This window comes from Somniosus microcephalus, unplaced genomic scaffold, assembly GCF_052327205.1.
Source record: "Somniosus microcephalus isolate GS21.2 unplaced genomic scaffold, FLI_Smic_1.0 unresolved_chr5, whole genome shotgun sequence".
Lineage (NCBI taxonomy): Eukaryota > Metazoa > Chordata > Chondrichthyes > Squaliformes > Somniosidae > Somniosus > Somniosus microcephalus.
This window is the reverse complement of record NW_028225183.1, coordinates 22,288,062-22,360,150: the sequence shown is the minus strand read 5'-3', so window position 1 is coordinate 22,360,150 and position 72,089 is coordinate 22,288,062.

Genomic DNA, 72,089 nt, shown 5'->3' with positions numbered 1-72,089 from the left:
ATTCTCGACGTACAGGTATCTCTGCAGCGTCCGAAGATGGAAAGTCGCAGCCTGGGTGCGGAGGCACACCAACGCCTGACCGCCCTCCCTAAGCGGGAGACTCAGAACCGCGGCAGCGACCCAGTGTATCCTGTTGTTCCAGAAGAAGTCGACGAGCTTCTTCTGTATCTTGGCGACAAACGCAGGGGGGGGGATCAGAGTAACCAACCGGTACCACAACATGGCGGCCACCAGTTGGTTTATGACCAACGCCCGACCCCTGTAGGACAACACTCGGAGCAATCCTGTCCAGCGTCCTAAGCGAGCGGTGACTTTGGCCTCCAGCTCGTGCCAGTTCGCCGGCCAGGCGTCCTCGGCCGGGCTGAGGTAGACTCCCAAGTAGAGGAGGTGCGTGGTACTCCAGGCGAAGGGCCCGAACTCCTCCGGTAGAGAGTCCACCTGCCACTGACCCACCAGGAGTCCAGAACATTTCCCCCAGTTGATCCTGGCGGAGGATGCGTCCGAGTAAATCTGCTGGCATTCCCGCATCCTCCGCAAGTCAACGGGATCCGTGACCACGAGGAGCACGTCATCGGCGTAAGCCGAGAGGACCACCTCCACGCCCGGCCCTCGCAGAGCCGATCCCGCCAACCTCTTCCGCAAGAGGCGCAGGAAAGGCTCCACACAAATGGCATATAACTGGCCGGACATGGGGCATCCCTGACGCACCCCCCTCCCGAAGCGAAGGGGCGCCATCAAGGACCCGTTAACTTTAATCAGACACTCCGCAGCAGCGTACAGAAGTCGTATCCGGGCGACGAAATGCGTCCCGAACCCGAAAGCACGCAGAGTCCCGAAAAGATACTCGTGATCCAACCTGTCGAACGCCTTCTCCTGATCCAGGGAAAGGAAGGCGACCGACAGACCAGCCCTCTGGGAATGGTGGACCAGGTCCCGGACCAGATGGATGTTATCGTGAATGGTCCGGCCCGGGACCGTGTAGGACTGGTCGGGATGGATCATGCGGGCCAGCACGGCGCCAAGGCGAACAGACATGGCCCTGGCAAAGATTTTGTAATCCGTGCTGAGGAGGGAGACCGGGCGCCAGTTCTTGAGGAGGCGGAGAACACCCTTCTTAGGCAGCAGGACGATCACCGCCCTGCGCCACGAGAGGGGCATCTCCCCGGTCGCCAGACATTCCCCCAGGACCCGCACATAGTCGCCCCCCAGGACGCCCCAGAACGCCCTGTGGAACTCCACGGTCAGCCCGTCCAGCCCCGGGGACTTCCCCCTGGAGAGCTGGCGGAGGGCGCCGGACAGCTCCTCCAAACTCAGAGGAGCGTCCAGTTTTTCGGCGCCCTCCAGGCCGACCTTCGGCAGGTCCTCCCACAAAACTCCGCGCGCGTCCTCGCTGGACGGATCCGGAGAGAACAGAGCCCCATAATAGGCGCGGATCTCCGTGCGGATTCCCTCCGGATCCGAGACCGGAGATCCGTCGTCGTCCAGCAGCTCCAAAAGCTGCTTACGGACCCCCCGTCTTTTTTCCAGCGAGTAGAAGAAGGGGGAGCCGCGGTCCAGGTCCCGCAGGAACTGGATCCGCGACCTCACGTACGCGCCTCGGGACCCGACGAGCCGCAGGTCCTTCAGCGCGCCCTTCTTCTCTTCGTACGCCAGCCGCAGGGCCGGGTCCTCGGCGACTTGACCGAGACGGGACTCCAGGTCGAGCACCTCCTTCTCCAACTGCCCGACCCGGGCCTCCCGCCTCTTGGTCGACCCCTTCGCGTACTCCTGACAGAAGAGACGGATGTGAGCCTTGCCCACATCCCACCATAGCCTCAAGGAGGGGAAGCCCCCCTGCTTCCTTCTCCAGCCGGCCCAGAAAAGACCGAACGAATCCCGGAACCGCGCGTCCTCCAGCAGCAGGTTGTTAAAGAGCCAGTACGCGGACCGCCCCCCGGTGCGCAGCGGCACGAGCTCCGCCCACACCAGGTGGTGGTCCGTGCACGGCACCGGCCGCACGGAAGCCGTCGGAACGCAGGAGACGTACGCCCGGGAAATGTAGAGGCGGTCGATCCTGGACGCTCCTCCCCCAGACCTCACAAAAGTGAAGGCGCTGGAGTCGGGATGAAGATTACGCCAGACGTCCACCAAGTCGAGGGACCCGACCAGGTCCCTCAACTTCCCCACCGACGCCGGGCTCGGCTGGGTACCCGTGCGGTCCCTCGCCTCGAGGGTACAATTAAAATCCCCCCCGAGGACGATGCACTCGCCCGCGTCGACGGAGCCCAAAAGAGTGGACACTTCTTCAAAGAAGCGCGCTTGCTGCGCACCAGCCGGAGGGGCGTACACGTTCACTAGATGGAACGGCACGCCCCCCAGGTGAACAGTGACCTGGAGCAAGCGGCCCGGCACGAGCTCCTTCACCCCCAAGATCTCCGGCTGAAAATGCGGGGCCAACAAGATAGCCACCCCACTGGAAACACTGGAGAGGTGACTCATGTTGACCCCTCCTTGCCACTCCAGGAGCCACGTAGCCTCGTCTCCCGGAACGGTGTGGGTTTCTTGCAGGAAGCACACCGCATACTTCCCGTCCCGAAGGACCGAAAAGTTATTAAATCTGCGGCTAGCCTCCCTGCTGCCGTTGACGTTGAGGCTGGCTATGGTTATCTTCATTACAGAAGCACAACCAACCCCTACTTAAACCTAACGGGGGAAGGGAGGGCGGCCGCTAGTCGACCGCCACTCCCTTAGCAGCCCGGTGAGGAATGCTCGGAACCGACACAGCTCGGACGGGCTCACGACCGCGTCCGCACCCATGGTCTTGTAGGCGACGCGGGCCGACCCGACGAGCAGCGCCATCCCCGACCATCTGTCGAGGGCCTGCTGGGTCCTGCGGCGACCCTGGCTCGTGGCCACAAATTCCCGGAGCTCCCTGATGGGAATAAGAACGAGGGGGGTCCTGGCGAGGGGCGCGAGGTCATCCATCGCCTCGCCGGCGATGGACTCTAAGTCTTCCTCCGCCCCCACCACCGAGTCCCCGTCCTCCTCCGGGGGGTTGCCACCGGTGGCCGAACCGTCCGCCACGCAGTGCGCGTCGGGCGGCCCGGCCGCGACAGCCGTCCCCGCCTCCGCCCCGATCCCACCCCCAGGATCGGTAGCGGAGGATTCCCCCCTGGGCTCCTTTAGGGGGGCCGGGCCAGAAGGCGGCGGCGTCCCAGAGACCCCCTCCGCCCCAGGCGCCGGAACGACCGGAGAGACCGGAGAGACGGGAGAAACCGCGTACCCGGTCGTCTCCAAGTCGCCCGGCGCCGGAGACACAAACGGAGGGTCCCCCTCCGCCACGCCACCGGCCTCCGACCCAGCAGACGGGGTAATTTTCCCGCATACCTCGACGAAGTCGAGCAGCACCTGGGAAAGGTCCGGGCCGCTCTGGGCGAGCTCATCGTCGGACGACTCGCCCGGCCCGGTCCCCTGGCCGCCCGACCCGTCGAGGGGTAACGCCACCGACAAAGGATCCGTCCCCGCCGCGGGTCGTCCCGCGACCCCCCCCACGGGCAGGGTCTCGTCCCCATCCCCGGGAGGCACGAGCCGGGCATACGCTTCTGCCTCAGCTTCCCCAGGGACAGGCGACCCCTGCCGTTCGCCCGTAGTAGTGTTAGCGGTGGGGTGGGGCGCAGCGTCCGCGGCGGGCGACGACTCCCCCTGACCGGAGGGGCCTTCCACCTCCCTGTTCCCCCCTCGTCCCGGGAGTCGCGCCTTCGCTTGAGCGCGGAGGGGTAAAGGGAGGCCTCCATGTCTTCAGGGGCCTCCCCTGCTCCTTCCAGAGGAGCGAGTTCTTTGGGTCCCCCGGACCCAAGCCCGGCCGCAGGTTCTGGCGGTCCCGCCTCGGCGGGCACGGCCACGGGCTCAGGCACGGGGTCCCCCCCCGCTCCGCACTCCACTATCAGCGCCGCGATGCTCTCGGGCGTCAGGGGGTCCATGTTAAAGGGCACGCCCTCCCCGGGGGGACCCACCCTACGGTGTTTATTTTTCCCCAGCGCCTTTTTCCCGACCGGACATCCCTCCTCCCCCCCGCCGGAGGCCTGGATGACGATGGCCTCCGACGACGACCGCGCCCTGTTAGCTTTTGTTTGGGAGGGAGCGCGGCTAGACCCAGAGGGAGGAGCGGCGGCGGCGCCAGCCTTGGCCGCACCGGATGACTTGGCGGTCTTGGAGGCGGGGCAGTTTTTCCGCACGTGCCCCACCTCCCTACAGGCGTGGCACCGCACGCCGTCCATTGTCCAAAAGACGCGGTACGGGGTCCCCCCGTGGAGGACCGTGAAAGCCCCGTCCGTCTCCCCCTCCCGCGCCAGCTGAACAAAGGCTTGGCGCCGGAAGGAGAAGACATGGCGAAGGCTGCCTTCCCGGAGCCCGAGCGGGATCGGGGAAATGCCCGACCTCACCTCCCTGAGTTGACGTAGGTGGGGGAGGAGCAGCTCACCGGTGATATAGGGCGGGACGTTCGACAGAACGATCCTCTGCGCGGTGGCCTCCAGCGGGTCCACCGGCAGGAAAGTCCCGCCCACGGTGAGCCCCTGAGCGATGGCCAGGGCCACCACCCGCTCGGACTGCAGGAAGAAGACAGCCTTCCCATACATTTTTGAGGCGGCGACTATGGCCGGAGGGCCGACAACCCCGGCCATAGCCTTGACGCACGCCTCAATAGTCATGTCGGGGTGGGTGTAGCTCTTCACCCCGAGCTTGATGGTCATCAATCGGAACGGCGACGGAGCAGCAGCAGCAGCGGGAGCGGCCGAGGCTTTGGCCGCCGCCGCCGCATATGTCATCGCCGGCCCCGTCGCCGCCGAAGAAGTGCTCGCCATCGTGGGGTGGTTTTCAGGAAGAGCCACACCCACCCCAAAAGTCACAGGCCCCAAGATGTTTAATGGCCTTGGTCGTTAGGTCTTTCCCAGAGCAGAGGGAGTGTAAATTAACTGGCCCGCCTCTCCCCTTGATGGTATTAATTGGAAGGGGGGCCCTTCCTTCCCTCTGCTCAATGGGTCAATAGAAAAATAAAAAAGAGGTGCCTTTTGGAGAGGCAGAGTGAGGACAAGGAGAGAGAAAGAGGGGGATGGGAAGGAGGGGGGGCCGCAAAGGCAGGGTCCCCACTTAAAGGTGTTGGTCGGTGGGTGGGCGTCGGCTGGGTGCACTCCCCTGATGGAATACAAAAAGTCTTTGTCGATGGTCTTCGGGCAGGGGGAGAAGACGCCTTCACCTGGGCAGGCTGGAAAAAGCCCAGGCTCAGCCCACACCAGGTCTTCCTGATGCGGAGAAAAACAAAACCAAAACTTCACCTGGGCAGGCTCCAGCCAACCCAGGCCAGGCTTCCGGCCCGTCTTCTTTCCTCCCCCCGCCTAGAATGCAAAGTCTTTAGGGGAATGCACAAGACACCCACCTGCAGATGTCGAGAGTTGTGGCAGCTCCTCCCCTCCTTCCGAGTTGTAGCTGCGAGGTATTCCTCTCCCCTCTCTCCCTCTCCTGGGCTGGAGGCCAAATTGGGAGGCAGTGATGGAAGGCCTCCTGTAGTTGTAAAAGCTGGCCTCCTCCTCTGTCCTCTACTCCTCCCTCTCCAGGCACCTCTGTAGTTGATGGTTGTGGGTAGGTAGGTTGCTGGTAGTGGTGGCCTGGGGTCACTCCTTCCTCTCCACTCCCAGGCCAAGGCAACCACACACTCTCTCCCCACAGCAGCTCAGCAGCACAGCAGCACAGCCTTCTTCACACACAGCTGCCACACGTCAGGAGCCGTTCCTTGGGGAGGGGGTCCTGTGAGGGTGCCAGTCAGTTCCTTTTTGTAACCTCTAGATGGCACCTTCACTGTTCCTTTGTTAATTGTTTCTCGTTCTCTGGTGTTAATTGTTCCTAACCCTGTTAGTTTTTAATCACCTCTTTTATTTGAACCCAAAAAAAATAAACCCTTAAACAAATAAACCCTTTAAATAACCCGATTAATCAAATTAAAATTTGGCCTCATAGATCGATTACGCACTCCAGCCCCCGCGGTGCCCACCGGTCACGAAAGAGCTCGAGCTCGCCGGCGGACACCGCGTGCTCCATCTCCAGGGCCACCCGGCCGCGAACATGGCCGTGGAAGAGAGGGAGGCAATCCGGCCGGACGACCCCCTCGGCCGCCCGCTGCCTGGACCAATTGATGGCTTTCTTGGCCAGGCCCAGAAGCAGGCCCACGAGGAGGTCCTCCGACCTGGCCGCTCCCCTCCGCACCGGGTGACCGTAGATCAAGAGCGTGGGACTGAAGTGCAACCAAAATTTGAGGAGCAGCACCTTCAAATAGTGAAAGAGGGGCTGCAACCTCTCACACCCCGTGTACACGTGAAAAACGGACTCCTCCAGACCGCAAAACAAACAAGCGGTCTGGGAGTCCGTAAACCTGCTTAAAAATCTATTGCACGGAACTGCTCTGTGCAACACCCTCCAGGCCAAATCCCCGATAGAACAGGGGAGGACTCCCGCATAGAGAGCCCCCCATTGGGGACCTCCGCCTCCGTCCGGAGGTAAAACGGCACGCCATGGCGTGTCCGGACGGCAGGCGAAGATGGCAAAGTGGAAGGTGTGCAAGAGCAGCCCGTACAGGAAACCCCTCCGCGCAGAATGAAAAAGCACGGAGGGTATTTCCTCGAGACGGCTCAAGTTGTGAGGCGACGATCCCCGAGGGGTGTCTCGGGGCAAGGCGCCGATAAGGAATTCCATCCGAACGGGAGTAAGCTCGGACGGGATCTCCCCACGTGCCCGAGCCGCCTCGACGCACCTCGTGGCGCCGGGGGGCAACATCGCTTTCACCGCCCTGATGGCATCGACCGCGAGCCGGACGTCGACCCACGACATGCGTCGCGCCAGCTCCTCTGGCGCCATCCAGCCCGCTCCTCCGCCATCGAGTAGGTCCCCGTCTCTAGTCACCCTGCCAGGCACAGCCCTGTGCTCCGCCAGCCACCCGAACTCGCGGACGTGGAGGTGCGGATTCCTGAACAGCGGCTCCCGGAGGACAGCCGCCGCTCCTGACGGGGGAGAGCTCCGCCTGGAGGCGACGGAGTTCCAAACCCATAGTAGTTCCTGGTAAAAGACAGGCAGCTCCCGCAGGCTCTCACGCAAGCCGCTCACCTCCAAAAACAGGAGCTGCGTGTCGTAATTGAGGCCGTGCAGCTGGCGGAAAAAATACGTCGCCAGCGCACACCATCTTGGAGGATTCTCGACGTACAGGTATCTCTGCAGCGTCCGAAGACGGAAAGTCGCAGCCTGGGTGCGGAGGCACACCAACGCCTGACCGCCCTCCCTAAGCGGGAGACTCAGAACCGCGGCAGCGACCCAGTGTATCCTGTTGTTCCAGAAGAAGTCGACGAGCTTCTTCTGTATCTTGGCGACAAACGCAGGGGGGGGGATCAGAGTAACCAACCGGTACCACAACATGGCGGCCACCAGTTGGTTTATGACCAACGCCCGACCCCTGTAGGACAACACTCGGAGCAATCCTGTCCAGCGTCCTAAGCGAGCGGTGACTTTGGCCTCCAGCTCGTGCCAGTTCGCCGGCCAGGCGTCCTCGGCCGGGCTGAGGTAGACTCCCAAGTAAAGGAGGTGCGTGGTGCTCCAGGCGAAGGGCCCGAACTCCTCCGGCAGAGAGTCCACCTGCCACTGACCCACCAGGAGTCCAGAACATTTCCCCCAGTTGATCCTGGCGGAGGATGCGTCCGAATAAATCTGCTGGCATTCCCGCATCCTCCGCAAGTCAACGGGATCCGTGACCACGAGGAGCACGTCATCGGCGTAAGCCGAGAGGACCACCTCCACGCCCGGCCCTCGCAGAGCCAATCCCGCCAACCTCTTCCGCAAGAGGCGCAGGAAAGGCTCCACGCAAATGGCATATAACTGGCCGGACATAGGGCATCCCTGACGCACCCCCCTCCCGAAGCGAAGGGGCGCCGTCAAGGACCCGTTAACTTTAATCAGACACTCCGCGGCAGCGTACAGAAGTCGGATCCGGGCGACGAAATGCGTCCTGAACCCGAAAGCGCGCAGAGTCCCGAAAAGATACTCGTGATCCACCCTGTCGAACGCCTTCTCCTGATCCAGGGAAAGGAAGGCGACCGACAGACCAGCCCTCTGGGAATGGTGGACCAGGTCCCGGACCAGATGGATGTTATCGTGAATGGTCCGGCCCGGGACCGTGTAGGACTGGTCGGGATGGATCATGCGGGCCAGCACGGCGCCAAGGCGAACAGACATGGCCCTGGCAAAGATTTTGTAATCCGTGCTGAGGAGGGAGACCGGGCGCCAGTTCTTGAGGAGGCGGAGATCACCCTTCTTAGGCAGCAGGACGATCACCGCCCTGCGCCACGAGAGGGGCATCTCCCCGGTCGCCAGACATTCCCCCAGGACCCGCACGTAGTCGCCCCCCAGGACGCCCCAGAACGCCCTGTGGAACTCCACGGTCAGCCCGTCCAGCCCCGGGGACTTCCCCCTGGAGAGCTGGCGGAGGGCGCCGGACAGCTCCTCCAAACTCAGAGGAGCGTCCAGTTTTTCGGCGCCCTCCAGGCCGACCTTCGGCAGGTCCTCCCACAAAACTCCGCGCGCGTCCTCGCTGGACGGATCCGGAGAGAACAGAGCCCCATAATAGGCGCGGATCTCCGCGCGGATTCCCTCCGGATCCGAGACCGGAGATCCATCGTCGGCCAGCAGCTCCAAAAGCAGCTTACGGACCCCCCGTCTTTTTTCCAGCGAGTAGAAGAAGGGGGAGAAGCGGTCCAGGTCCCGCAGGAACTGGATCCGCGACCTCACGTACGCGCCTCGGGACCCGACGAGCCGCAGGTCCTTCAGCGCGCCCTTCTTCTCTTCGTACGCCAGCCGCAGGGCCGGGTCCTCGGCGACTTGACCGAGACGGGACTCCAGGTCGAGCACCTCCTTCTCCAACTGCCCGACCCGGGCCTCCCGCCTCTTGGTCGACCCCTTCGCGTACTCCTGACAGAAGAGACGGATGTGAGCCTTGCCCACATCCCACCATAGCCTCAAGGAGGGGAAGCCCCCCTGCTTCCTTCTCCAGCCGGCCCAGAAAAGACCGAACGAATCCCGGAACCACGCGTCCTCCAGCAGCAGGTTGTTAAAGTGCCAGTACGCGGACCGCCCCCCGGCGCGCGGCGGCACGAGCTCTGCCCACACCAGGTGGTGGTCCGTGCACGGCACCGGCCGCACGGAAGCCGTCGGAACGCAGGAGACGTACGCCCGGGAAATGTAGAGGCGGTCGATCCTGGACGCTCCTCCCCCAGACCTCACAAAAGTGAAGGCGCTGGAGTCGGGATGAAGATTACGCCAGACGTCCACCAAGTCGAGGGACCCGACCAGGTCCCTCAACTTCCCCACCGACGCCGGGCTCGGCTGGGTACCCGTGCGGTCCCTCGCCTCGAGGGTACAATTAAAATCCCCCCCGAGGACGACGCACTCGCCCGCGTCGATGGAGCCCAAAAGAGTGGACACTTCTTCAAAGAAGCGCGCTTGCTGCGCACCAGCCTGAGGGGCGTACACGTTCAGTAGATGGAACGGCACGCCCCCCAGGCGGACAGTGACCTGGAGCAAGCGGCCCGGCACGAGCTCCTTGACCCCCAAGATCTCCGGCTGAAAATGCGGGGCCAACAAGATAGCCACCCCACTGGAAACACTGGAGAGGTGACTCATGTTGACCCCTCCTTGCCACTCCAGGAGCCACGTAGCCTCGTCTCCCGGAACGGTGTGGGATTCTTGCAGGAAGCACACCGCATACTTCCCGTCCCGAAGGACCGAAAACTTATTAAATCTGCGGCTAGCCTCCCTGCTGCCGTTGACGTTGAGGCTGGCTATGGTTATCTTCATTACAGAAGCACAACCAACCCCTACTTAAACCTAACGGGGGAATGGAGGGCGGCCGCTAGTCGACCGCCACTCCCTTAGCAGCCCGGTGAGGAATGCTCAGAACCGACACAGCTCGGACGGGCTCACGCCCGCGTCCGCACCCATGGCCTTGTAGGCGACGCGGGCCGACCCGACGAGCAGCGCCAGCCCCGACCATCTGTCGAGGGCCTGCTGGGTCCTGCGGCGACCCTGGCTCATGGCCACAAATTCCCGGAGCTCCCTGATGGGAATAAGAACGAGGGGGGTCCCGGCGAGGGGCGCGAGGTCATCCATCGCCTCGTCGGCGATGTACTCTAAGTCTTCCTCCGCCCCCACCACCGAGTCCCCGTCCTCCTCCGGTGGGTCGCCACCGGCGGCCGAACCGTCCGCCACGCAGTGCGCGTCGGGCGGCCCGGCCGCGACAGCCGGCCCCGCCTCCGCCCCGATCCCACCCCCAGGATCGGTAGCGGAGGATTCCCCCCCGGGCTCCTTTAGGGGGGCCGGGCCAGAAGGCGGCGGCGGCCCGGAGACCCCCTCCGCCCCAGGCGCCGGAACGACCGGAGAGACCGGAGAGACGGGAGAAACTGCGTACCCGGTCGTCTCCAAGTCGCCCGGCGCCGGAGACACAAACGGAGGGACCCCCTCCGCCACGCCACCGGCCTCCGACCCAGCAGACGGGGTAATTTTCCCGCATACCTCGACGAAGTCGAGCAGCACCTGGGAAAGTTCCGGGCCGCTCTGGGCGAGCTCATCGTCGGACGACTCGCCCGGCCCGGTCCCCTGGCCGCCCGACCCGTCGAGGGGTAATGCCACCGACAAAGGATCCGTCCCCGCCGCGGGTCTTCCCGCGACACCCCCCACGGGCAGGGTCTCGTCCCCATCCCCGGGAGTCACGAGCCGGGCAGACGCTTCTGCCTCAGCTTCCCCAGGGACAGGTGACCCCTGCCGTTCGCCCGTAGTAGTGTTAGCGGTGGGGTGGGGCGCAGTGTCCGCGGCGGGCGACGACTCCCCCTGACCGGAGGGGCCTTCCACCTCCCTGTCCGCCCCCTCGTCCCGGGAGTCGCGCCTTCGCTTGAGCGCGGAGGGGTAAAGGGAGGCCTCCATGTCTTCAGGGGCCTCCCCTGCTCCTTCCAGAGGAGCGAGTTCTTTGGGTCCCCCGGACCCAAGCCCGGCCGCAGGTTCTGGCGGTCCCGCCTCGGCGGTCACGGCCACGGGCTCAGGCACGGGGTCCCCCCCCGCTCCGCACTCCACTATTAGCGCCGCGATGCTCTCGGGCGTCAGGGGGTCCATATCAAAGGGTACGCCCTCCTCGGGGGGACCCACCCTATGGTGTTTGTTCTTCCCCAGCGCCTTTTTTCCGACCGGACATCCCTCCTCCCCCCCGCCGGAGGCCTGGACGACGATGGCCTCCGACGACGACCGCGCCCCGTTAGCTTTTGTTCGGGAGGGAGCGCGGCTAGACCCGGAGGGAGGAGCGGCGGCGCCGCCAGCCTTGGCCGCGCCGGATGACTTGGCGGCCTTGGAGGCGGCGCAGTTTTTCCGCACGTGCCCCACCTCCCTACAGGCGTGGCACCGCATGCCGTCCGTCGTCCAAAAGACGCGGTACGGGGTCCCCCCGTGGAGGACCGTGAAAGCCCCGTCCGTCTCCCCCTCCCGCGCCAGCTGAACAAAGGCTTGGCGCCGGAAGGAAAAGACATGGCGAAGGCTGCCTTCCCGGAGCCCGAGCGGGATCGGGGAAATGCCCGACCTCACCTCCCCGAGTTGACGTAGGTGGGGGAGGAGGAGCTCACCGGTGATATAGGGCGGGACGTTCGACAGAACGACCCTCTGCGCGGTGGCCTCCAGCGGGTCCACCGGCAGGAAAGTCCCGCCCACGGTGAGCCCCTGAGCGATGGCCAGGGCCACCGCCCGCTCAGACTGCAGGAAGAAGACAGCCTTCCCATACATTTTTGAGGCGGCGACTATGGCCGGAGGGCCGACAACCCCGGCCATAGCCTTGACGCACGCCTCAATAGTCATGTCGGGGTGGGTGTAGCTCTTCACCCCGAGCTTGATGGTCATCAATCGGAACGGCGACGGGGCAGCAGCAGCAGCGGGAGCGGCCGAGGCTTTGGCCGCCGCCGCCGCATATGTCATCGCCGGCCCCGTCGCCGCCGAAGAAGTGCTCGCCATCGTGGGGTGGTTTTCAGGAAGAGCCACACCCACCCCAAAAGTCACAGGCCCCAAGATGTTTAATGGCCTTGGTCGTTAGGTCTTTCCCAGAGCAGAGGGAGTGTAAATTAACTGGCCCGCCTCTCCCCTTGATGGTATTAATTGGGAGGGGGGCCCTTCCTTCCCTCTGCTCAATGGGTCAATAGAAAAATAAAAAAGAGGTGCCTTTTGGAGAGGCAGAGTGAGGACAAGGAGAGAGAAAGAGGGGGATGGGAAGAAGGGGGGGCCGCAAAGGCAGGGTCCCCACTTAAAGGTGTCGGTCGGTGGGTGGGCGTCGGCTGGGTGCACTCCCCTGATGAAATACAAAAAGTCTTTGTCGATGGTCTTCGGGCAGGGGGAGAAGACGCCTTCACCTGGGCAGGCTGGAAAAAGCCCAGGCTCAGCCCACACCAGGTCTTCCTGATGCGGAGAAAAACAAAAACTTCACCTGGGCAGGCTCCAGCCAACCCAGGCCAGGCTTCCGGCCCATCTTCTTTCCTCCCCCCGCCTAGAATGCAAAGTCTTTAGGGGAATGCACAAGACACCCACCTGCAGATGTCGAGAGTTGCGGCAGCTCCTCCCCTCCTTCCGAGTTGTAGCTGCGAGGTATTCCTCTCCCCTCTCTCCCTCTCCTGGGCTGGAGGCCAAATTGGGAGGCAGTGATGGAAGGCCTCCTGTAGTTGTAAAAGCTGGCCTCCTCCTCTGTCCTCTACTCCTCCCTCTCCAGGCACCTCTGTAGTTGATGGTTGTGGGTAGGTAGGTTGCTGGTAGTGGTGGCCTGGGGTCACTCCTTCCTCTCCACTCCCAGGCCAAGGCAACCACACACTCTCTCCCCACAGCAGCTCAGCAGCACAGCAGCACAGCCTTCTTCACACACAGCTGCCACACGTCAGGAGCCGTTCCTTGGGGAGGGGGTCCTGTGAGGGTGCCAGTCAGTTCCTTTTTGTAACCTCTAGATGGCACCTTCTTTCTTTATGTGAAACCAAATTAACAAATAAATTGTAACTAAAAAACCAATAACCCCTTAAATAACCCTTAACCTCTCAAATTAAAATTTGATTATTTGAACTAATTATGCACTCCAGTCCCCGCGGCGCCCACCGGTCACGCAAAGGCTCGAGCGTGCCGGCGGACACCGCGTGCTCCATCTCTCGGGCCACCCTGGCGCGAACAAGGCCACGGAAGAGGGGGAGGCAATCCGGTCGGACGACCCCCTCGACCGCCCGCTGCCTGGACCAATTAATGGCTTTCTTGGCCAGGCCCAGGAGCAGGCCCACGAGGAGGTCCTCCAACCTGCCCGCTCCCCTCCGCACGGGGTGACCGTAGATCAGGAGCGTGGGACTGAAGTGCAAACAAAATTTGAGGAGCAGCCCCTTCAAAAAATGGAAGAGGGGCTGCAACCTCTGCAACCTCTCACACCCCATATATACGTGGAACACGGACTCCTCCAGACCGCAAAACAAACAGGCGGTCTGGGAGTCCGTGAACCTATTTAAAAATCTATTGCACGGAACTGCCCTGTGCAACACCCTCCAGGCCAAGTCCCCAATAGAACAAGGGAGGACTCCCGCATAGAGAGACCCCCATTGGGGACCTCCGTCTCCGTCCGGAGGTAAAACGGCACGCCACGGCGTGTCCGGACGGCAGGCGAAAATGGCAAAGTGGAAGGTGTGCAAGAGCAGCCCGTACAGGAAACCCCTCCGCGCAGAATGAAAAAGCACGGAGGGTATTTCCTCGAGCCGGCTCAAGTTGTGAGGCACCGATCCCCGAGGGGAGTCTCGGGGCAAGGCGCCGATAAGGAATTCCGTCCGAACGGGAGTAAGCTCGGACGGGATCTCCCCACGCGCCCGAGCCGCCTCGACACACCTCGTGGCGTCGGGGTGCAACATCGCTTTCACCGCCCCGATGGCGCTGACCGCGAGCCGGACGTTGTCCCACGACATGCGTCGCGCCAGCTCCTCTGGCGCCATCCAGCCCGCTCCCCCGCCATCGAGCAGGTCCCCGACTCTAGTCACCCTGCCAGGCGCAGCCCTGCGCTCCGCCAGCCACCCGAACTCGCGGACGTGGAGGTGCGGATTCCTGAACAGCGGCTCCCGGAGGACAGCCGCCGCTGCTGACGGGGGAGAGCTCCGCCTGGAGGCGACGTAATTCCAAACCCATAGTAGTTCCTGGTAAAAGACAGGCAGCTCCCGCAGGCTCTCACGCCTGCCGCTCACCTCCAAAAACAAGAGCTGCGTGTCGTAATTGAGGCCGTGCAGCTGGCGGAAAAAATACGTCGCCAGCGCACACCATCTTGGAGGATTCTCGACGTACAGGTATCTCTGCAGCGTCCGAAGACGGAAAGTCGCAGCCTGGGTGCGGAGGCACACCAACGCCTGACCGCCCTCCTTAAGCGGGAGACTCAGAACCGCGGCAGCGACCCAGTGTATCCTGTTGTTCCAGAAGAAGTCGACGAGCTTCTTCTGTATCTTGGCGACAAACGCAGGGGGGGGGATCAGAGTAACCAACCGGTACCACAACATGGCGGCCACCAGTTGGTTTATGACCAACGCCCGACCCCTGTAGGACAACACTCGGAGCAATCCTGTCCAGCGTCCTAAGCGAGCGGTGACTTTGGCCTCCAGCTCGTGCCAGTTCGCCGGCCAGGCGTCCTCGGCCGGGCTGAGGTAGACTCCCAAGTAGAGGAGGTGCGTGGTACTCCAGGCGAAGGGCCCGAACTCCTCCGGCAGAGAGTCCACCTGCCACTGACCCACCAGGAGTCCAGAACATTTCCCCCAGTTGATCCTGGCGGAGGATGCGTCCGAGTAAATCTGCTGGCATTCCCGCATCCTCCGCAAGTCAACGGGATCCATGACCACGAGGAGCACGTCATCGGCGTAAGCCGAGAGGACCACCTCCACGCCCGGCCCTCGCAGAGCCGATCCCGCCAACCTCTTCCGCAAGAGGCGCAGGAAAGGCTCCACGCAAATGGCATATAACTGGCCGGACATGGGGCATCCCTGACGCACCCCCCTCCCGAAGCGAAGGGGAGCCGTCAAGGACCTGTTAACTTTAATCAGACACTCCGCGGCAGCGTACAGAAGTCGGATCCGGGCGACGAAATGCGTCCCGAACCCGGAAGCGCGCAGAGTCCCGAAAAGATACTCGTGATCCACCCTGTCGAACGCCTTCTCCTGATCCAGGGAAAGGAAGGCGACCGACAGACCAGCCCTCTGGGAATGGTGGACCAGGTCCCGGACCAGATGGATGTTATCGTGAATGGTCCGGCCCGGGACCGTGTAGGACTGGTCGGGATGGATCATGCGGGCCAGCACGGCACCAAGGCGAACAGACATGGCCCTGGCAAAGATTTTGTAATCCGTGCTGAGGAGGGAGACCGGGCGCCAGTTCTTGAGGAGGTGGAGATCACCCCTCTTAGGCAGCAGGACGATCACCGCCCTGCGCCACGAGAGGGGCATCTCCCCGGTCGCCAGACATTCCCCCAGGACCCGCACGTAGTCGCCCCCCAGGACGCCCCAGAACGCCCTGTGGAACTCCACGGTCAGCCCGTCCAGCCCCGGGGACTTCCCCCTGGAGAGCTGGCGGAGGGCGCCGGACAGCTCCTCCAAACTCAGAGGAGCGTCCAGTTTTTCGGCGCCCTCCAGGCCGACCTTCGGCAGGTCCTCCCACAAAACTCCGCGCGCGTCCTCGCTGGACGGATCCGGAGAGAACAGAGCCCCGTAATAGGCGCGGGTCTCTGCGCGGATTCCCTCCGGATCCGAGACCGGAGATCCGTCGTCGGCCAGCAGCTCCAAAAGCTGCTTACGGACCCCCCGTCTTTTTTCCAGCGAGTAGAAGAAGGGGGAGCCGCGGTCCAGGTCCCGCAGGAACTGGATCCGCGACCTCACGTACGCGCCTCGGGACCCGACGAGCCGCAGGTCCTTCAGCGCGCCCTTCTTCTCTTCGTACGCCAGCCGCAGGGCCGGGTCCTCGGCGACTTGACCGAGACGGGACTCCAGGTCGAGCACCTCCTTCTCCAACTGCCCGACCCGGGCCTCCCGCCTCTTGGTCGACCCCTTCGCGTACTCCTGACAGAAGAGACGGATGTGAGCCTTGCCCACATCCCACCATAGCCTCAAGGAGGGGAAGCCCCCCTGCTTCCTTCTCCAGCCGGCCCAGAAAAGACCGAACGAATCCCGGAACCGCGCGTCCTCCAGCAGCAGGTTGTTAAAGTGCCAGTACACGGACCGCACCCCGGCGCGCGGCGGCACGAGCTCCGCCCACACCAGGTGGTGGTCCGTGCACGGCACCGGCCGCATGGAAGCCGCCGGAACACAGGAGACGTACGCCCGGGAAATTTAGAGGCGGTCGATCCTGGACGCTCCTCCCCCAGACCTCACAAAAGTGAAGGCGCTGGAGTCGGGATGAAGATTACGCCAGACGTCCACCAAGTCGAGGGACCCGACCAGGTCCCTCAACTTCCCCACCGACGCCGGGCTCGGCTGGGTACCCGTGCGGTCCCTCGCCTCGAGGGTACAATTAAAATCCCCCCCGAGGACGATGCACTCGCCCGCGTCGACGGAGCCCAAAAGAGTGGACACTTCTTCAAAGAAGCGCGCTTGCTGCGCACCAGCCCGAGGGGCGTACACGTTCACTAGATGGAACGGCACGCCCCCCAGGCGAACAGTGACCTGGAGCAAGCGGCCCGGCACGAGCTCCTTGACCCCCAAGATCTCCGGCTGAAAATGCGGGGCCAACAAGATAGCCACCCCACTGGAAACAATGGAGAGGTGACTCATGTTGACCCCTCCTTGCCACTCCAGGAGCCACGTAGCCTCGTCTCCCGGAACGGTGTGGGTTTCTTGCAGGAAGCACACCGCATACTTCCCGTCCCGAAGGACCGAAAAGTTATTAAATCTGCGGCTAGCCTCCCTGCTGCCGTTGACGTTGAGGCTGGCTATGGTTATCTTCATTACAGAAGCACAACCAACCCCTACTTAAACCTAACGGGGGAAGGGAGGGCGGCCGCTAGTCGACCGCCACTCCCTTAGCAGCCCGGTGAGGAATGCTCGGAACCGACACAGCTCGGACGGTCTCACGCCCGCGTCCGCACCCATGGTCTTGTAGGCGACGCGGGCCGACCCGACGAGCAGCGCCAGCCCCGACCATCTGTCGAGGGCCTGCTGGGTCCTGCGGCGACCCTGGCTCGTGGCCACAAATTCCCGGAGCTCCCTGATGGGAATAAGAACGAGGGGGGTCCCGGCGAGGGGCGCGAGGTCATCCATCGCCTCGTCGGCGATGGACTCTAAGTCTTCCTCCGCCCCCACCACCGAGTCCCCGTCCTCCTCCGGGGGGTCGCCACCGGCGGCCGAACCGTCCGCCACGCAGTGCGCGTCGGGCGGCCCGGCCGCGACAGCCGGCCCCGCCTCCGCCCCGATCCCACCCCCAGGATCGGTAGCGGAGGATTCCCCCCCGGGCTCCTTTAGGGGGGCCGGGCCAGAAGGCGGCGGCGGCCCGGAGACCCCCTCCGCCCCAGGCACCGGAACAACCGGAGAGACCGGAGAGACGGGAGAACACGCGTACCCGATCGTCTCCAAGTCGCCCGGCGCCGGAGACACAGACGGAGGGTCCCCCTCCGCCACGCCACCGGCCTCCGACCCAGCAGACGGGGTAATTTTCCCGCATACCTCGACGAAGTCGAGCAGCACCTGGGAAAGGTCCGGCCCGCTCTGGGCGAGCTCATCGTCGGACGACTCGCCCGGCCCGGTCCCCTGGCCGCCCGACCCGTCGAGGGGTAACGCCACCGACAAAGGATCTGTCCCCGCCGCGGGTCGTCCCGCGACCCCCCCCACGGGCAGGGTCTCGTCCCCATCCCCGGGAGGCACGAGCCGGGCAGACGCTTCTGCCTCAGCTTCCCCAGGGACAGGCGACCCCTGCCGTTCGCCCATAATAGTGTCAGCGGTGGGGTGGGGCGCAGTGTCCGCGGCGGGCGACGACTCCCCCTGACCGGAGGGGCCTTCCACCTCCCTGTCCCCCCCCTCGTCCCGGGAGTCGCGCCTTCGCTTGAGCGCGGAGGGGTAGAGGGAGGCCTCCATGTCTTCAGGGGCCTCCCCTGCTCCTTCCAGAGGAGCGAGTTCTTTGGGTCCCCCGGACCCAAGCCCGGCCGCAGGTTCTGGCGGTCCCGCCTCGGCGGTCACGGCCGCGGGCTCAGGCACGGGGTCCCCCCCCGCTCCGCACTCCACTATCAGCGCCGTGATGCTCTCGGGCGTCAGGGGGTCCATGTTAAAGGGCACGCCCTCCTCGGGGGGACCCATCCTACGGTGTTTATTTTTCCCCAGCGCCTTTTTCCCGACCGGACATCCCTCCTCCCCCCCGCCGGAGGCCTGGACGACGATGGCCTCCGACGATGACCGCGCCTCGTTAGCTTTTGTTTGGGAGGGAGCGCGGCTAGACCCGGAGGGAGGAGCGGCGGCGGCGGCAGCCTTGGCCGCGCCGGATGACTTGGCGGCCTTGGAGGCGGGGCAGTTTTTCCGCACGTGCCCCACCTCCCTACAGGCGTGGCACCGCACGCCGTCCGTGGTCCAAAAGACGCGGTACGGGGTCCCCCCGTGGAGGACCGTGAAAGCCCCGTCCGTCTCCCCCTCCCGCGCCAGCTGAACGAAGGCTTGGCGCCGGAAGGAGAAGACATGGCGAAGGCTGCCGTCCCGGAGCCCGAGCGGGATCGGGGAAATGCCCGACCTCACCTCCCCGAGTTGACGTAGGTGGGGGAGGAGGAGCTCACCGGTGATATAGGGCGGGACGTTCGACAGAACGACCCTCTGCACGGTGGCCTCCAGCGGGTCCACCGGCAGGAATGTCCCACCCACGGTGAGCCCCTGAGCGATGGCCAGGGCCACCGCCCGCTCGGACTGCAGGAAGAAGACAGCCTTCCCATACATTTTTGAGGCGGAGTCTATGGCCGGAGGGCCGACAACCCCGGCCATAGCCTTGACGCACGCCTCAATAGTCATGTCGGGGTGGGTGTAGCTCTTCACCCCGAGCTTGACAGTCATCAATCGGAACGGCGACGGGGCAGCGGCAGCAGCGGGAGCGGCCGAGGCTTTGGCCGCCAACGCCGCGTATGTCATCGCCGGCCCCGTCGCCGCCGAAGAAGTGCTCGCCATCGTGGGGTGGTTTTCAGGAAGAGCTACACACACCCCAAAAAGTCACAGGCCCCAAGATGTTCAATGGCCTTGGTAATTATGTCTTTCCCAGAGCAGAGGGAGTGTAAATTAACTGGCCCGCCTCTCCCCTTGATGGTATTAATTGGGAGGGGGGCCCTTCCTTCCCTCTGCTCAATGGGTTAATAGAAAAAAAAAAAAAAAAAAAAAAAGAGGTGCCTTTTGGAGAGGCAGAGTGAGGACAAGGAGAGAGAAAGAGGGGGATGGGAAGAAGGGGGGGCCGCAAAGGCAGGGTCCCCACTTAAAGGTGTTGGTCGGTGGGTGGGCGTCGGCTGGGTGTACTCCCTCGATGGAAAAGCAAAGTCTTTTAAGATGGTCTTCGGGCAGGGGGAGAAGATGTCTTCGCCTGGGCAGACTGGAGACAGCCCAGGTTCAGCCCACACCAGGTCTTTTTGGTGAGCAGGAAAGCAGCTTCACCCGGGCAGGCTCCAGCCAACCCAGGCCAGGCCTTCAGACCGTCTTCTTTTCCTCCCCCCGCCTAGAATGCAAAAGTCTTTAGGGGGGAATACACAAGGACACCCACCTGCAGATGTTTGGAATTGCAGCTCCTCCCCTCCTTCCAAGTGGAGCTGTTCGAGTCCTCTCTCCCTCTCTCCCTCTCCTGGGCTGGAGGCCGAATTGGGAGGCAGTGATGAAAAAGGCCTCTCCCATTCCAATGCTGGCCTCCTCCTCTGTCCTCCACTCCTTCCCCTCCAGGCACCTCTGTTGATGAGTTTGATGAGTTGGTGGTGGAGGTTGGAGCAAACACACTCTCTCCCCACAGCAGCAGCAGGAGCAGCTCAGCAACACAACCTGCTCCTCTGACTGCAAGGTCCACAATGCACGTCAGGAGCCGTTCCTTGGGGAGGGGGTCCTGTGAGGGTGCCAGTCAGTTCCTTTTTGTAACCTCTAGATGGCACCTTCACTGTTCCTTTGTTAATTGTTTCTCGTTCTCTCCTCTTGTGTTAAATCAAATCAAAAAACAAATATAACTAAAAAACCAGTAACTTTTAAAAAACTCAAATCAGAAATTAAATTAAAATTTGGTCATTTGGACCTATTATGCACTCCAGTCCCCGCGGCGCCCACCGGTCACGAAATTGCTCGAGCGTGCCGGCGGAGACCGCGTGCTCCATCTCCAGGGCCACCCGGGCGCGAACATGGCCGCGGAAGGGCGGGAGGCAATCAGGCCGGACGACCCCCTCGACCGCCTGCTGCCTGGACCGATTAATGGCTTTCTTGGCCAGGCCCAGGAGCAGGCCCACGAGGAGGTCCTCCAACCTGCCCGCTCCCCTCCGCACGGGGTGACCGTAGATCAGGAGCGTGGGACTGAAGTGCAACCAAAATTTGAGGAGCAGCCCCTTCAAAAAATGGAAGAGGGGCTGCAACCTCTCACACCCCATATATACGTGGAACACGGACTCCTCCAGACCGCAAAACAAACAGCCGGTCTGGGAGTCCGTGAACCTATTTAAAAATCTATTGCACGGAACTGCCCTGTGCAACACCCTCCAGGCCAAGTCCCCGATAGAACAAGGGAGGACTCCCGCATAGAGAGACCCCCATTGGGGACCTCCGTCTCCGTCCGGAGGTAAAACGGCACGCCACGGCGTGTCCGGACGGCAGGCGAAGATGGCAAAGTGGAAGGTGTGCAAGAGCAGCCCGTACAGGAAACCCCTCCGCGCAGAATGAAAAAGCACGGAGGGTATTTCCTCGAGACGGCTCAAGTTGTGAGGCACCGATCCCCGAGGGGAGTTTCGGGGCGAGGCGCCAATAAGGAATTCCGTCCGAACGGGAGTAAGCTCGGACGGGATCTACCCACGCGCCCGAGCCGCCTCGACACACCTCGTGGCGTCGGGGGGCAACATCGCTTTCACCGCCCCGATGGCGCTGACCGCGAGCCGGACGTCGTCCCACGACATGCGTCGCGCCAGCTCCTCTGGCGCCATCCAGCCCGCTCCCCCGCCATCGAGTAGGTCCCCGACTCTAGTCACCCTGCCAGGCACAGCCCTGCGCTCCGCCAGCCACCCGAACTCGCGGACGTGGAGGTGCGGATTCCTGAACAGCGGCTCCCGGAGGACAGCCGCCGCTCCTGACGGGGGAGAGCACCGCCTGGAGGCGACGGAGTTCCAAACCCATAGCAGTTCCTGGTAAAAGACAGGCAGCTCCTGCAGGCTAGCACGCCTGCTGCCCACTTTCAGAAACAGGAGCTGCGTGTCGTAATTGAGGCCGTGCAGCTGGCGGAAGAAATGCGTCGCCAGCGCACACCATCTTGGAGGATTCTCGACGTACAGGTATCTCTGCAGCGTCCGAAGACGGAAAGTCGCAGCCTGGGTGCGAAGGCACACCAGCGCCTGACCGCCCTCCCTAAGCGGGAGACTCAGAACCGCGGCAGCGACCCAGTGCATCCTGTTGTTCCAGAAGAAGTCGACGAGCTTCTTCTGTATCTTGGTGACAAACGCAGGGGGGGGGATCAGAGTAACCAACCGGTACCACAACATGGCGGCCACCAGTTGGTTTATGACCAACGCCCGACCCCTGTAGGACAACACTCGGAGCAATCCTGTCCAGCGTCCTAAGCGAGCGGTGACTTTGGCCTCCAGCTCGTGCCAGTTCGCCGGCCAGGCGTCCTCGGCCGGGCTGAGGTAGACTCCCAAGTAGAGGAGGTGCGTGGTGCTCCAGGCGAAGGGCCCGAACTCCTCCGGCAGAGAGTCCACCTGCCACTGACCCACCAGGAGTCCAGAACATTTCCCCCAGTTGATCCTGGCGGAGGATGCGTCCGAGTAAATCTGCTGGCATTCCCGCATCCTCCGCAAGTCAACGGGATCCGTGACCACGAGGAGCACGTCATCGGCGTAAGCCGAGAGGACCACCTCCACGCCCGGCCCTCGCAGAGCCAATACCGCCAACCTCTTCCGCAAGAGGCGCAGGAAAGGCTCCACGCAAATGGCATATAACTGGCCGGACATGGGGCATCCCTGACGCACCCCCCTCCCGAAGCGAAGGGGCGCCGTCAAGGACCCGTTAACTTTAATCAGACACTCCGCGGCAGCGTACAGAAGTCGGATCCGGGCGACGAAATGCGTCCCGAACCCGAAAGCGCGCAGAGTCCCGAAAAGATACTCGTGATCCACCCTGTCGAATGCCTTCTCCTGATCCAGGGAAAGGAAGGCGACCGACAGACCAGCCCTCTGGGAATGGTGGACCAGGTCCCGGACCAGATGGATGTTATCGTGAATGGTCCGGCCCGGGACCGTGTAGGACTGGTCGGGATGGATCATGCGGGCCAGCACGGCGCCAAGGCGAACAGACATGGCCCTGGCAAAGATTTTGTAATCCGTGCTGAGGAGGGAGACCGGGCGCCAGTTCTTGAGGAGGCAGAGATCACCCCTCTTAGGCAGCAGGACGATCACCGCCCTGCGCCACGAGAGGGGCATCTCCCCGGTCGCCAGACATTCCCCCAGGACCCGCACGTAGTCGCCCCCCAGGACGCCCCAGAACGCCCTGTGGAACTCCACGGTCAGCCCGTCCAGCCCCGGGGACTTCCCCCTGGAGAGCTGGCGGAGGGCGCCGGACAGCTCCTCCAAACTCAGAGGAGTGTCTAGTTTTTCGGCGCCCTCCAGGCCGACCTTCGGCAGGTCCTCCCACAAAACTCCGCGCGCGTCCTCGCTGGACGGATCCGGAGAGAACAGAGCCCCGTAATAGGCGCGGGTCTCCGCGCGGATTCCCTCCGGATCCGAGACCGGAGATCCGTCGTCGGCCAGCAGCTCCAAAAGCTGCTTACGGACCCCCCGTCTTTTTTCCAGCGAGTAGAAGAAGGGGGAGCCGCGGTCCAGGTCCCGCAGGAACTGGATCCGCGACCTCACGTACGCGCCTCGGGACCCGACGAGCCGCAGATCCTTCAGCGCGCCCTTCTTCTCTTCGTACGCCAGCCGCAGGGCCGGGTCCTCGGCGACTTGACCGAGACGGGACTCCAGGTCGAGCACCTCCTTCTCCAACTGCCCGACCCGGGCCTCCCGCCTCTTGGTCGACCCCTTCGCGTACTCCTGACAGAAGAGACGGATGTGAGCCTTGCCCACATCCCACCATAGCCTCAAGGAGGGGAAGCCCCCCTGCTTCCTTCTCCAGCCGGCCCAGAAAAGACCGAACGAATCCCGGAACCGCGCGTCCTCCAGCAGCAGGTTGTTAAAGTGCCAGTACGCGGACCGCCCCCCGGCGCGCGGCGGCACGAGCTCCGCCCACACCAGGTGGTGGTCCGTGCACGGCACCGGCCGCACGGAAGCCGCCGGAACGCAGGAGACGTACGCCCGGGAAATGTAGAGGCGGTCGATCCTGGACGCTCCTCCCCCAGACCTCACAAAAGTGAAGGCGCTGGAGTCGGGATGAAAATTACGCCAGACGTCCACCAAGTCGAGGGACCCGACCAGGTCCCTCAACTTCCCCACCGACGCCGGGCTCGGCTGGGTACCCGTGCGGTCCCTCGCCTCGAGGGTGCAATTAAAATCCCCCCCGAGGACGACGCACTCGCCCGCGTCGACGGAGCCCAAAAGAGTGGACACTTCTTCAAAGAAGCGCGCTTGCTGCGCACCAGCCCGAGGGGCGTACACGTTCACTAGATGGAACGGCACGCCCCCCAGGCGAACAGTGACCTGGAGCAAGCGTCCCGGCACGAGCTCCTTGACCCCCAAGATCTCCGGCTGAAAATGCGGGGCCAACAAGATAGCCACCCCACTGGAAACACTGGAGAGGTGACTCATGTTGACCCCTCCTTGCCACTCCAGGAGCCACGTAGCCTCATCTCCCGGAACGGTGTGGGTTTCTTGCAGGAAGCACACCGCATACTTCCCGTCCCGAAGGACCGAAAAGTTATTAAATCTGCGGCTAGCCTCCCTGCTGCCGTTGACGTTGAGGCTGGCTATGGTTATCTTCATTTCAGAAGCACAACCAACCCCTACTTAAACCTAACGGGGGAAGGGAGGGCGGCCGCTAGTCGACCGCCACTCCCTTAGCAGCCCGGTGAGGAATGCTCGGAACCGACACAGCTCGGACGGGCTCACGCCCGCGTCCGCACCCATGGTCTTGTAGGCGACGCGGGCCGACCCGACGAGCAGCGCCAGCCCCGACCATCTGTCGAGGGCCTGCTGGGTCCTGCGGCGACCCTGGCTCGTGGCCACAAATTCCCGGAGCTCCCTGATGGGAATAAGAACGAGGGGGGGCCCGGCGAGGGGCGCGAGGTCATCCATCGCCTCGTCGGCGATGGACTCTAAGTCTTCCTCCGCCCCCACCACCGAGTCCCCGTCCTCCTCCGGGGGGTCGCCACCGGCGGCCGAACCGTCCGCCACGCAGTGCGCGTCGGGCGGCCCGGCCGCGACAGCCGGCCCCGCCTCCGCCCCGATCCCACCCCCAGGATCGGCAGCGGAGGATACCCCCCCGGGCTCCTCTAGGGGGGCCGGGCCAGAAGGCGGCGGCGGCCCGGAGACCCCCTCCGCCCCAGGCGCCGGAACGACCGGAGAGACCGGAGAGACGGGAGAAACCGCGTACCCGGTCGTCTCCAAGTCGCCCGGCGCCGGAGACACAAACGGAGGGTCCCCCTCCGCCACGCCACCGGCCTCCGACCCAGCAGACGGGGTAATTTTCCCGCATACCTCGACGAAGTCGCGCAGCACCTGGGAAAGGTCCGGGCCGCTCTGGGCGAGCTCATCGTCGGACGACTCGCCCGGCCCGGTCCCCTGGCCGCCCGACCCGTCGAGGGGTAACGCCACCGACAAAGGATCCGTCCCCGCCGCGGGTCGTCCCGCGACCACCCCCACGGGCAGGGTCTCGTCCCCATCCTCGGGAGGCACGAGCCGGGCAGACGCTTCTGCCTCAGCTTCCCCAGGGACAGGCGACCCCTGCCGTTCGCCCGTAGTAGTGTTAGCGGTGGGGTGGGGCGCAGTATCCGCGGCGGGCGACGACTCCCCCTGACCGGAGGGGCCTTCCACCTCCCTGTCCCCCCCCTCGTCCCGGGAGTCGCGCCTTCGCTTGAGCGCGGAGGGGTAGAGGGAGGCCTCCATGTCTTCAGGGGCCTCCCCTGCTCCTTCCAGAGGAGCGAGTTCTTTGGGTCCCCCGGACCCAAGCCCGGCCGCAGGTTCTGGCGGTCCCGCCTCGGCGGTCACGGCCGCGGGCTCAGGCACGGGGTCCCCCCCCGCTCCGCACTCCACTATCAGCGCCGCGATGCTCTCGGGCGTCAGGGGGTCCATGTTAAAGGGCACGCCCTCCTCGGGGGGACCCACCCTACGGTGTTTATTTTTCCCCAGCGCCTTTTTCCCGACCGGACATCCCTCCTCCCCCCCACCGGAGGCCTGGATGACGATGGCCTCCGACGACGACCGCGCCCCGTTAGCTTTTGTTTGGGAGGGAGCGCGGCTAGACCCGGAGGGAGGAGCGGCGGCGGCGCCAGCCTTGGCCGCGCCGGATGACTTGGCGGCCTTGGAGACGGGGCAGTTTTTCCGCACGTGCCCCACCTCCCTACAGGCGTGGCACCGCACGCCGTCCGTGGTCCAAAAGACGCGGTACGGGGTCCCCCCGTGGAGGACCGTGAAAGCCCCGTCCGTCTCCCCCTCCAGCGCCAGCTGAACGAAGGCTTGGCGCCGGAAGGAGAAGACATGGCGAAGGCTGCCTTCCCGGAGCCCGAGCGGGATCGGGGAAATGCCCGACCTAACCTCCCCGAGTTGACGTAGGTCGGGGAGGAGGAGCTCACCGGTGATATAGGGCGGGACGTTCGACAGAACGACCCTCTGCGCGGTGGCCTCCAGCGGGTCCACCGGCAGGAAAGTCCCGCCCACGGTGAGCCCCTGAGCGATGGCCAGGGCCACCGCCCGCTCGGACTGCAGGAAGAAGACAGCCTTCCCATACATTTTTGAGGCGGCGACTATGGCCGGAGGGCCGACAACCCCGGCCATAGCCTTGACGCACGCCTCAATAGTCATGTCGGGGTGGGTGTAGCTCTTCACCCCGAGCTTGATAGTCATCAATCGGAACGGCGACGGGGCAGCGGCAGCAGCGGGAGCGGCCGAGGCTTTGGCCGCCGCCGCCGCGTATGTCATCGCCGGCCCCGTCGCCGCCGAAGAAGTGCTCACCATCGTGGGGTGGTTTTCAGGAAGAGCTACACACACCCCAAAAAGTCACAGGCCCCAAGATGTTCAATGGCCTTGGTAATTATGTCTTTCCCAGAGCAGAGGGAGTGTAAATTAACTGGCCCGCCTCTCCCCTTGATGGTATTAATTGGGAGGGGGGCCCTTCCTTCCCTCTGCTCAATGGGTTAATAGAAAAAAAAATAAAAAAGAGGTGCCTTTTGGAGAGGCAGAGTGAGGACAAGGAGAGAGAAAGAGGGGGATGGGAAGAAGGGGTGGCCGCAAAGGCAGGGTCCCCACTTAAAGGTGTTGGTCGGTGGGTGGGCGTCGGCTGGGTGTACTCCCCCGATGGAAAAGCAAAGTCTTTTGAGGTGGTCTTCGGGCAGGGGGAGAAGATGTCTTCGCCTGGGCAGACTGGAGACAGCCCAGTTTCAGCCCACACCAGGTCTTTTTGGTGAGCAGGAAAGCAGCTTCACCCGGGCAGGCTCCAGCCAACCCAGGCCAGGCCTTCGGACCGTCTTCTTTTCCTCCCCCCGCCTAGAATGCAAAAGTCTTTAGGGGGGAATACACAAGGACACCCACCTGCAGATGTTTGGAATTGCAGCTCCTCCCCTCCTTCCAAGTGGAGCTGTTCGAGTCCTCTCTCCCTCTCTCCCTCTCCTGGGCTGGAGGCCGAATTGGGAGGCAGTGATGAAAAAGGCCTCTCCCGTTCCAATGCTGGCCTCCTCCTCTGTCCTCCACTCCTTCCCCTCCAGGCACCTCTGTTGATGAGTTTGATGAGTTGGTGGGGGAGGTTGGAGCAAACACACTCTCTCCCCACAGCAGCAGCAGGAGCAGCTCAGCAACACAACCTGCTCCTCTGACTGCAAGGTCCACAATGCACGTCAGGAGCCGTTCCTTGGGGAGGGGGTCCTGTGAGGGTGCCAGTCAGTTCCTTTTTGTAACCTCTAGATGGCACCTTCACTGTTCCTTTGTTAATTGTTTCTCGTTCTCTGGTGTTAATTGTTCCTAACCCTGTTAGTTTTTAATCAGCCTGTTAGCTGTTTATGGGTGGCACCTGGTTTTCTTGGTATATAAGTTCTGTTGTTGTTTCACTCAGGGCTCAGTCCTCACTAGGGTGAACCAGGGAGTTAGTCTTGACAATGTTCCTTGTCTTGACTAGGTTCTCTGTGTGACTAGCCTTTCCTCTATGGCAGCTTGCCTTCACAAGCTGGCTGCCATAGTTCTCTTGAGCTATGTATCTAAGTCTGTGCCATAGTTCTCTCGAGTTATGTATCTAAGTCTGTGTTCTAGTTCTCTCGAGCTATGTATCTAAATCTGTGTTCTTGTCTCTGGATTTAAGATGTATTTAAGTCTTGTTCTGTTGAGCTGCTTGTCTTGGTAAGGTGCTGTTTGGACTAGCGTGTTGCTATGTGGGAGCCGTTGGGATCTTGTCTTGAGCCTTGCATTGATAAGCCGATTACCCTCGGGGTAGCTTGTCTGGAGTTGTGCCTCGGCAAGCCGGTTGCCCCTTGTGGTAGCTTGTCGCAAGCTCAGTATAGACAAGTGGGCTTCCTCATGGAAGCTGTCCTGAGTTCCTATCTTGACCAGCTGTCTTGTAACTTGTCTCTAGTTCTCTTGTCTCTAGTTCTTATGTATATTGCTGTGTCCCTTGTGTTAATCTGGTTGTGTGAATTTAGTAAAGTTCAAACAAAGTACTGTATATTTGTCTCTTGTCTGATTTCTGCACTTGGGTCCAGAACCTACCTTGCCCGGAGAGCACGGCTTCGTATTTATACGGCCCCGTGGCTCCCCAACCCTGACAGTAGCAAAGTTAATTCAATAATCATGGGAGACTTTCATTTAAATATAGACTTGCCAAATCCAATTGGCAAAGGTAATCTGGTGGACGATTTCATGGAATGCATTCGGGAAAGTTCCCCAGAAAAATGCCTCATGCAACCAAACAGGGAACAGGCTATTTTATATCTCGTATTGTGTAATGGGACTAAGATAATTAGCAATCTCACAGTAAATGATCCTCTGGGGCAGAGTGATCATGATATGATAGAATTTCCCGTTCATATTGAGATTGACTTGCCTAAGTCCAATACTAGAAAGCTAAACTTAATTACAGCCTATTATATAGGTATGAGGGGCGAGTTGGCTAAGGTAGATTGAAAAAATAGATTAAAAGCTAACATCGTAGATAAGCAGTGGCTAGCATTTAAAGAAACATTTCATAATTCTCAACAACAATACATTCCATTGAGAAACAAAAAGCTCCGCGGGAAAAATGATTCAGCCATGGCCAACAAAAGAAGTTAAGGACAGTATTAGATTCAAAGAAGAATCTTATAATGCTGTGAAGAATAATAGTCAGCCTGAGAATTGGGGATTTCTGAAACAAGCAAAGGATGACCAAAAATAGATAAAACGGGATAAAATACGAGAGAAATATAGCAGGAGATATAAAAGCTGATTTGAAGAGCGTCAACATGTAAATAAAAAGGAAGCGTGTAGCAAATGTAAACCTTGGTCCCTTAGAGGCTACGACAGGAGAAATTATTATGGGGAATACGGAAATGGCAGAAACGTTAATAAATATTTGTATCAGCCTTCACAGTAGAAGACACAAAAAGCATACCACAATGGTAGGGAACCAATGGTCTATTAAGGGTGAGCAACTTAACGACATTAATATAAGTATGGAAAAAGCAGTTGAGAAACTAATGGGACTAAAGCTGACAAATCCCCTTTCCTGACGGCCTACATCCATGGGTTCTAAACGAGTTGGCTGAAGAGATAGTGAATGCTTTGTTATTGATCTTCCAAAATTCCCTTGATTCTAGAATTGTCCCACCGGATTGAAAGGTCGCAAATGTGTCACCGCTATTCAAGAAAGGAGGAAGAGAGAAACCAAGGAACTACAGGCCAGTTAGCCTGATATCAGTTGTCACGAAAATGCTGGAGTGCTTTGTTAAGGAAGTGGTATCAAGTCACTTAGAAAATCATAACATGATTAGGCATAGTCAACGTGGTTTTATGAAATGGATATCGTGTTGGACAAATTTATTAGAGTTTTTAGAGGATGGAACTAGCAGGGCAGCTAAAGGGGAACCAGCGGATGTAGTATATTTTGATTTCCAAATGGCATTCGATCAGCTGTCACATAAAAGTGTATTACACCAGATTAGGGGTCATGGGGTTGAGGTAATGAAGTATCATAAACAGTAGATTGGTTATTGGACAGATAAGAGAGTCGGGATAAACAGATCATTTCCAGGTTGGCAGGCTGTAACTAGTGGAGTGCCACAAGGATCAGTGTTGGCGCCTCAGCTATTTACAATTTGCATCACTGATCTTTCCAATGTTGGTGTTCAGATAGATTTGGGTGCCCTCGTGCAAGAAACACAGAAAGCTAGCATGCAGGTGCATCAAGAAATAAGGAAGGCAAATGGCATTTTGGTTTTATAGCAAGAGGCTTGGAGTATAAAATTAAGGACGACTTGCTACAATTGTACACGGCCTTGGTGAGGCCACACATGCTGGACTGTGCAGAGTTCTGTTCTCCTCATCTAAGGAAGGATATACTTGCCTTGGAGGCGGTGCAAAAATGGTTCAGAGATTGATTGCTGGGACAAGACAGCTGTACTGTGATGAGAGATTTTGAAGCATGAGAGGTGAGCTCAATGAAACATACAAGATTGTGAAGGGAATTGACAGTTTAGATGCTGAGAGGTTGTTTCCAATGGTCGGCGTGTCAAGTACTAAGGCCTTAGTTCCAGGATAAGGGGTAGAACGAGATGAGGAGGAATTTCTTCATTCAAACGGATGTGATTTTTTGGAAATCTCTGACCCAGAGGGCTGTGAATGCTGAGCCTTTGTGTATATTCAAGGTTGAGATGGACAGATATTTGGACTCGAGGAGAATCAAGGGATATGGAGATCGGGTGGGAGAGTGCAGTTGAGCTCGATGATCAGCCATGATCTTATTCATTGTCGTAGGAGGCTCGAGTGGCCGTATGGCCTAATTATATTTTGATAAGTTTGTACACGAAACAGAACATCTTTCCAGAGCAGAGGACATCTTTACACAGCAGGAAACATTTTTAGGCAACAGAGAAAACTTTTACACATCAGGAAACATCATTACAAAACAGGGAACATCTTTGCACTGGAGAAACCATCTTCGTACAAGTCTCTCTCTTCCTCTCAATCTCAGTTTCCCTGTCTGTCTAATCCTCCTCTGTCTCCCTCGCATGCTATTTCTTTCCCTCAGCCATTTGTTAATCAGTCTGTTTGTCTGTCTCTCTTGGGTTTCCTCGGTGTCTTTCTCACTCCCTCCCGTTTGTGTCCAGAAATCCTGTTGTTGGTTAGTTGTGTGTCATTCTGTGTCTGTCCCATTGTGGCTGTAGAAAAACTGAGTGCCCTTGTGACGTTGTGTATCCAGGGTGAGCCTCCCAACACGTGTGTTGCTATGTCCGGTTCTCCAGGATAGTTGAAGGCAATGCTACCGCTTTCATTACAGACTGGAGGCTGTTTTTTTCCTCGCTAACTCACAGTATTACCAGGAAGTTGGAGAGAAATAGCACCGCACAGCTGGAGACGCCCTGGGCCCATAACCCAGATTCCGCTGCATCAGAACTATCTTTTGCTAGTTACACCAACAACGGAAAACATCGATTGCCACCCACAATCACATCGCACTTATATTTATTTCACCACGCATTTGACATACAACAACTTTACACAACAGAAAATATCTTTGCACTACCTGAAACCACTTCTCCCAACAAGGAACACATTCACACAACAGAGCACACAAGAACACCAGAGGGATCATCCTTACAGAAAATAGAACTCGTTTACACAACAGAGAACATCTTTACACAACAGGAAACACCTTTACACAACTGGGAACAGCTTTACGAAACTTTAAATGCAGCACACAACAGAGCACATTTAAGCAACAGGGAACTGCTTTACACAATAAGGAGCATCTTTACACAACAGAGAGTAACTTTAAAGAACGGGGAATATCTTTTCACAATAGTGAACGTGTTCAAACAACAGCGAACACGTTTAATCAGCAGGGCACAGCGTTACACAAGAAGAAACAACTTTACACAACAGAGAAATGCTTTACACAACAGCATACATATTTACACAAAAAGCAATAACTTTTCACAACAGATGACATATTTTCACAAGAGGGATCACGTTTATACAACAGGAACATCCATTTCACTAATGAGAACACATTACAAAACATGGAAAACTTTACTTAACAGGGAACATCTTTAAACAATTTGGAAAAACTCCACACCACAGGAAATATATTTGCACAACAAGGGACGTATTTTCTTTTCCTCTCTGTCTCCATTTCACTACCTTTGCTTCAGTCTCTCTCGCATCTCTGATTTTGCTTCAGTCTGCCTCTCCCTCGTGATATTTTATATCCTAAATGTCCCTTGCTTTTTTTCTGTGTGTCATTCCGTGTCTGTGCCATTGTAGGTGGTGTAATACTGAGTGTCCTTCAGACATTGTATATCAGGTTGTGCCTCCCAACACGTGTGTTGCGGTGTCCGGGACTAAGGGCTATTTGAGGGCAATGCTATTGCTTTCAATACAGCCTGGAGTCTGAAAATTGTCTCGCCAACACACAGCGCTGACAGGCATCTGAAGATCGTTAGCTGACCATAATTGAGTGGCGCAGCGTAATCGTGCTGGGCCCGTAACCCAGCGGTCGATAGATCAAAGTCATCCTCTGCAATTTCATTCTTATTTACCCAATGAAAAACACCTATTGCTAACCAAAATCAGATCGTAATTATTGTTAGCACACTTTAAACATTACTTGCACCAACTTTACAAAGCAGACAACATGTTTCCATAACAGGAAATAAGATTACACAAGAGTAAAATCCTTTACAAAACAGGAAATTGATTACACACGAAGGAATTCCTTTACACAACACGAAACATCTTTATTTAACAGTGAATATCTTTACACAACAGAGAACACATTTACACAACAGGGCACATCTCTACATAACAGGGAACATCTTTACACACCAGGAACAACCTTACATAACACAATACATATTTAGTCAACAGGGGAACCCTTTACACAACATTTAATTTCTTTATACAGCAGAGAAAACATTTACACAACAGGAAACATCTTTAAACAACAGGAAACATGTTGACACAACAGCGAACACCTTGACACAACTGGCAACATCTTTACATAACAGCAAACATATTTACACCACTGGAAAAATATTTACACAACAGGGAACACATTTACACAACAGTTAACACATTTACAGAACAGGGAATAACTTCAAACACCAGGAACCCTTTTGAACAACAGGGAACATCTTGACACAACAGTAAACACTTTACGAACAGTGAATTTCCTTACACAACAGATAACACAATAACACAACAGGGAACATATTTATTCAAAACATATGATGTTCATTTGGAATAGGTGAATGAAGATGTGGAAGAAAATCTGAACACTTCTGCCCCTTAAACCACTTTCCTACTCGGCAGCTCTGCAGAACCATGTCAAGCTATGGCTGGGAGCTCAGATATCCCGAAATGAATGCTGTGTGGTTAGAAGAATATAGTTAAAGGATTGCAGTTATAAAAGACACTCAGAATCAAGTGCGATTGCACCAAGACCCAGCATTCCTTCTTGGTTTCAGCACTTTCACCGAGTGAGAAACTCATTGTCACAATAAAAGGAACTTTTGGCAAAAGAGGCTGAGTTTGATTTTTCATCCTCCATTTGTTCCAGCATAAGATCAAACAGGACCGCGTCTGGAGGGTAAAAGGAATGCTAAAATTCATAGAACGAGTGAATGTCTTATACGTCGTTTGCCAGAATATCTGCCCAGGCAGGAGGTCACTGACCTTCTGAACCTTAAGCATTGCAGGCAGAGCATCTTTCATTAGGTCACGGTTGCACGAGTTAATCACCTAATTCAGGACAATTGTTTGAACTGGTGAGTGCAGTGGAATTGGTTAGTAGTTGAAGGTTTAGCGTTTCTGTGTAGTTTCATTTAGCGACACATCCAGTTGCTATTTTCTTGATGAAATAGTTGAACAATTGTTAGAACTGTTAAGCTTTAACTGCAGATGAAGGGAGCATATTTTCATATCATTAATACATAATACACATTGCATTCTTCGTGAATTTAGCGCTGTTTTATTTCACAAACCTTTATAACCAGTACATACAGCAAGCTGACTGAATGTGTTTGGGAAATTGTATTTGTTTAGCTCGGAATTGAATCCTTAATTAACAGTTCTGCTTGAAGACACATATGAAACATTTTTATTGTCCATGTGAAATATTACAAAGTTAAATTGTGACTCTCGGACCTTTCATTACCAATGGTTAGAAACTTTAATCTTTATGCCGAATGAACAAATAGCGGGAGAAATACAATAGTTAAATGGGGGCACTGAGCATGAAGAATTGTGGAAAACCTTTCATTATAAACAGCACAAAGCAGCGCACCGTCATATTTTAATGAACCAATGCAACAAGTTTTTTCGATGGATCGGCACAAAATGCATTTTCATAGTTTATTGAGGAAAGTAATATTCAGCAAAAATGTCATTACAGGTGATAAGCATCACCAGTTAAATGTACAGTATTCAGCTGCCCAGGTCACTCATTCACTCATTCCTTTATGTCTGTCTGTCCGCCTGTCTGTCTCTCTATCTCTCTCTGTCTCTCTCTCTCTATTTATTTGTCAATCCTTAAAGCAGTCCCTCTGCGTGTGCAAGAACAAAAGATATGTAATTGACAGATTAGATTTGACCAACTCAAATTTCTCTTGAAAAATATGCAAGTGAAGCTAAGTTACAAATTGAAATAAGTAATACTCAAATAAAGCTTAAATGCAGGTTCAGTTCCAACAACTCGGGCATGGTCAACCGTCTACAAAAGGGGAGAGAAAATATCAGATCCATAACACAGGTAGATTTCAACAATTAAATTGCATTTGAGTAATTGCAAAAGTGAATGCTTTAAAATCTTATGTCATCGTTATGGATGTGAATCATAAGAGATGATGAACATATTAACATCGAGAGGGAGGAGGTACTAGCAGTTTTAACAGGCTTAAAAGTGGATAAATCCCCAGGCCCGGACGAGATGTATCCCAGGCTGCTGTGTGAGGCAAAGGAGGAGTTTGCAGGGGCTCTGACACAAATTTTCAGAACCTCTCTGGCCACAGGGGACATGCCAGAGGATAGTCCCATTATTCAAGAAAGGTAGTAGGGATAAACCAGGGAATTACAGGCCAGTGAGCCAGTGGTAGGGAAATTATTGGAAAAAATTCCGAGGGACAGAATTAGTCTCCACTTGGAGAGGCAAGGATTAATCAGGGATAGTCAGCGTGGCTTTGTCAAGGGAATATCATGTCTGAACAAATTGATTGAATTTTTCGAGGGGGTGATTGGTGTGTGGATGAGGGTAGTGCAGTGGATGTAGTATACATGGATTTCAGTAAGGCTTTCGATAAATTCCCGCATAGGACACTGGTAAAGAATGTAAGAGCCCATGGCATCCAAGGTGCCCGAGCACATTGGACCCAAAACTGGCTTAGTGGCAGAAGGCAGAGGGTGATGGTCGAAGGTTGTTTTTGTGACTGGTATCCTGTGCCCAGTGGGATACCGCAGGGATCGGTGCTGGGTCCCTTGCTGTTTGTGGTCTACATTAATGATTTGGATGTCAATGTAAAAGGTATGATCAGTAAGTTCGCAGTTGAAACGAAAATTGGTGGGGTGGTAAATAGCGAGGAGGGTAGCCTCAGGCTGCAGGACGATATAGATGGGTTGGTCAGATGGGCGGAATAGTGGCAAATGGAATTTAACCCTGTAAAGTGTGAGGTGATGCATTTTGGAGGGACTAACAAGGCAAGGGAATACACAATGAATGGTAAGACCCTTGGAAAAACAGAGGATCAGAGGGACCTTGGTGTGCATGTACATAGATCCCCGAAGGCAGCAGAACAGGTGGATAAGATGGTTAAAAAGGCATATGGGTTAATAGCGTTCATTAGCCGAGGCATATGGAGCAGGGAGGTTATGATGGAGCTGTACAAAGCGCTGGTTAGGCCACAGCTGGAATACTGTGTGCATTTCTGATCGCCATACTATAGGAAGGGTGTAATTGCTTTTGACAGGGTTCAGAGGAGATTCATCAGGATGTTACCTGGGCTGGAGTGCTTCAGCTATGAAGAAAGACTGGACAGGCTGGGGTTGTTTTCCTTGGAGCAGAGAAGGCTGAGGGGGGAACTGCTTGAGGTGTACAAAATTATGAGGGGCATAGATAGGGTAGATAGAAAGGAACTTTTTCCCTTAGTAGAGGGGTCAATAACAAGGGGGCATAGATTCAAGGTAAGGGGCAAGAGGTTTAGAGGGGAATTGAATCTGTAGAGGGTGGTTGGAATCTGGAACTCACTGCCTGAAAGGGTGGTAGAGGCAGAAACCCTCACAACATAAAAGAAGCATTTGGATGAGCACTTGAAATGCCATAGCCTACAAGGCTATGGAACAAATGCTGGAAAATGGGATTAGATTAGACAGGGCTTGATGGCCGGCGCGGACGCATTGGGCCGAAGGGCCTCTTTCTGTGCTGTATAAATCTATGACTCTATGACTCTGTCTCTGTCTCTCTCTAGCCCCGGCATACAAACCGCTCATCAAAAGAGTGACAACATCAGTGAGATCAGTGAATGTATGGCCAGAGGGGGCAGTCTCGGAGCTTCAGGATTGCTTCGAATGCACTGATTGGGGCATGTTTGCCCATAATGACATTGAGGAATACGCATCAACAGTGCTATTCTACATGAACAGTTCTGTCGAGCTCGTCACGACCCATAAAAATATCAGGAGATACCCCAACCAGAAACCTTGGACGAACAGAGAGGTCCGCTCGCTGTTGAAAGCACATGACGCAGCTTTTAAATCTGGTGACGCGGCGGCTTACAGTGCAGCTAGGACCAACCTAAAAAAGGGTATGAGGACTACCAAAAGGAAACAGACACTGCGGATAGAGGATCATTTCCACAACAACTCGGACCCCCGGCGCATGTGGCAAGGCATCCAGTCCATCACAGACTACAAGGGCAAAAACACCCGTCCCCCAGTTAGCGATGCCTCCCTTCCAGAGGAGCTTAACAACTTCTACACTCGCTTCGACAGGGACAACAGGGAGCCGGCTACCAAAGCCTTGCCACCCCCGGCAGATCAGGTGCTCTCTCTGTCGACCTCCGACGTAAGGGATGTTCTACGCGGAGTGAACACATGAAAGGCTACTGGACCAGATAGCATCCCTGGATGGGTACTCAAGGAATGTGCTGATCAGCTGGCTGATCTCCTCACCGCCATCTTCAATCTGTCATTGGCCCAGGTAATAGTCCCTACATGCTTCAAGACCGCTACCATTATTCCTGTGCCAAAGCAAATGGCTGAGACGTGCCTGAACGACTATCGACCTGTCACACTCACACCCATCATAATGAAGTGTTTCGAGAGACTGGTCCTGGCTCACATCAAAGCCAATGTTCCCGCCTCTCTTGACCAACACCAGTTTGCCTTTCGTGCAAACAGATCAACGGAGGATGCAATCACAACTGCTCTACAATCTGCACTGAATCACTTAGATGGTAAAGAGACCTACATCAGAATGCTGTTCATAGGCTGCAGCTCAGCATTCAAAACTATAGTCCCCAACAAGCTGGCCACCAAACTCCACACTCTTGGCCTGAATACTTCCCTCTGCAACTGGACTCTGGATTTCCTAACAAACAGACCCCAGTCTGTCAAATTAGGTAACCACACCTCCCCCCCCTGAACCAGAACACGGGGGCCCCACAAGGATGTGCGCTGAGCCTCCTCCTCTACTCCCTCTTCACCCACGACTGTGTGGCTGTTCATGGTTCCAAAACCATCATCAAGTTTGCGGATGATATCACGGTAGTAGGCCAGATCACCAACAACGATGAGCCAGCCTACAGGGAGGAGGTCCAGCATCTCGTGAAGTGGTGCGCCGATAACAACCTGGCCCTTAACATCAAGAAAACCAAAGAAATAATTGTGGACTTCAGGAAGTCTAAAGGCGGAAGTCACACCCCCATCCACATCCATGGGGCTGTGGTGGAAAGGGTGGACAGCTTTAATTTCCTCGGAGTCCACATCACGGAAGACCTCTCCTGGTCACTCAATACCTCCTCTCTGGTGAAGAAGGCCCAGCAGCGCCTATATTTCCTAAGGAGACTGAAGGGATGTAACCTGTCACCCCTGATCCTCTCTAACTTTTACCGCTGCACAATAGAGTGCATCCTGACGAACTGTATCACAGTATGGTATGGCAGCTGTAGCTACTATGACCGGAAAGCCCTGCAGCGGTAGTCAAAACTGCCCAACGCATTACCGGCACCCAGCTACCGACCATAGAGCACATATACCAGAAACGCTGTTTATGGAGGTCACGGACCATCATCAAAGACCCTACCCACCCCAGCCACAGTCTGTTCGCATTTCTGCCATCTGGGAGACGCTACAGATGCATTCGCAACCGAACGACCAGATTTAGGAACAGCTTCTTTCCCAGGGCTGTCATCCTACTGAACTCCACAAATAAACTCTAAAGCCTGCACATCTGCCAATGAACTTTATTATGGTTATGTTTATGTTAATGTATTACAAGCCAAATGAATGTTGAATGTTTAAATGTCTTAATCTAAATGTCCATTCTCGGGAGCCGCAAGCCTACATTTCGTTGTACTGCACTTGTGCACTAACAATGACAATAATGTTGATTATGATTATGATTATGATTATGACATACACACAAAAAACTATTGATAGAAAGAGGTGTAGAACTTCGTTGTATCTACGTTTGATATCAAAATCACGTGGTTCCGATTTTGTGTACTTTCAAACGCTAATCTAGAATTAATGTCACAGGTATATGGCATCTTGAATATGGTCTGACTGGATTGAAGTCTCGTCGTCGCCCCTTTGGACAGAATGTTTTCCTGCAGTAACATCTCCTGACAAAAGAGAAAGTAAATGGGTCTCATTAAGGCTGCTCAGCAAGTGCTGGACTGTCACTGATATCTCCATGACACTAATCGAACATACAACTACATATTACTTTGGTGCACACTTCCGGTTCACATAACTTATTTCCGGTTGACTCATTTCGTTCAGGTAATTTTGTGGTCATATGCTATGGCAAATTAACAGTTCAATATTTCCGATACAATTTTGCGAATTCAACTGTTATGAGAAAAGTACAATTTCTAGCTACAGTGTCGCGCGCTGCAATAAATTCTGAAGTCCAACTCCCGACTTCATCGACTTTTCTTAAAATGTCTAAACAACTTATGTTAAACAAGTGATTATGGGCAACGCCACTAATCATATACTACCATTATTAAAACACTTTTGTGTGTGCGTCTATTTCCTGTAAAACCTACGGCTGTAATGATTTCTGGGCACCATCTTGTGGCTGCATTTAAAGCAGAAACTGACTGTGAGAGAAGTTATTTATAATCATGCAGTAGTGGAGTCCGGCCAGTCCGTGGTGCTCTGGATCCAAATTTCTCTTCTCAACCAGGTCCCAATCTTGAATGTGTAAAAACCGTATACATCAATTGACCTTGGACAATCACAGGCAATTCCCGAGCTTATGTTCATAGCTTGTTAAGTAACTTATTTCGGCATGTGTTTATCTGAATTAACTCCAGCCATAGTAGTTAATGGTAGAATGCTTGATAGCTCTTTCTATTGGGAGTAAGAGATGAAAGTCATCTATCAATTTCTGTGTCTGTGTTGACTCTGCTTTCGCAGTGAAGTGGTTATTATCTTGAAACGGTGCATTTTGATAACTGGAGACCCACATGGTGGCACGGTGGCATAGTGGTTAGCACTGTTGCCTCACAGCGCCAGGGACCTGGGTTCAAATCCGACCTCGGGTGACTGTCTGTGTGGAGTTTGCACATTCTCCCCATGTTTGCGTGGGTTTCCTCCGGGTGCTCCGGTTTCCTCCCACAGTCCAAAGATGTGCGGGTTAGGTTGATTGGCCATGATAAAAATTGGCACTTATTGTTAGGGGGGATTAAATATGTGGGGTTAAGGGGATAGAGATTGGGTGGGATGGCTGTCAGTGTAGAGACCGGGTACTAGGATTTGGATGATCAGCCATGATCTTGTTGAATGGCAGAGCAGGCTCGAATGGCCTACTCCTGCTCCTAGTTTCTATGTTTCTATTATTAACAGGCTTGAAATGAGTTTAGCATAATTTTGCAAATAGATGTAACAGGAAGCAAAGAACATTATGATTGATGGCAACGGGGCTGAAGTGTAATCTCGCAGAGTTCTGTCGCAACTAGCAATTACAACTGGTAAATATCAATAAACTGAAAGATATTTTGATTCAGATATAATCGGTGTAGACAATTTAAAGGAATTTCCAAATGACCAATCTGAATGCATTTAATTCGGTAGTTATTTACACCTCAGCTACATTTTGTTAGGTTCCCGCCAACGTCACAACTTTGTTGTTTTTATCGCCTCTCCTCTTGCGCTGCCAATGAATGATGATGTAATGTGCACATTTTGTGTCGAAGAGGAACATTATAAGGTCGTTGATTTTCAGCATTGGGACAAACTTTAGTCATAGTGTCGACATTTAATAACGTGAAAATCAATACTTATTTCCAGTGAGGTGTGAAAAGCAAAATCACTTCATTTCTGACTTTATTCCAGTATGAAATATTGCAGTTTCAGCAATTCTTCAAACGTACCTGCACGATGTTGCTTTACTTTTATCGGTTTGCACTCTATTCCCAGGATAATCAGAGTCCAAAGCAGAATAAATGTGGCGAGACACAATCGAATTGGGATTGAATAGGACGTTAAGTAAGAACCTAGATGAACATACAAAGAGAGAATTTTAATGGGAAATTCTCCCGTTTCCACTGCAAACAGAAGCACAGCGTCAGTCTGTAATCCTATCTAACCTTTGCCTGGCAAGTACAGATCCATCATGATATTTTCATTCAGCATTAATTATCAGGGGCAGACGCACTCGGGAAAGACTTTAATTGCCTTCCATTTCTAAGTGTGGTTCTCCCAACATAAACTTGAGCTCATCCAAAACTCTGCTGCCTGTATCCTATCTGGCAGTAAGTCCCATTGACCCTTGGGCTCGCTGATCTGACTTGGCTTCTGTCCGACAGTGCCGTGAATATATATGGTAATTCTTGATTTCAAATCCTTCCATTGAACTCATCCTCTTCCTATCTCTGTAACCTCCTCCAGCCCCTACAATTTTCATCCTCGTGTTTGAATCCCTCCGTGTCCTCGTCCCATCGCTATCTCTGTAACCTCCTCCAGCCCCAAAAATGTTCATCCTTGTGCTCAAATCCCTCCGTGACCCTTGCCGCTCCTTATCTCTGTAAGCTCTTCTAGCCACTACAATTTTCATCCTCCTGCTCAAATCCCTTGTGGCCCTCGCCCCTCCCTATCTCTGTAAACTCCTCCAGCCCCTGCAATTTTCGTCCTCGTGTTCACATCCCTCTGTAGCCCTTTCCCCTCCCTATCTCTGTATCCTTCTCCAGCCCTACAATTCTAATTTTCGTGTTCAAATCACTCCATCACCTCACCCCTCCCTATCTCTGTAACATCACCCAGCACTAAAATTTTGAAACATATTTTCCAATCCCTCCATGGCCCTCGCTCCCATCCCTATCTCTGTAACGTCCTCCAGCTCTACAATTTTCATCCTCCTGTTCAAATCCCTCCAAGACCTCACACCTCCATATCTTTGTAACTTTCTCAAGCCCTACAGTTCTCATCCTCATGTTCAAATCATTCCATCACCTCACCGCTTCCTATCCCATTATCCTCCTCCAGCCCTTCAACCCAACAAGATCTCTGTGCTCCTCCAATTCTGGCCTGTTGAGGATCCCTTTTATAATTCGCTCCACTATTGGTGGCCATGCCTTCAGCTGCCTGGCCCCTGATTTCCGGAATTCGCTCTCTAAACTTTTCCAAGTCTCTAACCCTCTCTCCTCATTTAAAAATGCTTGTTAAAAACTAACTCTTTGACTAAGCTGCCGATCACCTGCCCGGATATCTCCTTATGAGGCTCTTTCTAATTGTGTTTGAAACTGCTCCTCTGAAGCGCCTTAGGTCGCTTTTCTCCTTTAAAGGCTCTTTATTAATGCAAGCTGTTGCTGTTGTTGTCACTGTGGAATCCAAAAGCACTGGATCCTTGGTATTTGTAACGGCAGCATCCGTTGCCTTTTAAAGTTCATTGATTAATTACTTGTTTGATTTAAAGATTTAAAAACAATCTAAATGCATGGCCATTCACAGAGCGAAAGCCGTTCGAAACACGTTGGCAGATATTTCCAACAGAATAACATCACTGTCACCCATCAGACAGCATAATAATCAGGGGATATGGTAAGTTCGAATCCCCAACTGCTGGTTTATTTATCTTCATTCCTCCATCTGATAGACAGGGAATCTCAGGCGGAATACAATATGGATAGAGCGGAATGTTGTGTGTGAGTGTGTGAGTGTGTGTGTGTGTTTTAGTGAGTGTGTGTGTGTGTGAGTCTGTGTGTATGAGTGAGTGTGTCTGTTTGTGATTGTGTGTGTGAGTGTGTGTCTGTGTGAATGAGTGTGTGTGAGTTTTTTCGTATGTGTGTCTGAGAGTGTATGTGAGTTTGTGCGTTTGTGTATGTATGTGTGTCTATGTGAGTGTGTGTGTGAGAGTGTGTGTGAGTGAGTGTGTGCATATTTGTGTGTGTGTCTGTTTGTGATTGTGCGTGTGAGTGTGTGTGTGTGAGCATGAGTGTATGTGTGTGTGTGCACATCTTTGTGTGCATGTGTGCGAGTGTAAATTTGTGAGTGTGTTTTTGAGTGTGCGTATGTGTGTATGTGTGTGTGTGAGTGTGTCTGTATTTGTGCTTGACAGAGTGCATGTGTGTGTCTGTGTTTGTGTCTGTTTGTGTGTGTGCGTGTGTATGTGTGTCTGTCTGTGTTTGTGTGTATGTGTGTGTGAGTTTTTGTGACTGGGTATGTGTGTATCTGTGTGTGTCTGTTTGTGTGTTTCTATGTGTGTCTGTGTTTATGAGTGTGTCTCTGTATGTCTCTGTGCGTGTGAGCGAGTGTGTCTGTCTGAGTGTGTGTGTGAATATGATTTGTGTGTGTATATGTTTTTGTGTATGTTTGTGAGGGTGTTTGCAAATGATTGTATCAGTGTGTATATCTGAGTGTGTTTTTGTCTGCATGTGTGTGTCAGTGTGTGTGTGGATTATTGTGTGTAAGTGAGTGTATTTGTCTGAGTTTGTCCGTTTCTCTGTGTCTGGAATGGGAATAAACTGACCGTTACAAGGCAAGGCGCAGCCGTGCATTAAATTACTGGTACATTGTCATACTATGGGGTAGGTTGTGAATATGATTGAAACATGCATAAGAGGATTCCAGTTTCAACTGGATGGATCTGATCTTGCAATCATTTAGTGCAGAGCGCGAGAGCGAGGAATGTCTGCATTTTCCTGGCAGTAACCTGGCAGAAAAATTCCGAGAAAAATTGCAACAACAGGTACAAAATTAAATGCAGAAAAAATTTCCCAATATCTCGTCTGTCTGATTTTTGCACACTGGTTCTGGGAGAGGGAGGTTCGCTGACATGAATATTTAACAAAACTTTAATACTTCCCTCTGAAGAAAATTAGGAAGTAGCATCGACTTTATTGGACATACATGTGTTACTGGGAAACACGCAGCGATCGGATGTGAGAAATACTTTCAATCCTGTAACACATCATTTTATTGGATACAGCTGAATGTAGTTTCAGCTGATGACTGATTGGTTCATTAATTGTTTCATTGAGCAATTGCATTTTTAACTATTTTACTCATACAGTCATTGATTCGGTGTGTGATTCATTTATTCATTCATTCCTTCTGCATTCGATCAATAAAACAACTGATTCAACCTAAATGGAACAGAAATAAACACAGTGACTGTGTGAATCTCACTGACCTCTTACAGTTATATGTATCGGGTCACTCAGAGCTGATGCTAGCTCTTTTCCCTCCACATTCCCCTTATACTGACAGATGTAATTTCCTCCTTCGGCGTGATCCATATTATTGATAGTGAATGAGACAGAAATGCTCCCTGCAGCCGCAGGCTGGACATCCGAGTAATTCTTTTCTCCGTGTTTATATAAGTAAAATGTGAAGCCAGGAAGCTCCCGGGAGATTGTACAGTTAAAGGTAACATTTCCACCCTTCACTGCAACACTAGAATCCGCTGATATATTTGGTTTGAGTAGACCTGTAGTTCGAAAGGAACAACTATTGACAATCGGCTCACAATGCAATTCAGACTTACTTTTGGGATCCAAAATATTAATGGTCTGGACTTGTGTAGAAAAAACATAATCGCAAAATGTGCAGATCACACAGAACCTGTAAATATCGGGAGCACTGAGGATGATAGTAAAACACCTGAGTTGGACAGAGACAACTGTTAAATTGGGGAGATTCCTTGCAGATTAAATTTAACACAGAGAAGTGTGACGTGAAGAATATCGGTAGGAAGAATGTGGAGAGAAAATATAAACTACAAGGTGTAATATTATACGGGATGGATGAAGCAAGAGACGTGGCGTCTATGTAAAGAAGTCTGTGAGGCTGGCGGGAATGAGTGAGAAAGCTTGTCAAAAGCTCAATCACTGGAGGCGCAGAATACAACAGTAAGGACGGTATGGAGTGTTGTGTCTAATGCAGGGCATCACCCTCTATCACGAGAGGTACAGAGTACAACAGTAAGGACGTTATGCAGTATTGTGTCTAATGCGGGGCATACACTCTATAACTAGAGGTACAGAGTACAACAGTAAGGACGGTATGGAGTATTGTGTCTAATGCAGGGCATCGCCCTCTATCACTAGAGGCACATAGTACAACAGTATGGACGTTATGGAGTTTTGTGTCTAATGCGGGGCATCACACTTTAGGAAGGATTCCAAAGCTGAGGCAAAGAGAATAATTGGACAGTTGTATCATTCTATGACTCTATGATTAATGGTGTCGCTGACAGAAAAGAGTCAGCCTATGCGTCCACGATTAATATGTACAGAGAGGAGCTGACCACAGAGGTGCACTCTATGAATTTTAAACAATGTTATATTGAAAGATGGCTGATTTATTGCATATACCAAGAACGTTGAATATGCGTATAATAAATCTCTGCTCCCCTTCACTCACCTCCTCTAATATCCGTCAATTGTAACCATCTGCTATTGATGGAGGTTCTATATTGGCAATGGTAACGCACTCCTTGGTTTTTGGGAAGAGCTGACTCGCTTTAGTAACTCAGTCATGTAGGGGTAAAATTGGAAATCAGGAACATAGATAGTGCAGTAATACCACCAGGCTGCAGTTCGTTTTTTGGACGACACGTGGAGTACTGTGCACATTTCTGGTCTCCATATTATAAAAATGATATAGAGGCACAAAAGAACGTGAAAAAAAATTATTTACAAGGATAACCTAGAACTCAGAGGTTAAAACTGTCAGGAAATGCTGAACAGGCTGGATATCTTTACAGTAGAAAACAAAAGGCTGAGAGGTGACCTGATAGAGATCTTTAAGATTATGAAAGGGCTTTATAGGGTAGATTTAGAGAAAATGTTTCCACTTGAGTGGGAGTGCAAATCTAAAATCCATGAATATTAGATAGTAACCAATAAATCCAAGAGGGTGGTGAAATGTCCAGCTTCTTCCCAATGAATTCTGGGATACTTGACTATGTTAATCCTCTCAAGGAAGGGAATTGTATGAAATAGCTGTTAGATTCAAAGATGGGTTTTAATTCTTAAAACAGAGACTGACAACATGCAGCTGGGGAAAGTAAGCAGAAATGCAAGCGTGGTCGAATATCAAGCATCTAAAGACAAATAGAAGTCATAAGGGAATCGAACAATGCAAGGAATCAAGCACATTTGCAGACTGCAAGACGCCACTTCACTAATCAAACTTCGAAATGGGTGTTGTCAGCCTCAGTAGAGCAATTGTCTAAACACAGCCTGTCCTCCCAAGAGATAAGGATACAAATTAACAACCTACATTTTACTAGTCGCAGAATACATGAATCACGGTGGCCTTGTAGTCACCCTGCTTGTTCGATAGTTAAGGATAAAAGATATTTTCTCAAACAATAAACTATGCCGACAAAGGGGAAGAGATAACACCAGGAATGTGGGGATTAGGATGAAACCAAACATCTGTGACTGGCATCGTCAGAGGGTAACCGAGATCAAGGGCTGGGCCCGACAGTTGAGTGATTAACCACATAAACCAAAAAAGAGTAACTGTTGTGAAACTGTTTGTACATGCACGCCCCCATTTTGTAGTAGGCGGGCATTGCTTATAGAATTGTATAAATTGAATGAACAACTGCTCGTCCCTTTAGAGTGCACCTTTAGCTTGAGGAAGCTGAGTGACTCTCCCTTGTGCACAACTTCTCCTAGTTGTTAATAAATTCTGTACTTGTCCTCAATTCTGTCTCCGTCTGTGATTTCTCCAATTTCGTATCTAACTGTTGGTGTCAGAAGTGGGATACAGCAGGTAAGGACCATTGGAGGTAAGCACTGGAATTGACGGCTGAGGCGTGAACCGTGTCGTGTCCTAAGGGAAAAAGTCAGAGTAAGGCTTCTCGGAGGAACAAGAACTCGTTCGTTCACCAGTCCAGGGAGGGGGTGGGGGGTTAAAAACCGTGTTAATACCAGTCAGTATTAAATTACCACATAGTAAATTATTCCTCATGGAGACCACGGACTGACGGAATCGATTAGGCATAAATAAATGTATTTTTCTGGTTTAGAGCACAAGGTGGTACGTTTGTGCCAATAAAGTATAAGATAGAGTATAAGAATATACGTAACAATAAGATGCGACAAGAAAAAGCGGCTAGTTTTGTGTAATAGATCGGAGATCGAAAGTAGCTTCCTGATCAGCTGCTGCTCTTGAGGAGGGATAAGCCCCGCGGGGAATGGGGAGAGCCCGTAAATTGCACGGTAGTAGCCGTTGTGTTAATGCATATACGTGTAAGTTAGACAGAGGCGCCTGTGTGGAGGAAGTGCAAGTATTATTGACAGAACTGTTAATCAAAGGAAACCGAGTCCCCTTTGAAAAAGTGTGAAACTTTATTCCGGAAAGTCAGTCTCAGAAAAAAACTCAAAGGTTTAAGAGAGAAACATAGCCAGGTGGTTAAGCATAAAGTCCAGGAGAGAGAGGGAGAGATAAAGAAGGATAAAGATCAGATTTGCAGGCTAAACAATTTGAAATCTCATCAAAGGAAGGGAAAAGAAACAGGGAGTTGGAAAGCCAGGAATATCTGCTGAGACTCTGGTTTAAAAAGAGAAAAAAAAATAATGTTTTACCGACATGGAAGTTATTAACATCTGTGCCAAGACAAATAAAACACAAGATTTGCTGAGTGAAAGGAACCATAAAAAATGCTGGTATTTCAGTTTGTGCGAAACTGTACGTTAAATTGTGAAAGGCTTCCTGACTATGAATGTTTAAGAAGTTACAGTATTTCTTTTGTCTGAAAGTCTGTCTTTAAAAGAAAGATTCTGTTACGTTTGTTTTAGCTCCTCCCACTTCTCTGTGTTAAAAGCGTTTAACAGTTTTGTCTTGTCTTGGATTTTGGAATTTTTAAGAATGTGCGAATAAGATTGTACCCACAGAATTGAAAAAAACTACTACAATTTAAGTTAAACTGGTGTGTAAAAACTGAGAAGAGCAACAAAAAGGTTTGTTTAACAAAAGACTAAGTTTCAGTGTAAGATTTAACCTTGGAGTCACGGTTGCTATGGTGAAATTTTCCAAAGCATTTTGATTTGATTTGTTTAAATTTGAAAAACAATTTTTTCTCCAGTTATATTCAATGTTTTTACAGTATTTTGGAAAGATATCTGAAGAAAGGACAATAAGAAATATGACGTAATTCACTGTTTTCTGCAAGAATGTGCCATTTTGTTTTGTTTTATCTTTTCTGTTCATGTTTAGTTAAGGTGTGAAAACACAACTGTCTTTTCGATCGGGAATTGTTTTTTTAAATTTACCTGATGTGAGGCAATTGCATGTGCCTGACAATGTTTCGCTCCACCTTCTTAAAAACTTGCAAAGGAGTTAACCCTTTCCACTGACAGTTGTTTAAGATCACCGAGCAACAACTTTAGTATGAATTTTAAAGATATTGGACATTATTAAATGTAATTTTTTAATTGTAATTTAATACTTCCCCAGTTTGACAGAAGGAAAATTATGATTTGATAAATTATATGGAATACCTTATTTCTTTTGTTATTTGGAACTTATCTTGCAAACTAATTGAAGCACTTCTGTGCCCATTTAGACACGGGGGCCTCGGTGTCAATAACCGACACAGAGTTTCCCACCATAGATCAAAGCATTCAGATAACTGGGGATAGTGGAGAAAGGGTGGTCCTCCATTGGAGTGTTCCACATCTCCTGCAACTGCCACCAGTAGGTCATACTTGGTGGGTCACCCTGTGGGTGCGTTCCAACAGTGAGGTCCAGTGATGGACATCCTCCATCAGATAGAGGCAAATTTTCTCCTAAGGGATCAACTATTGGAAGAAGGGGGGCCGCAAGGGGCTGATTTCCCTTCCAGGAATATAAAGCCTGGCAATGCAGAGTACAAGCCCTCTACCCGGTTAAGCACGCATGAGTCCCTACCAAGAGGCCCACCGACAATACCCTCTCCAATCAGAAGCTCAGCAGGCCATTGATATCTTAGTAGTGGGCTTTTTAGAAACTGGTGTAGTGACAAGGGCTCGGTCCCGTACCAATTCCCCAGTATGGAGAGTGCAGAAACCAGATGGATCCTGGAGAACGAACATTCAATATATGGCTCTGAATCGGGTGACTCCCAAGCTCCATGCCTTAGTGGCCAATCCCACCACTATTTTAATCGGCCTCCACCCAGCCCTGTCCATATTCATGGCACGGGACAACCAAAACGGATGTTGGACATATCCTTTGGATCCCGGGTCCCAAGAGTATTTCGCTTTCACTGTCCGGTCCACCCAATATACTTGGACCCAGTAAATTCAGGGATTTCACAATGCTGCAACTATTTTTCATTAGAGCCTGCAAAAGGCTCTCCAGCCAGCATTAGAATATACCCGAATGCAAGCTTCTGCCAGTCTTCAATATGTAGATGACATGCGCATTTGTAGTCCTTCGCCCTCAGCTCATCTGGACGCCCTGACGTGTGTGTCATGGAGACTTTAGCTCTGTGGGTTCAAACTGAATCCGATCAAAGCTCAAATTGGGCTTCCTCGGGTTATCTAACTTGGTCAGATCATCTCCCCAGAGGGTAGGACCCTGTCCCCCGAAAGGGTTCAAGCACTCTTGCAGATGCCGCGACCCATCACTGTCTCTGGTTGTGAAGCATGATGGGATTGTTAACTATTGCTGTACTGAAATAAAGAATAGATTTGCCTTCCAAAGTTAGGCTTTATTAACTTTAAAATCGGCACTGAATTTAAGGAAGCCACAACACATCATGTGATCATCAACTACCAATGAGATTACAACACATATCCCAAGGCAGTTAACAAACAACGAATCACAATACTTTTACTAATCAAGGAATAATCACCACATTCACCCCTCCTTTAAAATATACTCTAACCTAATAACTTTTACAATTTACAATTAATTATTTACAACTAAACTATGCACGAGAATAAAACTATTTACATAACACAATACTAAATGAACAACAACAAATAATAACATTACACATAATTATTAAGTATCTCTCAACTAAAACAATACACTATAATATTTCAACAATTTTTAAAACATTACTATCAATTTAAAAGTCCATTTTCAATCGGTCCACCGGATATCTTGTTCGTGTCGACCTTCTTAACCTTGGTGAAATTCCTTGCCCTCCCACGCCAGAAGGCACAGAAGTATCTTCCACAGGAAGGCTATCCATATCCCGATTCACAACGGTTTCCGGATTAGAAATCCCATCAGGAGATGCACTGGGACGGTCACAAACATCTATCAAAGGCTGACTAATAGAAATATGATTATCTGCAAACGGATTGGAAATATTCGTAGTATCTGTAGCAGCATCCACATTATCCGAATCATGACCATTATTATTATCCTCAGAAGAGGGCTGGCCCCCACAAGGAGCCAAGTCTTTAATTGAAACAGTACTTTCTTTCCCATCTTGGAATCGAATATGAGCATATTGGGAATTTGCCTCCAACAGCTCCACCTCCTCCACCAAGGGGTCATACTTTGACAATCTAACATGGCGTCGAAGCAACACAGGTCCCTGCATAGTAAGCCATGAAGGTACTGAATATCCCGTAGTAGATCACCGCGGGTAGTTAAAGAGCCTTTCATGGGGGGTCACATTAGTAGCCGTTGAAAGCAATGATCTAATGGAATGCAGGGCATCAGACAGTACCATTTCCCACTGTTTATTCTTAAGGTTCCGGGATGTCAACGCCAACATAACTGCCTTCCAGATCACCCCATTGTATCGTTCGCACTGTCCATTACCCTGGGGATTATACGGGATAGTTCGTCTAGTAGAAATTCCCCGACTCTGAAGGTATTCCTTCAACTGGGAAGACATAAAAGAACTTCTCTGATCCGAATGGATATACACAGGCATCCCAAAGATGACAAAAAGTTGAGTCAAACATTTAATAACTGTAGCAGCTGATACATCTGCACAAGGAAAAGCAAAAGGGAACCATGAAAACTCATCCACAACAGTAAATATATATCGGTTTTGAGTAGTTGAAGGAAGAGGTCCCTTAAAATCAACACTCAAACGTTCAAAAGGAGAAGTAGCCTTTATAAGATGAGCTCGTTGAGGCTTAAAGAAATTCGGTTTACACCGAGCACAGATAGAACATGATGAAGTCATCCGCTTGACGTCTTCAACTGAAAAAGGCAAGTTCTTATTGCGTACAAAGTGTATCACCCTCGTAACCCCAGGATGACATAAGGCATTGTGAAGATTAATAAGCGTATCTCCGTGAATCACCGAACAATAAGCCCTCGACAGTGCATCAGCAGCAACATTATCCTTCCCCGGACGATAAACTATGTCAAAATGGGAACATGCCAACTCAATCCTCCATCTCATTATTTTATCATTTTTAATCTTTCCAAAATGTTTAACATCAAACATAAAGGACACAGATTTTTGGTCAGTTACCAACGTGAAATGTCGCCCCGATAAATAATGTCTCCATTTACGCAATGCTTCTACTATTGCGTATGCCTCTTTTTCTATTGAGGAATGTCTTTTTTCACTATTATTCAAAGTACGTGAGAAAAAGGCCACAGGTCTTCCATTTTGGTTCAAAGTAGCCCCAATTGCAAAATCCGAAGCATCCGTCTCAATCTCAAAGGGAACCTGCTCATCAATGGAATGCACAACTGCTCCTAAAATATCCTTTTTAAAATTCTCAAAACATGTCCTGGCCTCCCATGATAGAGGATATGTCGTAACCCGAATAAGAGGCCGGCTCCTCCGTGAAAAATTTGCAATCCAATTAGAATAATAAGAAAACAGTCCAACAACTCGTTGCAAAGCCTTAGAATTAGTTGGACAAGGTAAATCGATCAATGGTCGCAGACGTTCTGGATCCGGTTTAATCTTATTTCCGGAAATAATATACCCCAATATATTTACCTCATTAGTCGAAAAGACACATTTCTCTTTGTTAAAAGTTAAACCAACTTTTTCCGCAGCTTGAAGGAATCTTTTTAAATTAGAATCATGCTCCACCCTTGATTTGCCACACACTGTGATGTCACCTAAGTATGAAAAGGTGTCAGAGAGGGAGTTATCACTTATAAAAGCATCCATTGCCCGTTGAAAACAAGCAACACCATTAGTAACATCAAATGGTATTCGGCAAAACTGATACAGCTTTCCACCAGCCTCAAAGGCCGTATATGGTTGATCCTTCTTAACAATAGGAATCTGATGATAAGCACTCTTTAAATCAATAGTGCTAAAAACTTTATACTGAGATACTTTATTGATAAGCTCATCAATCTTAGGCAAAGGGTACGCATCTAATTGAGTATACCTATTAATAGTTTGGGAATAGTCTATCACCATTCGTTTCTTGTGTCTCTCGTTAGTCGTGACAACTACCTGTGCTCGCCAAGGCGAACAATTAGGTTCAATGATTCCTTCCAGTAAGAGACGTTGAACTTCAGAATTAATAAATTCTCTATCCTGACTACTATATTTTCTTGACTTGGTAGCAATTGGCTTACAATCCGACATCAAATTGGAAAAAAGTGATAATGGAGGAATAGATAAAGAGGTTAATCCACAAATAGATAAAGGTGGCTTAGTCCCTCCAAATGAAAGACTAAGAGACTCGTGTAACTGAAGCACATCATGTCCAATCAAAATATCCGCAGAGATTAGGCAAAACAGATAGGCGTATATCAGTATACGTATTACCTAGAAGAACCATTTTCACAAAGCAACAACCAGCTATTTGTGAAGTAAGGGTCGTCTGAGCCATACACACCTGATATGTAACAGGCGAAATTTTCAAATGCTTCTCCTTCGCAAACTGAAGACTTATAAAACTCTCAGTACTGCCCGTATCTATAAGGGCCTTCACTTCCAACCCATTAACTTGAGCCGTAACTATAGCTTTGTTTAGGCCATGAGCAAATGCTGCAGAATTGATGCAATAAACGCCCTATCTAAAGGCTGAATAGTCAAAGAAGAGGTAGTGGAGGAAGACCCTCCCACACCAGGAGAAGGGAAGGTAATTGAACCTGATGATTTGCACACACGTGCATAATGACCTCTCTTGCCGCATTTACTACACACAGCCTCCCGAGCAGGACACTTCAGACGAGGGTGCCGGATATTCCCACAAAAATAATACTTCTGAATCCTAGAGGCAACGGCCGCCGAAGTAGAAACTGTTTCAAAATCTAGTAAACCACTCCCATTAAGTCCACATAATTCCTTTTCATCCGAAACTGCCGAGACCATAGTCGCAGGCCGATTAAAAAGAGCATAAGAATCCGAACTTCTCTGAGCCATATCCAATGTAGAAGCTTGCTCAAAAGCACTTTTAAGATCCAGAGTCTTATTTTCTAACAACCGCTGACGAATTGATCTAGACAGTAATCCATTAATAAAAGCATCCCGTACCGATTCGTCCTTATAGTCTTCAGCCGTCGCACCAAAGTGCTTGTAAATAAGTATCCAAAGATTCTCCCACCTGCTGCCTGCGGGCAGATAGAAGATGACGTGCTAATACCTCATTCTTTGGTTTAACAAAAATCTTTTCCAATGTAGAAGTAGCCTCTTCATATGTTTTACAGTGCAAAATATATTTATATACATCCGGGTCAATGTAGTTGATCAGCATATTCAGCTTATTTAAAGCCTCTTGATCCAACACGCCCAAAAAGTTTTTAAATGTACAATACCAATGTTTCCATTTATCATCCACTCCAGCAGAATTGGGGTCAGCCTTGAATCGTTCTGGTTGAAGATATCGCTCCATTCTAACTTAAAGTTAATAAATTGAAATAAAGAATAGATTTGCCTTCCAAAGTTAGGCTTTATTAACTTTAAAATCGGCAGCATATCTTTCTACATCCAGTCCCAACTAAAGCTAGAAAAAGACTGAATTTAAGGTAGCCACAACACATCATGTGATCATCAACTACCAATGAGATTACAACACATATCCCAAGGCAGTTAACAAACAACGAATCAAAATACTTTTACTAATCAAGGAATAATCACCACATGTACCTACGTAGCCGACTTCACTGAATTAACAAGCCCTCTAAACGACCTCCTAAAGGGAGGGCCTCCGGCAGAAGGAAGGCTGAATTGGACACCAGAGGCAGTCGAAACCTTTGAGATGGTCAAAGTCACTTTGGCCAACGCACCTGCCCTGGTTCTCCCGGACCCAGCTAAAGCAATCCAACTGTGGAATGGGTGGGCAATCGGGCATATAGTACGGTAGTGGGACAATCCCAGAATGATGCAATATGACCGGTAGAATATTACTCCTGCCCGATAGCATCCTCCATGATGGGACAGGCCTCGTGCCCGGCAGTCACTGATTGTACAGCCTGAGTGGTAGAAGCAATAGAGTCCATGGTAGTTCACGGGAAGGTAATCCTTCAAGGCCGCCACAGCCTCATGAAATTTCTTGCATGTAGCCAGAAAAATATTTCCAACCAGAAACGTACGAAATTGGAGGCTTGTTTATTGGCTAGGGGTTTTCGGATCGAGGTGGTAACCGACCCTCAAACGAACCCAGCATCCTTCCTAATCAAGGAAGGGAACCTCTATGACTGCCCAACTATCTTAAATCTCGTTAGTCAGGGATCTCTCCTAACTGAACCCATAGCCGAGGCCGGATTAGAGATGTAAGTGGATGGGCCCAGTTATTACCACGAGGGCCGATGGGTCACCGGCTGTGCAGTAGTTGGTCCGTCAGTACAGACCCTCACCCAAGGGGCCCTGGGAATGGGAGGAGCCCAGCTGGCGGAAATCACCACCTTCACTGCAGCCCTTCAATTGGCAGAAGGAACAACCGCCAATATTTATACAGACAGCCAATATACCTACTCTGTTGTCAATGATTACTCCTGCCTGTGGCAGCGACGGGGATAATTGACTACATTAGGCAACACTACAAAACATGCTTCCACGATTGCCGAACCCCTACAGTCAGTGGACGGCTCAACGTTGGGGGTGGTTGTCAAGATTCGCACCTTCAAGGCAGGGGAGACCCTAGAAATCCAGGTTAGGTAAGCCATCGATTTGGCCACCCGACGGGCCGCGTTGCCTCTCCCTGTGATGGCCCTTAGTCCTAAGGAAGTAGTACGAACTTAAGAGGCTTCCCTGGCCGACGATTTACAGAATAATACGCTCCTAACCGCGTACCTTTCCGAGTCCCCTGAGAATATACGGTTTTGGTTGCGTGAGGGAGCGTACAAAGACCCTAATGGGATTAGGCATCACACGACACATTACGTGGTTGCTACTTGGATTCGACATGCCCTGATACCATCTTACCAAGAGCCCGCACATTTGGGAGGGTGTATGTTATCTTACATTATAGCTGACACCTGGTGGTGGCCCAGCATGTCCAGAGAGATCCACGAGTATCGGCGCCTTTGACTACCTTGCTTGCAAATGTGAAAGGGGGATCACATTCGAGTAATTATGGGGCACGCCCGGTGGCTCAAGGCATCCTGGGCGCACTTACAAATGGTTTCACAGGACCCGTACCCCCCAGCGGTGGGTATAAACATGTCTTTGTAGTCTTCAACCTTTCTATCCGTTGGGTCGAGGCCTTCCCCACTAGGATGAATTCAGCCGAAGCAGCTGCAAAAATCCTAGCGATGGAAGTCATTCCACGATGGGGGGGGTGTCTTCCCAGATAGATTCCGACCAGGGAACCAACTTCACTGGCAAGGCCATGAAACAGGCTTTACTCTCCTGGGGGTTCGACAATGGTTCCACATCCATTAGCATCCGCAATCCTCAGGAATGTTGGAATGGATGAACCGTGATTTCAAACATTCTGTGTCTAAGACCATTTTGCAGACCGGCAAGGGGTGGCCTGCAGTGCTCCACGCCATTCTTTGGGGAATACGAGCCACGCCAGCCAAAGGGACTGGCTTAAACCCGTTCAAACTAATGATTGGATGAGCTATGGTGTTACCGCATGACGCAGGCCCCCAGGGTACGGGGGACACTTCCCAATTCCAGACAACTATCCTGACATGATGGGAGGGGCCCTTCCAGATCCTCCTAAGTACAGGAACCTCGTTAGCCTACATAAGAAATTGGATGCAAGATTGAGACAATGGAGACAGACCAAGCCAGTGATGGAGCCCGGGGAAGAGATTTCCCCATCACTTGGGGATCCTATGATTAAAAGGAAATGATAACGAGTATTGACCTGTCTTTTGACCCCTATATTTGATCAGGACCGGATTTCGAAGGACTATGTCGATTTTTCGGGTGCTATATTACCTGTCACTTTTGTACAGATGAGCGGGCCCGACTTCAGTACTGCCATGACTTACGGGGATGTCGAACTTTGACGGTCCAGTTTTTCGACTTAAAAAGCGATCCTGTGAACTCTCACTACTATACGAATCTAACCTTCCTCAGAAGTGACCCCTTGACTCTTGAGTTCCGATAATCTCCCATTTCTGGTAGACTACCGGATCCCTCGTTCTACATCCCAACAGAACTCAGAATCTTTTATTTACCCTACCCCGTGCAGGGGAGATAGACCGGTTCCGAGACACATCTGCACTTTGGGAACCGCTGGTGTCGAGACTGGCGAACCTTCACGAAGGGATATCCAACCCATTTTATTGGCCCTCCTACCTCTGAAGGAGGACAGTGCAACCTTTCTTTACACATTCCCATCCGATGGCACCCAACCCTCACCGAATTACGATAACTCAGGTAAGTTACATTGAGCCACTGTGACAGGGCCACCGCCTCCTCCTCAATGCCATGTATGATGTAGCCTCAATACGAGAGTTTGTCAATTCCAACCATGGTACGGGTATACACCACGCAGGTCGAATGAAAACCAAACGGGGGGTGTGTGTTCCTGGGTTTAGTTTGGGTCATCCCAGTGATGACACCGGAAGCGGAAGGGCGGGAGGTATATCAGGTACAAAATATTGGTACACTAAAAGATGGCATACATGTATCTTGCTATTTATTTTTACCGTAATGTTACCTTACGCAGTGATTGTGAAAAGAAACCGGATGGGTACCAAGCTGGAAGGATGTGTCATCTGACATGCCATCATCATGTGCCTGCATGCAATCAGCCAAAGCCCGCAAGCCAATGTCTTTTCAATAACACAGTCATGGAGATTTACTGCACCCTGAAGGCATTGGACGCAGCCTCAAAGCCCACCTAGGTATCATAAAGCGGCAAAGGCAAATACTGTGTAACGGCCAACCTGGAGAAGCTTGAGTTTACCCATCTAACTTGCAACATACCCAGTCCAGAGTTCTGCTTCACACCAGCAGTTCCGGTAGGGATTGGACACGATGAGTGGGTGGTCATACACCAGTTTAATACCCTTGAAGTGTCTGAAGACATCAAGTATGGAATATAGAGCTACATCAACATATTTGGGTATCCTAGACCCCACTGCGTGAACAAATGAGGCAGTTGCGGGTGGAGATATGGCTATCACAAAAGGTGCACTATTATCTGTAACAATGGAAAACGGATTTGATGAAAGACATCGACGTGAGCAGTGTGACCACATGGGTGGATGACATTTGGGACGGAGGACTAAATATACAGATACATCCATGGATCCGACTGATTTCACATGTATTAGTCGTGGTGCGGTTATTAATTGTCCTGACCTTGTTATGTATGACATGCAGGAAATGTAAACAGACTTGGGCGAAACAAATTGCAATACAAGTGGTTAAAGCTGCTAATGCTTGTACTGTTCCTACTCGAAGGGTTTCTGTGGTGCGTGTACCTTTAAAAGGAACTATGTTTTTTTGAAGCCCCTGTGTACTGTAGTACTGGTAGTGACCACTCGGGTATATAAGCCTGTATAGCGTCTTGTATAGTTTAGTTCACCTCCAGACTTTGTTCAGTAAACACTTGTTAAATCAACTCCTGCTTTCCGTGTCTTCATTAACACATGGATACAACAGTGGTGACGAGTTAGAAACGAACTTACCTGCAATTCGGCAGCACCTCAAGGGGTTTGATTCCGCAGACGAAGGTCGAAGATAAAAAAACTGTGGTTTCACCAGCTAAACGGACTGGTGGCAGATAGTGCACTGATCCTTCCTGGGCGGCGGGCTGAGGCTCGATCGGGTAGCTCTGCAGCGTGGCCGGATAGCGAGTCTGAAGGCAGAAACAAACAGAGACAGAGGGTGGAGCACTCAGGACACGGCTGGCGCTGCAAAGCAGGTCGGCGTACGGACCAAGCAGAGGGAGGGGAAAGTCCCAGAGAGTCCGACGGGAACGATTCTCCAAGTGACGGAGAAACAGTTTAAAAATATATATGTAAATAAAAACCGCGGAGAACAGCATTGGCAGCAGTGGCAGCGGCGGGAAAGCGCGGGAGGCGCCAACTTGACTCGGCAGGGAAGAAGGGAAAGCGCGGAAGGCACCATTTTTGATTTTCAGAATGCCCAGGACTGGCAATATTACTGCTTTCGATAGTGTTATAGAGGATTGGACCGCATATGTGGAAAGAGTGGAGGTATATTGCAAGGCGAATGAAGTAGCGGATGATAAAAAGACATCGGTACTTCTAAATCTGATGGGCGCAAGGACATACGGGCCGTTACGAAACTTGATCACTCCAGCCAAACCGATGGACAAGAATTTTAAGGAGATTGTTGATACCCTACAGGAGCACTTAAACCGAACACCACTGCTGATAGCGGAACGATTCAAATTCTTCAGGAGGAATCAGCACAAGAATGAAAGTAACGCTGATTACCTCACCGAATTACGAAAGCTGTCAAAGCACTGCCAATTCGGGGCATAACTGGCAGATTCTCTACGAGACAAATTCGTCTGTGGTCTCCTAAGCGAAGGAACACAGAAAAGACTACTTTCTGAGAAAGATTTGACACTGGACAAGCTTTCACTGTGACTGTATCATACGAAGCAGCAGCAAGAGGAGCTGCAGAGATACAGCAAAAGCCACAGGAATTCGGCACCCATGAAATGACACGGGGTTTTGAGAAATGTTATCGCTGCGGCAGATCCACCCATGACCAGAGGGACTGCTGGTTCAAGGACAAAGCATGCAGGCAATGCGGAAAGATGGGACACATTGCACGTGTATGCCGATCTGGAAAAAAATCCGCTGACAGTAAAAAGGTCAATAAGGAAAAGTACAGGAAGGTACAAATGATGACGGGCAGTAGCTCCGAAGACCAGAAGAGCGATAGCGATTCAGGAAACAAGAGACTAAGCTGTCTCGAATTACATAATGTAATTGCCAAAGAACATTACCAGACCATTTGGGTTACCATCACTATAGCGGGGTCCCCAGTTAAAATGTAGCTAGATACAGGATCAGCTCTGACCATCATAAGTCGACGGGATTACGAGCGGCTATTTCCGCATATACCTTTGAAAGACACATCCATTATCTTGAAGACATGTATGCGGCAGAAAGTATACCCCAGAGGGAAAATAAGGGTGCTTGTTGTATACAACGGCAAGGAAATACAGAAGTTGTATTTATACGTTCTGCAAGATGGTGGTCCACCGTTGTTGGGACATGAATGGATCAGAAAGATACGTTTGGACTGGCACTCCATTCAGGCACTGACGGTGACCAGTAAGAAAAAAATGATGATGACGTCATACCTGGACGATTAATAGAAATCTTGTCTAACGCCAAAGAAGTGTTTCAACAGGAACTAGGAACCCTGAAAGGTGCCACCTCCTCAATAAAACTGGAAGATGCGGCAATTCCCAAGTTTTTTAAGGCAAGGCCGGTGCCATACACAATTCGTCCAGCAGTCGAGGCAGAGCTGGATAATTTGGAAAAAGCAGGCGTGTTATCCAAGGTAGATTGGAGCGAGTGGGCAACTCCCATCATTCCGGTCATGAAGAAAGCGTTGAATAATGATATATCTGAAGAACAAAGAAAAATTCGCATCTGTGGGGAATTCAAGGTGACTGTAAACCCGGTTCTTCATACGGTACAGTATCCTCTTCCGAGGATAGAAGATATTTTCGCCTCACTATCCGGAGGGAAACGTTTCACCAAAATTGACTTGGCACAGGCATATCTACAGATGGAGGTTGAGGAGACCTCTAAAAGGTATCTCACGATAAACACACACAAAGGCCTGTACCAGTACAATCGGCTAGTTTTCGGAGTAGCCTCAGCTCCAGCTATCTGGCAAAGAGCTATGGAGCAAGTACTGCAAGGGATTCCGGGGACTCAATGCTACCTAGACGACATCCTTGTAACAGGAGAAAATGACAACGAGCACCTTGCCAATTTGGAGCAGGTGCTCACGAGGCTGAGAGAACGGGGCCTACGAACAAAGCACTCCAAGTGCGAATTTTTCCAGTAACAAGTATCATATTGTTCCCATGTCATTAACGAAGAAGGGTTGCATAAATCACCTGAAAAAATTGAAGCGGTCGTAAAAGCCCCAGCGCCTGAAAATGTCTCACAATTAAGGTCGTTCCTGGGATTAATAAATTAGTATCATAAATTTTTACCGAACTTCTCAACGGTTCTGCACACTCTTAACTCACTGCTACAAAAGGCTTGATCACGTCCAAGGAAGTGCTGGCTCATTACAACCCATCACTGCCAATCAGACTGGCGTGCGATGCATCCCCTTACAGTGTGGGAGCGGTATTATCGCATAAATTGCCTGATGGCTCAGAGCGGCCGATAGCTTTTGCGTCATGCTCATTGAACTCAGCTGAGCGTAACTATGCCCAGATCGACAGGGAGGCCCTCAGCCTGGTGTGGGGGGTGAAGAAATTCCACCATTACCAACACGGACAAAAATTTACCTTGTTGACTGACCATCAACCCCTCGTCTCCATATTCAACCCTAAAAAGGGCGTTCCCATTATGACAGCGCAAAGGCTACAGAGGTGGTACCTTTTCCTACGGGTACACCAATATGACATAGAATACAAAGGAACAAAAAAGCATCAAACCTGAGGATTGGGAGCAGTTTAGGGTGCATACAAGGAGGACAAACGGATTGATTAAGAGGGGGGAAATAGATTATGAGAGTAAGCTTCAGGGAACATTAAACTGACTGTAAAAGCTTCTATAGATATGTGAAGAGAAAAGATTGGTGAAGTCAAGCGTTGTTCCCTTGCAGTCAGATTCAGGGTAATTTATAATGTGGCACAAAGAAAGGGTGACCAATTAAAAACATACTTTGGTTCTGTCTTCACAAAGTAGGTCACAAATAACTTCCCAGAGATGTTGGGGAACATAGGGCCTGATGAGCGGGAGGAATTGAATGAAATCAGTATTTGTAGGGAAATGGAGTTAGGGAAATTGACGGGATTGAAGGCCAATAAATCCCCAGGGCCTGATAACCTACAAGCTGGGGTACGTAAGGAAGTGGCCCTAGAAATAGTAGATGCATTGCTGTTCATCATCCAAAATTCTATAGATTCGGGTACAGTTCGCATGGATTGGAGGATAGCTAATTTAAACCCACTATCTATAAAGTTGGTAGAGAGAAAACGGGGAATTATAGACCGGTAAGCCTGTCATCGGCCGTGGGGAAAAATAATAGAGACCTTTATAAAAATGTAATAGCAGAGCACTTGGAAAACAGTGACAGGATCGGACAAAGTCAACATGGATTTACAAAAGATAAATCATGCTTGACTAATCCACTGGAATTTTTTGAGGATGTAACTGGTAGAATAGATAAGGGACCGTTTACTCCAACGCTTTGCTTCCTGTCTGCCAACCAGTTCTCTATCCAAGTCAGTACCTTGCCCCCCGTTCCATGTGCTTTAACTTTACAGGCTAGTCTCTGATGCGGGACCTTTTCAAAAGCCTTCTGAAAGTCCAAACACACCACATCCACTGGTTCTACCTTATCTATTCTGCAAGTTACATCCTCAAAAAATTCCAGTAGATTAATCAAGAACGATTTACCTTTTGTAAATCCATTTTGACCTTGTCCGATCCTGTCACTGTTTTCCAAGTGCTCTGCTATTACATCTTTTATAATGGACTCTAGCATTTGCCACAATACTGATGTCAGGCTTACCGGTCTGTAATTTCCCATTTTCCCTCTACCATTTTTTTTGAATAGTGGGTTTACTTTAGCTACCCTCCAATCCATGGGAACTGTTCCAGAGTCTTTAGAATTTTGGAAGATAATCAGCAAAGCCTCTATTATTTCTAGGGCCACTTCCTTAACTAGCCTATAATGTAGATTATCAGGCCCTGGGGATTTATCGGCCTTCAATCCCGTCAATTTCCCTAACACCGTTTCCCTAAAAATAATGACTTCTTTCAGTTCCTCCCTCTCAATAGACATATGTTCTCCCACATCTCTGGGAGGTTATTTGTGTCCTCCGTTGTGAAGAAGAAACAAAGTATGTATTTAATTGGAATGCCATTTCTTTGTTCCCCATTATAAATTCCCCTGCTTCTGACTGCAAGGGACCTAAGCTTGACTTCACCAACTTTTTTCTCTTCACAAATCTACAGAAGATTTTAGTCAATTTTTATGTTCCTTGCAAGCTTACTCTCATACTTTGTTTTCCTCCGCTTAATAAATCCCATTTCCCTCCTTGGCTTAATCCTAAACTGCTCCCAATCCTTAGGGTTGCTTCTTTTTCTGGTCAATTTATATGTCCTCTCGTTGCACATTATGCTATCCCTACTTTCCCTTGTTAGCCACGGTTGAGTTACCTTCTTTGTTTTATTTTTAGGCCAAAGAAGGATGAGCAAATTCTGTAGTTGATCCATGCGATCGTTAAATATTTGCCATTGCCTATCCACCGTCAATCATTTAAGTAACGCTCCCCAATCCATGCTAGCCAACTCGTGCCTCATACCATCGTGGTTTACTTTACTTAAATTCAGGGCCCGAGTCTCTGAGTCCAATACTTCACTCTCCATCTTAATGAAGGCAAATGGAATGCTGGGCTTAATAGCGAGAGGATTCGAGTACAGGAGCAAGGATGTATTGCTACAGTTGTACAGGGCCTTGGTGAGACCACACCTTGAGTATTGTGTGCAGTTTTGCTCACATTATCTGAGGATAGATGATCTTGCCATCGAGAGAGTACATTGAAGATTCACCAGCCTGATACCTGAAGTATGAGGAGAGATTGAGTCGATCAGGCTTAGATTCGCTAGAATGTAGAAGAATGGGAGGGGATTTCATTGAAACTTATAAAATTCTACCAGGACTAGACAGACTAGATGCAGGAAGGATGTTCCCGTTGGCTGGGGAGTCCAGAACCATGTGTCACAGTCCAAGGATAAGGGGTAACCCATTTAGGACAGAGATGAGGAGGAATTTCTTCACCCAGAGAGTGGTGAACCTGTGGAATTCTCTACCACACAAGGCAGTTGAGGCCAATTCATTAAATATATTCAAGAAGGAGTTAGATAAATTTCTTAAGGCTAAAGGGATATCTGTAGAAAGCAGGGACAGGGTACTGAATTTGGATGATCAGCCATGATCTTATTAAGTGAAGGAGCATGCTCAAGGGGCCGAATGGCCGACTCCTGCTCCTATCTTCTATGTTTCTATGTTTCTATCGGTGTCCCCGGTAAGACATTGTCGCCTGTTTTTTGTTAATCGGTGTTAATTATATTCATGTAAAAACAGACTGTTTTGATAAGATATCGAGTTTCCTAGATGTCAGCATTACAGTTAATCTCCTAACCTTACTGGTCTTACAATGTTCTTCGAAGCTCCACCGCAAGGATTTTAGCGGATTTCTGGATGCCTTGTCCCCCCCGTGCAGGGTGAACGCTGCAACAGCTCATTAAAATGTGTGGGTGGCTTTCCAGGTACCGGCTCCAATATTAATCCTGCTCTCACACTGATCCGTGCTGATAATCACACCAGGTGGAGTAAAATACTCTGTACAGGTGTCTCCATATAGATTTCAGTCAGACAATGGAACATTATTTCTCTCCTCTCTCTTTCTCTTACACTGTACTTGGTGACAATTGTGATTCTCACCCGAGGAAACAGCGGCCTTTCCAAGTGTATCTCTGTCTACATGCTGGCCATGGCAACAGCAGATCTACTGGTCATTATCCTCATTGTAATGGTGTAATATATCCTCAGACATCACTTTCCACTTTCATTCCTGTCCCACACTCCCGTGTGTAATTTCATTCTATACATGAATGTTGTCACCTTCGATTTGTCTGTTTGGTTCACCGTGTCCTTCACATTTGACCGGTTTGTAGTTATCTGGTGCCAGACGTTTAAAGTAAAGGCTTGCACCGAGAGAACAGCAGCCGTGATTATAACAGCTTTCCCGGTCCTGATCTTTTAAAGGACAGTCCTGTTTTGCTTGCATTTGAAGCCGAACAATAATTAGCAAGGTGCAGTGGGGCTGCCGGAACAGTGTGGTTTTTATTTCCTCACCTCTAGGTGTAGCATACCTCTGGTTTCACAGCGCCTGGGGTGTTTGACTTTCTTTAACTTTAATTGCCTTGTTTAATTATTTGACCGTCAGACGTATATTAATGGCCAGCAGAGCCCGCAGGGGGCTCTGAGGTCACAGCAGTGAGAATCAGAGCGATCCAGAGATGGAGAACCAAAGGAAATCCATCATTTTACTGTTCAGTGTATCGGGCAGTTTTATACTATTGTGGCAGACAGCTGCCGTGAGTTTGGTCAATACCAGACTGACAAGTATCACCTATTACCGAGGTGACCTCACAGACACTGTATATACCGCCACTGAAACTGAACAATGTGGAAGTTTTTGAGTTGCTTTCAAATCTCATGTATTTAAGTAACGACCCAGAGGAAATTCAGTGAAAAGATGAAAAAGGTGGCAAAATCCCCCAGGGCACTCATTCTGAGAATAGTTAGAAAAGGAGAATAAAAAGAATCAATCAAACGAAAGCTCCCTCATAACTAAATCTCCATTTCAACTCCCTTTTCACCGTAGAGCGTCATTCTTTCTGTAATGTGATGAGAACTTGTGTAAACATTTCTTCGTTTTGCAGCATGCGTTTGATGGCTTCAGTGCTTCACTTTTCATGTTTATTTCGTTGAGTAAACTTATCCTACCCTGCAAATTTAGCACATTTCAAATTCAGGGGTCAAAGATAAAGAGGATGAGGTCCAGCAGTGGACATGTGGGCAACGGAGGAATCCACCTTACTCTGCAGATACTGGAATCGGGTGCGCCACTTTAAAATCATCAGCAATGTTTCATTCGGTACATAATCAATCAAAGGTCTTGCCATAGGCGATATTGGTAACTTTCCTGGAAGTTTGGTGTGAATATTGCAGGTGATGGTCTCTCTATCGGACTTCATTCCTCATTAACAAATAGAGCCGGCTCTTGTCACGTCATCAGTGTTCCAATGGAGGAAACAGTCGGAACTCGGCTCATCGATGTGACCTTTCACCTCATTTTCCCAGATACTGACTTAAAATTTCGATTGTGCGCTGACTGGTGTCTCTCACTCAGCAGAAAGATTGAGCCTGCTCTTGTTTTGTGCAGCCGATACAAACTTTGACATTCTGTCTCAATCAGTCTCCCAAACAAAGGTGTAAACGAATGTAAAATGAATTAATTTTCATAAAGTTATTAATTATTACAATTGTTGCACGTGATCTGTTAAAACAACACCCGAATGCAGATACAATACAACTAATATTAGGTGATCTGTGTTCGGATGAACTTTTGCAGATGGTCAGAACAAATCTTTGGTAATTATCGCTTTATTATGCGGTTACACATTGTTCAAACATTAATTGAAAAATCACAGCAACTTTGAATCAATTACAAATGGTTCATCGGTAAATTAAAAGTTTGTGCAAGAAACGCCAAGAAATGAGAGCAGAGTCTCAATGGGAAGGAGCTGAAGGATGTGGATGGACAGCGAGCGATAGAGATCCAAATATTCAATTCCTAGAAAGTTCATGAGCAAACCAACAGAAATGACTTTTCTAGAGACAGTGACATTGATCACAAGAGTAAACAAGTGATGATGAATCTTTACAAAGTACTGGTGAGGCCACCGTTAGAACACTATGTACAGCTTCGGTCCCTCATTGTTGAAAGGCCGTTAAATCCATTGAGAGCGGGGAGTGTCGATAACCCAGGATGGTGCCATGCAACAGAACTACACTGGCGATGAGGAGCAAGATATTGTGACTATTTGCACAGGAGCAGCAAAAGCTGAGAGGTGATTTAATAGAGGATTTAAACATTATCAACAGTTTCGTTAGAATGAAGAGGGAGAGATTCTTCCATCTAGTTGGGGAGTGAGCAATAAAAGGTAATCGACTTCAAATGGTCACAAATGGAATGAGAGGTTAGCAGAATCTTCATTATACAAAGGGATGCTGGAGCTGGAATGTTTGCATCAGGGAATTTTTAATGGAAAACTTGAAAATTATTTGAAATAGAGGAAATATATATTCATGGAGAGAGAGGAGGACAATGTGGGTAGTTTTAGATTGCTGTATCAAAGAACCCTGTAGAAAGAGAATGGGTCACATAACCTACACCCACCGAATAAATTTATATGCTTTTACAGTGTTACCTATATCGGTATCATTTCATTGTTTTTGTTTCTAAGGTACCGTCATGCCCATTGAGATTCTCTTAAACAAAACATTATCAATGAACTGGTAACAAGGAAGGTCCCAAAGGTTCAAAAGTCACCCGTCCCTGATAGGTACCCAATTTTCGATAATCTACTTTCATTTTGTAATGATCTCTCTGTGCAGTGCCAGATCTCCCTCCACATCCCATAATTCCACACCGTTTGTAGATGTGGAACCTTGTCCGCTGCTTCACTGAAATCCGACTGGTTCATTCCAACTGCATTTCCCCTGCCCTCCAGCAGGTTAGTTAAAGATGACACACCGTCCCTCAAACCAATAAAATTCCCTTTTACAAAAGCTAACTCATGCTTGGCTAACCTACTGACATTTTCTGAGGATGTAACTGGTAGAATAGATAAGGGAGAACCAGTGGGACTTTCAGAAGGCTTTCGATAACGTCCCACATAAGGGATCAGCGTGTAGAGATAAAGCACATGGGTAAGGTACTGACTTGGATAGAGATGGTTGGCATACAGGAAGCAAAGAGGTGGAATAAATGGGTCTTTTTCCGAGTGGCAGGCAGTGACTAGTGGGGTACTGCAGGGATTGTTGCTAGGACCCCAATTATTCACAATATATATTAATGATCTAGACGAGGGAACTAGATGTAATATCTGCAATTTTGCAGAAGACACAAAGCTGGGTGGATGTGTGTGTTGTGAGGAGGATGATGCAGAGAAACTCCAGTATGATTTGGACAGGTTGGATGATTGGGCAGATGCATGGCAGATGCAGCATAATGTGGGTAAATGCGAGATTATCCACTTTGCTGGTAAAAACAGGAACGCAGATTAATATCTGACGGCAATAGAATGGGAAAAGGGGAAGTGCAACGTGACCTGTGTGTCCTTGTGCACCAGTCGCTGTAGTTAAGCATGCAATACAGTTGGCGGTTAAGAAGACAAATGGTATACTGGCCTTCGGAGCGAGAGGATTCGAGTACAGCAGCAAGGATGTCTTGCTGCAGCTATGCAGGGCCTTGGTGAGACCACACCTTTAGTAATGTGTGCAGTTTTGGTCGCCTTATCTGAAGGAAGGATGTTCTTGCCATGGAGGGAGTGCAGCGAAGATTCACCAGACTGCTACCTGGGATGGCAGGTATGATGTATGAAGAGAGACTCGGTCGATTGCGTTTATATTCGCTAGAGTTTAGAAGAATGAGAGGGGATCTCATTGAAACTTATAAAATTCTATCAGGATTAGACAGATTAGATGCAGGAAGGATCATCCCGATGATGGGGGAGTCCACAACCAGGTGTCATAGTCTAAGGATAAGGGGTAAGCCATTTAGGACTGAGAGGAGGAGGGATTTCTTCACCCAGTTAGAGGTGAACCTGTGGAATTCATACCACAGAAGGCAGTTGAGGTCAATTCATTAAATATATTCAAGAAGGAGTTGGATATATTTCTTAATGCTAAAGGGATGAAGGGATATGGGGAGAAAGTAGGGTCAGGTTACTGAATTTGGATGATCAGCCATGATCTCATTAAATGTTGGAACAGGCTCGAGGGGCCGAGTGTCCTACTCCTGCTTCTATCTTCTATGTTTCTATATTGCTCCGCTACCAGGTGCTCACCCAGTATATTTCTCCTGGCCTTATTTTAAACACTAGAATCATTTCAGGCACTGTCGGTTCCTCAGGAATCTTCTTTAATTGAGGAAACTTGCAGCAGTGTCAGTAAAGCTTCAGTTCTGTCGGTCCACATTCCTTTATCTCGCGGTGTCTGTGTCTCTCAATTCCACATTCACATTTTATGAGTTTGAATTACATTTGAAAATCTCCTTATTACTGCCGTTCCAAGAATCACTTCTTCGTTGATTCACTCGTGCTCTGCTCCGGACATTAATTAAACAGTCTTATTAAATCTCATTATCTACCTGCTCAATGCATTATATTCCGAAAAATCTTTGCCTTTATCCATAAATTTATAAATACATTTTAATTCCACACACCACTGATGGAGTCCCACACGCACAGAGGGTGGTTCATGAGCAAATTGCGGATGCGCTTCCTCAGCTTTCATTCCTTTAATATTAATGGTAGGAAAATCGCGTGCAACGCAATACATGTAGAATCATAGAGCAGAGACAGAAGCCATACGGCCTGTTGTGCCTCTGTTGGCTCTTTGAAATAGGCAGCCAATTAGTCCAACTCCCCTACTCTCCCCCTAAAGGCCATCAGACATAGGACCATAGGAAAAGGAGGAGGTTATTTAGCCCCTCGAGCCTGTTCCGCTATTCAATGAGATCACGGCTGATCAAACTTTTAGTTGTTCAAGTATGAATTCTATTCGCTTTTGAAAGATAGTATTTTATAAAGATGTCAGCAGTGGCTTGGCGGGCGCACTTTGTCTGAGTCACATGGTCGAGGGGGGCGTAGTTAAAGTCCCGCTCCAGAAACGTGGATCCAAACTCTCTGCTGACACCTCAGTGCAGTACTGACGTGGTGTTGCACTGTCGGAGGTGTAGGCTTTTGTGTGAGACGTGACCAAGGCCACTTCTGTCCTCGCTGGTGTAGGTAAAAGATGCTGTGTCTTTATTTCGAAGACGGGCAGCGGAGTTCTCCCCGCTGTCCTGGACAATATTTATCCCTCACTAAATCAGAGAAACTGGTCCTCATATACATTGCTGTCTGTGGTACCTACTCTGCATAAATTGAGCGCTGTCTTTCCAACATTATAAAAGTGTCTCCACTTCAAAAGTACCTCATTGGCTGTAATGCAATTTAGGGCGGCCTGGGGTAGTGAAAGGCGCTATAGAAACGCATGTCTTTCTTTTTTATTGAATCTGCTTCCATCAATCTTTTAGGCAGTCCATCCCAGATCATGATAAATCACTGCATTAAAAAATATCCTAATTCCCCCAGGGTTCTTCCAGTTAACTTAATTCTGTATCCTCTGTTTACCGAGCCTACTGCCAGTGAAAGTAATTTCTCCTTATATACTGAAACCAGTCCTAACTTTAAACACCTTTAGCAAATCTCCCCTTAACCTTTTCTGCTCGAAGTAGAACTCTCCTTGCTTCTGGCCATGTCGCTAATTTTAGGTCATTCACCCGCTGTGGTCGACTCTCCGCCCAAGACCTCACATCCGGCTCACTTCAGTTTTAACTTGATCACTTTCATGCTCAGTTTATAAGATTATTCTTCAATTTTTATGTACAACCAACAATCAATATTAAGCAAAACACAGTTTTATTCAGCTTTGAAATGGATCCAGTTCTTCCTTTCACGATTTTATCGAATATTATTTCACCGATCGATTATTTACAAGCTGAAAACTAATAGAATTGCTATTTTATGAATTCACAGTGGAGCTGTCTCCATCTATTGATTTTCTCAATATTTCCCGCTCACCTTCTCATCATCGCCCCCGCTCCCCTGGTACCTTTTCTTTCTGTCGAATCCCACACTCTGCCAGATCCCAGTCCCACAATTTCCCGCACACTGCCAGTTCCAGATCTCCTCTTTGTTCGAGAATAGCTCCTTGAATATCAGAAGTATAGAGTTCAAATCAAATGTATTATTAATTTTACATGAAGGTTTGTTCTCACGCCGTTTGGACTGTGTGTTCACTTCTGGTAACTTAATCATGGGAAGGATATTCCGGCATATTGTATGTCACACAGCTCAGGAACAAAGCTGCCGGGAATTCACAAATGTAGTTTTGATGAAATTTTAGGAAGTCTTACTTTCTACCTTCAGGAAAGAGGCTATCTACAAGCCATCTAATGTCTGCTTTAAGGTTATGAGGAGAAAGTACGAATTTCTTTGCTCAAATCATTCCTTGTAGCAACGAGTTCAATCATAAACATCTACAAATTGAAAAAGTGAAATTAGAAGTCAGGAGGGATGGTGAGCGGTACAGTTCAGCTCATTGGGTAACTGTATTATGTTGTTTTTTTATTGAATTACCAGGAGTGTCATTCATAGCAAACCTACTTATCTGCCAGTGATGTTCTAATTATATTATCGAAGTTTGGGTCACAGAAAAACATTGCAGTTTGATAGGATTCCAATCTACCCTGTTGTAAACAAACTCAATCTCCAGGTGCTGCGTAGCAAAGGCAAACATGGATTTAAACTGAGGAAGGTCGACGTTGGGATTTTGCCATTCAAGATTTAGAAAGAACTTAACAAGCAAGTTATCCTGAAAGCAGCGACGGACATCAGAAACACACTATTAAAATGGGTTCTCCTCTCAATACATATACTGCAGTTTAGGAGGCATGAAAAAGAACTCTATTATTTAACATGATTTTGTTCAGTCCCATATTTATCCTGACAGTTTGTTCCTTGTCCCTAATTTAACAAATCTAATGCTAGCAATTCAGTTATATGCGTTCTATTAAAGCACAACCAAAGGATTCTCCCTGTGTAGTGTTCAAGGGCCCATACAAAGCATCAAATGCACGGTAATTCCCATGCTGTGCATTCAAGTATTTTCCCAAGGACTGGAGATCCAATGTTGGAAAGCTGTGTTTTTGTATCAGACAGATATATGCTGAGTAATCAGACGAATCCTTATTTCCCTCCTTTATTTCTTTACTGAGGAATTGGCTGGGTTGTTTCCACCCAGTGTAGGTCTAGGAATGAATCATGCTCGGTTCCCGGAATCTCTTACATTTAACCCTGTTCGGATCAATGTTAATTTAATTTACTGACCCTCCATTAGAAATTCCTTAAGCTGCAGAGTGAACCGATCAAGGAAGAAGCCATGTACTCAACGCTGTTTCATGGTAAACGAAGACATCCTGAAGTTAAAAAGTTGGGCACATGGGCGCTTAATAAATGTAATCAGAGCTATCCATCCATTGAGTAGGACATCATTAATGGATAGAGTCTCTTCACAAGATTAAGTAGCAAACGCTGCACAGGGAATTCGGTGTCTCACTGTAAATCAGCATCAAAGGAAACTGATTACAACATTAATAACAATCTAAGGTTCTAAATTCACAGAAATCACAGATCACAGAAACCCCACAGTGCAGATAGAGGCCATTTCAGCCTATCGAGCCTGCACCAACACATATCCCACCCGATCTCCGTAACCCCACGTATTTAATCCCCCTAATACTAAGGGCCAATTTATCATAGCCAATCATTCTAACCCGCACCTCTTTGGACTGTAGAAGGAAACCGGAGCACCCGGAGAAAACCCACGCAAACACAGGGAGAATGTGCAAACTCCACACAGACAGTCACCGGAGGCTGGATTCGAACCCAGGTCCTTGGTACTATGAGGAAACAGAGCTAACCACTATGCCACCGTGCTGCGGTGAGTCATAGATTTGTTGAGGCTAGATGAAGAGTAATTGCTTAGTCTGCTGGAAAGTTAACCACTTTCGATCGGTAGTTTACTCAATAGCTCTAGACCACGTGTGAATAAGTACATACAGTGTTTGCAGGACCTCGTCTTCACCAACAGTGTCGCTTATTATATTTAGTAAGTACTGTGATGATTGTATACAGAAATTGATGCGCTTCACTTGATCCACTAACCTTAAATAAAAACACTGTTATGTGTTTCCGATTCACTAAACTGACTCTTATTGGGAATATAAACTATTTCTCACTTATTTCACTTTTAGTGGTTATTGCGAGACAAGGCATTGCAGATGGCTCACGCCACTTTTGTTCGTTCTTTGCAGTCTGAGCGTTTCACTGTGAGCCCACATCTCCCAACGTTACTGCAAGATCCCAGATCCGCTTCCAACAATCTGTCTGTCCCCTTCCTTAGTGCCACATTTGCTAAACTTACACCCAGCCCTGCAACTCGCTACAAACCATGACACTGTTGTTATCAATGTAAATTGTTACATCTAAATTAAACAGAGTCAACATCACGATGGCAGCTTAAAGTCAATTTGAAGATACAATAATTTAAAATTAAATTAAACACAATAAAATATGTTGTAATATATGGCTGTTTAGGCATTAATGCACATGGATGTTGCTTGGAACAGACTCAATGTCCGATTTGCACTGACTTGTGTTCCAACATTTGATGTTATTTTTTGAAGAGTTGTCGAGTGAACTGATCTTTTGGGGCTGACGGACTTGGTGTTGTGTTTTACTCCCCTAACTTGTTGGTTGGGCGGAATTCCGGGACTGGGGAAAATGACACCCGGGCCATTTGAAAGCTGAAGCATTCTGACACACTCACTGATCAGCGGCAGCATTTCCTGTTCTAAGACACTCAGACCGAGGCCTCACTTCCTGCGGTCCATCGTGA